Source organism: Polypterus senegalus, chromosome 3, assembly GCF_016835505.1.
Source record: "Polypterus senegalus isolate Bchr_013 chromosome 3, ASM1683550v1, whole genome shotgun sequence".
NCBI classification, from domain to species: Eukaryota; Metazoa; Chordata; class Cladistia; order Polypteriformes; family Polypteridae; genus Polypterus; species Polypterus senegalus.
The window spans coordinates 278206180-278278268 of NC_053156.1; the positions used below are offsets into that span (position 1 = coordinate 278206180).

At 38.7% G+C, this 72089-nt stretch overlaps 2 protein-coding genes across 2 annotated transcripts; both read left to right on the forward strand.

Moving 5' to 3' along the window:
- The first annotated feature begins 21650 nt into the window (after positions 1-21650).
- Positions 21651-35160, forward strand: LOC120526214 (serine/arginine-rich splicing factor 3-like). The gene is made up of 6 exons (XM_039749257.1): positions 21651-21765; positions 24117-24330; positions 27493-27627; positions 27832-27870; positions 33863-33949; positions 34813-35160. The coding sequence occupies exons 2-6, from the start codon at positions 24125-24127 to the stop codon at positions 34838-34840; spliced, it is 495 nt and encodes a 164-aa protein (XP_039605191.1). The 5' UTR covers positions 21651-21765; positions 24117-24124; the 3' UTR covers positions 34841-35160.
- Positions 35161-39171: 4011 nt separating this feature from the next.
- On the forward strand, positions 39172-49211 carry LOC120526215 (serine/arginine-rich splicing factor 3). The gene is made up of 6 exons (XM_039749258.1): positions 39172-39286; positions 40927-41140; positions 41406-41540; positions 44054-44092; positions 45433-45519; positions 48169-49211. Exons 2-6 carry the CDS (start codon positions 40935-40937, stop codon positions 48194-48196), a joined length of 495 nt encoding a protein of 164 aa, XP_039605192.1. The 5' UTR covers positions 39172-39286; positions 40927-40934; the 3' UTR covers positions 48197-49211.
- Positions 49212-72089: the final 22878 nt, after the last annotated feature.

The following is a 72089-nucleotide window of genomic DNA, read 5'->3' on the forward strand; positions in this document are numbered from 1 at the left end:
ACTTTTGTTCCGCGATTTATGTTCTATTCTGAATAAAATATTAGAAGTTGGCAGCTCCACATCATTGCATTCAGTTTTTATTCACGATTTGTATAGTGTCCCAACTTTTTTGGAATCCGGTTTGTAATAATAACTGGACACCCCAAACTGACCAGGCGTAAGTATAGGTGTGTGGCTAAGTGAGCTCTGCGATGGACTAACGCAAATACCCCTAATTCAAACTCCTTCCTCCTTTTCCCTTTCCTGCCTACCTAGTAGTTACAGACTGTATTTAGAAAGTTTGTGGATGAATGGACGGTTATAATTATGAGTGTTAAACTCCTTATTATACACTTAACTTATCTTTCATCTTCTTATTGTTAGTTGCAAAGAAATTAAGTAGACATTAGTAAGGTTCAGTATAATATCACTTTTTGTAATCTTGATTTTAAATAACATTAAAACATAATTTTACATACCATAAAATATTCTGGTTCAAAATTTCACCCTGATTTGCAGAAAATAGACATGTTTTCAACAAGGATGCATGTGCCTTTTGTCCCAACTGATAATGCATCCAAATATACTTTTATATTTTGGTAAAAACTGGAAAAAGTATATTTACACATTCATACCTTTTAATATATAGAGAAGATAAAAAAAATATTCAGACACTTTCATTTTTTTCAGATTTTCCATTGTTGTAGCCTTTCACTAAAACAATTTAATTTTCCACCCACATTTAGCATCACATAAAGCAACAGGATTTTAGAATTTTTTGAAAATTTATTAAAAATAAAAAAACTGAAATATCGCATTGACACAAGTATTCAGACTCTTTACTCTGTGAAGCTCCTTTGGCAGCCTGACGGGTCTTCTTGGAATTGATGCAACAAGCTTCACCCACCAGGATTTGGGGATTTTTTTTCACTGCAGATCCTCTCAAACTCTGTCAGGTTGGATGGAGACCTTCAGAGGACAGCTATTTTCAGGTCTCTCCAGCAATATACAGTTGGGTATAAGACCAGGCTCTGGATGGGCCACTCAAGGACATTCCCAGAGTTGTCTCAATGCCACTGTGTTCTCTTTCCTTTGTGCTTATGGTTGTTTTCCTGTGGAAAGGTTAACCTCTGGCCCAGTCTGAGGTCAAGAGTGCTCAGGAGAAGGTTTTCATTATGCATATCACTTTACTTTGGTCTATTCAGCCTTCTTTTAGCCCTGACTAATCTCCTTGTCCCTGCTGTTGAACAACCCCACAGCATGGTGCTACCACCACCATGCTTCACTGTTAGAATGGAATTGCACAAGTAATAAGTGGTGCCTGGTTTTCTCCAAACATGACTCTAATCTTGGTTTCATCAGACATTGAAAATCTTGCTTCTAACAGTATGACAGTCTTTTAAGTGCCGTGTTTGCAAACTCTTCGTTCTGACCACTTTGTCACAAAGCCCAGATTGGCGGAGTGTTGTAGTTATGGGGGTCCTTCAGGGATATCTCCAAACTACCGTCTACTCTGGAGCTCAACCAGAGTGACCAACAAGGTCCATCTGTTGGCCAGGTGGTCAGCTCTAGGAAGAGCTGTGGTTGTTCAAAATGTCTTCCCCTTAAATATTTTGAAAGTAACAGGGCTCTTGGGAACTTTCAATGCTTCAGGATTTTTTGTAGCCTTCCCCAGATAATTCCTTTGATCTCATGGTTTGGTTTTTCTCTGGATCCACAATGTCAATAATGGCACTTTACTGACCTTTGTGGTTTCTCATAGAACCATTGTTTCAAAAAGAAGCATTTAATTCTGGGAAAGGTTCTTTGTATATAAAATTAGCTCTTTGGGCTTTGAAAAAGGTCCATAAAGTAGAAATCTTTCATTTGTAGCTGGCTACTAAGAAGAATATTACAGTTCAAGAGAACTTGAATTTAGTCTGTGCTACTTTATACAACAAGAGTTCTTTTAAAACGATGAACCCTTTGATATATTTCACAAATCTGTCACTATCTATTCATAGGTATTTATAAAGGCCTTTATGAATCTAAATAAATAAAGGATCTTTATAGAACCTTCATGGGGATGGTTCTTAAGTAAACAAAAAATGGTCCCATTAGGACATTGCTCTATAGAACAACTTTGGTACCCTTATTTTCAAAAGTGTGGTCCCTTCTATAGACAGATGTGTGCCTTTACTAAATATACCCAATAAATTACAATTTATTATTTATTTTTAATAAGTTTGCAAAAAAGTCTTGAATCCTGTTTTCGCTTTGTCATTCTGGACTATTGAGTGCTGTTTTATGTGGAAAACCAAAATCTTTTAAATAATTTTAGTACATAAAATGTGTAAAAGTTCAATGGTTTAACTACTTTCTGAATTCACTTTAAGTCTAACACTAATCATTTAAGAAAGTAACTTGATATGTTCTTCAAAGTTTTCAAAGAAATAGCAGAAATACACTTTTCTGGAGTGTTTCAGTACAAAACACAGAAAATAGCATTTAAAACCCTATATTCTGTCCTTTTTTAAAAAATGAGTTAAACTAAATAATGAAGCATTCCATTTGTGAAGTGATCAGAGGTAACTGTTTGCATTCCCATAGGAATGAAAAATCAAAAAGAAGATTTCCTTAATATAATAATGAGATCAGAAACAAATAAAATATAAAGATGCTGTTCTGTCTAGTGCTTTTCTGATTTTTCTCCTGAAATTTAATATGCCAGTATTCTCACAAGTGTCTTCTCTTGAGTTTCAGTAGAGATCTCAACAAGTGCCACAATGAGCTTAAATTTTCCAAATATCTCTTAACAAATTGAAATTATTTGGTTTGTGTACATAGTAATATATGATGAATATTGCTTGTGGTAATCAAACACTTTACTATGATTATGAAATTGTAATTCTTCCTTATGAATAGAAGCATTACTTACTCTAAGTTATATTGCTGTCAGGGCCAGATTAAGACCCTTAGAGGCCAATGTTACCCCCGTATATATGAGCTACATTCACTATCAGTGGATGACTTGAAAGGGACAGCAGACATGACCAAGACAAGAAGGATCACATGAGCCTCGGTGGGTTGCATGGTAGTTACCAGATTGTAATTTTGTTGTATTCCCAAGATTAATGTATATAATTAGCCTATATTATTGATATTTATTTTGGGCGGCACAGTAGCGCAGTGGGTAGTGCTGCTGCTTCGCAGCAAGGAGGCCTGGGTTTGCTTTCCGGGTCCTCCCTGCATGAAGTTTGCATATTCTCCCCGTGTCTGCGTGGGTTTCCTCCTGGTGCTCCGGTTTTCTTCCACAATCCAAAGACATGCAGGTTAGATGCATTAGTGATTCTAAATTGACCCTAGTGTGTGCTTGGTGTGTGTGTGTGTGTGCATGCCCTTTGTTGGCTGGGATTGGCTCCAGCAGACCCCCGTGCCCCTGTAGTTAGGATATAGCGGGTTGGATAATGGATGGATGAATTACCATTTATTTATGTATTTATTATTGTGCATATATATACTGCTCAAAAGAATTAAAGGAACACTTTTTAATCAGAGTATAGCATAAAGTCAATGAAACTTATGGGATATTGATTTGGTCAGTTAAGTAGCACAGGAGGTTGTTAATCAGTTTCAGCTGCTGTGATGTTAATGAAATTAACAACAGATGTACTAGAGGGGAAACAATGAGATGACCCCCAAAACAGGAATGGTTTAACAGGTGGAGGCCACTGACATTTTTCCCTCCTCATCTTTTCTGACTGTTTCTTCACTAGTTTTGCATTTGGCTACAGTCAGTGTCACTACTGGTAGCATGAGGCGATACCTGGACCCTACAGAGGTTGCACAGGTAGTCCAACTTCTCCAGGATGGCACATCAATACGTGTCATTGCCAGAAGGTTTGCTGTGTCTCCCTGCACTGTCTCAAGGGCATGGAGGAGATTCTAGAAGACAAGCAGTTACTCTAGGAGAGCTGGAGAGGGCCATAGAAGGTCCATAACCCATCAGCTGGACCAGTATCTGCTCCTTTGGGCAAGGAGGAACAGGATGAGCACTGCCAGAGCCCTACAAAATGACCTCCAGCAGGCCACTGGTGTGAATGTCTCTGACCAAACAACCAGAAAGACTTCATGAGGGTGACCCAAGGGCCCCATGTCCTCTAATGGGCCCTGAGCTCACTGCCCAGCAGCATGCAGCTCGATTGGCATTCGCCATAGAATACAAGAATTGGCAGATGCACCACTGGTGCCCTGTGCTTTTTACAGATGAGAGCAGGTTCACCCTGAGCACGTGACAGAAGTGAAAGGGTCTGGAGAAGCCATGGAGAACATTATGCTGCCTGTAACATCATTCAGCATGAGCAGTTTGGTGGTGGGTTAATGATTGTCTGGGGAGGCATATCCATAGAGGGTCACACAGACCGCTACAGGCTTGACAAAGGCACCTTGGCTGCCATTAGATATCAGGATGAAATCCTTGGACCCATTGTCAGACCCTATGCTGGTACAGTGGCTCCTGGTGCACGACAATTCCTGGCCTCATGTGGTGAGAGTATGCAGGCAGATCCTGGAGGATGAAGGAATTGATACCATTGACTGGCCACCACACTTTCCTGACCTAAATCCAATAGAACACCTCTGGGACATTATGTTTTGGTCCATCCAATGCCACCAGGTTGCACCTCAGACTGTCCAGGAGCTCAGTGATGCCCTGGTCCAGATCTGGGAGGAGATCCCCCACAACACCATCTGTCATCTCATTAGAAGCATGCACCGATGTTGTCAGGCATTTATACAAGAACACAGGGGCCATACAAAGTGCTACGTACAATTTTGAGTTGCTGCAATTAAATTTTGGCAAAATGGACTAGCCTGACACATAATTTTTTCACGCTGATTTTGGGGCGCCTTTGAATTCAGGGCTCTGTAGGTTGATCATTTTCATTTCCATCAAACGATGTGGCATCCTTTCGTTTCTAACACATTACCCAGTCTATATCAGTATAGATATCCAGGAGGATTTCTTTAACCCATTGAGATCTGATGTGTTTTCAAAGTGTTCCTTTAATTTTTTTGAGCAGTTTATATATATATATATATATATATATATATATATATATATTATGACAGATTAGGGCTTCTCTCGCACCCTTGTACCCTCAGACCACACATCAGACACCAAATAAAAGTCCAAATAATTGATTTATTATTATAAATAAGTGCACAAAGCACACACCTCTCCACAATACTCAATAAACAATAACCAATCCTCCAAACTCCCAGACGCTTAGCCACCCTGCCTCCCAACTCAGTTCGTCCGTCAGGGATTTCCCACAGTCCTTTATAGTCCTTGACCTGGAAGTGTTTGTCCCTCAGTCCGTGTGACTTTCTATCATTTCTGGGTCAGGTAAAAACTTTTTCTTCGGGCTATAAGGAAAGTATAAGTCCCTGGGCCTCCCTGCAGCGTCCTCTGGTGGCCCCCATGGTATCCAGCAAGGCTGTGGTGAAAAACTCCAAGTTCCATGATGCCCTGCTGGAATTCGGGGCCCTTCCATGTTGCAGGGATGGATCCATCTGGCGGTTTGGGGTTGTTGGCCAGGATACACGGCCGGCAATCCCTCACAATATATATATATATATACATACATATATATATATATATATATATATATATATATATATATATATATATATATATATATATATATATATGTGTGTGTGTGTGTGTGTGATTTTTTTTCATTTAATGTGGGAGCCCCTATTTGTGGAGCCTAGTTCAGCTGCACCCTTTTCAGTTTTGGACCATATGGTCCATGGTAAATCCGGCAATGGAACATTTCTATAGTAGCCCCCTTGATGCCCTAAGCATGTGCCTATTTTGCTTAATGGTTAATCCAGCCATGATTGCTGTCCTCCAGGTAGATCATACTTATTTTAGAAGAAATGACAGTCAGTGTAGAATACTGGTTAAGACTTTGGCTGCCAAACCCTGGGGGGGTTTGTGGTTCAAATACCACTACAGACACTAAAGCAAGTCATTACATCTGCCTGTGCTCCAATTGCAAGAATAAAAGAAATGTGTGACAAAGTTGATTCTTAAATGAAACATAAACGAGAATCTCATTAACCATCAAAGATTAGCCTTTGAGCAGTATTTGTATTGGTTCTTCTCCCTCTCTCATTTGTGTCCCATTGTGGCCAATCAGCTTTCTGATTGTGTGTGTGCATGCATAGGTCTGTCCAGTCTGTCAATGGCTCCTAAATTGGTGTTGAAGTAACTTCATTATATAGTGTTTTCATGAGCAAATAAACACTACCTAGATAATTAGCTTTAAAAATAACTTTCTAGTGTGATCTAAAACATTTGGAAACTTCCATATGAATCACTAGTAAATAAACTAATATAAACAGTTCATGCATCCAGGTGTAACAATATTGATAGTTTAACAATTGTTGGCATAAACCGAGGTTGGCATTCTGCCCGGCGGTCCTTTGCGCACCACGCTGCAAACTGGTAATAAAGTCTCTTAAATCCTTGCAAATGTTCTTCAGCCAACAACAGTCCTGATTAACTTTGTGTTGTTAACAGAGACACATCAAACTTCAGCACAGTAATGTATATCTTGGTGTGGGGTTCCATCTACTGGTAGAACATGAAATATACAAAAATGTGATGAAATTTGTATTTCGATAAAGAACATCTGTATCGTTCATTTATTTAAAATTGGGAAAACTATACTATTAAAGAGATTTTTTTTTTCATTTTGTAATTATCTTTAAATATGTTGGTCAATAAACAAGTCTTATAATTTATGTAGTAACTAATTTACAATTGTTTGTTTCTGTGATATGCTCCAGAAAGACAAACAATGAAGGGGCACCAGCAGGTTTCCAGCAAACGACTTTATTTTCCAAAAATGCAACTTAACTCACCAAAACAAAACCCCAGTCAACCCAGAAGTACCTCAACACACCCAAACAGTTAAACTAACAACCCCCCACCCCAAATAATAAAGAGCAAATAGAGATAATGATGTGTTATTGATTGCCCCCTAGTGACAACCCTTTATGGTCCTCCTTAATAATACTACAATTTTGTAAGAATTGACAAAGATTATATAATATTAACCTCATATCCCATATATTAATTCCATAGTGTTGACCTCTATCTGAGGGATGGCAGGCATGACTCTTCAAGATTTGCTGTTCTGAGCTATGGCCCCATGATTTGGCTGCAATTCCTTATTTGTGACCATGATTTCTTTCACCCAGGTTCTTCTTGGTCTTCCAGTACTTCCATCCATTCTTCCCTCTAGAATCAACATCAAAAGATTTTCTCCTGACTCATTAATTTCCTGCATACTTCATCTTGCTATTTCTATGTCCTTCAGGAGATTCCCATATTCACTGTATATGTTTATTTAATGATAAGGCATACTGAGTTCAAGTGAATGATTGCTTACCTGAATTTTTTACACAAGATTATTTAATATTTTCTTCTATACATTATGAACAAACGTCATTAGAAATAAAATGATAGGTGCAATTTCAGCTTTTCAAAGCACTCTGTGATTTGGAGCATGCGTAAATAGAACTAATAATGTCGTGCTGCAGTGCTTGCAGATTTGATTTGGATAAATCATATCAAGTAATTTCTGTAACTTAACGTTCCAAATGCAAAAGGTAGGATTATTGATTTTGGAAGAAATGCTATAAACGCTGTCATGTATGTGTGAATAAGAGATGTCCACAGGGCTCTCAATTGATAAGTGATACCACCACTGGATGAAGAGGTGCTGCTTTTGTTGACTGCACATTTTTCGACAGTTCAGAGGGACATCAGCCAGAGAATGAATGACCTCACTTCTGGTTGCCAGTCATCAAGCCCTGACCTGAACTGGAACCAGCACTTTAAAACCACCTGGAAGAAAGCAGTCAGTCTTGGACTCATCAGCTACTGAGTCAGATTACTAAGGAGTTCGGCACTCTGTTGTATTTAAAGTGCCTGTGGGTGCAATTTATTTTCATTCTTTTTGTCGTTTACCAGCTGCTGGCATTAACCAGAGGCTGCATGTTTCCTAACACTTTGTTTAAGCCCTTTATCATTATTTGCAACACGTAAATCATATTTAACAAAGACCAAAGGTTGCTCAATATTTTCAATACTTAGGGACTTCATAGATGAAAAGACCTTCAATCAGAACATAGAAGCAATTTGTAAGAAGGAAGAAAAAAATCAGATAATAGACATTTTCATTAAACCTTTAACAAATTGTAATTTTAACAACAGAATCAAAGTATTATCCATATTGTGGAATTGAATAATGAAGTTATAAAGTCCTGCGGTGGGCTGGCGCCCTACCCAGGGTTTGTTTCCCGCCTTGCGCCCTGTGCTGGCTGGAATTGGCTCCAGCAGACCCCCGTAACCCTGTAGTTAGGATATAGCAGGTTGGATAATAGAGCAACCTGTTATAAAGTACCAACAGGCAAATCCATGTGTTGTTTAAACAGGAATTATTTTAGAAAAAACACCATAAATACATCCATAATGTCTGGTTATGCCATCAGTTCATACATTAAGGATTACGTCTATACATTTTTTATTCACTTTGGAGTTTTAGGACAGTCATACTAAACACTGCATCACCATGCTATCTCAGGATTTAAAGTAAATGTTCTTTTATTCCAATAACTATTAAAATCATTAAAGGAATACTCCACCCAAAACTTATATTTTTTTATATGTTACTTACCCCTTGTACTTTGTAGTGATGGCTGAGAAAATTTTTAAATCTTCTTTAACGAAATTTAAAGATAATAGCACACAGGTTTTTTTTAATTGGGCAGTGAGTAAAACATACAATGAAAGACACGGCAGCAATTTCAAGAGAAACAACAGTAACTTGTATTACACAAGACAATATAAAATGCACCAAGATAAAAGTAGATAAGAATCTAAATGATATCAAGAGTGAAACCTTTTAAAAGGAGGTCACACGGTCCACACTGTAAAAGTCAGTTAAAAAATAACAATGGAGGATACAACTTTTGGTGGTGTCAAGTACAAGTTGGGCACTGTGTTACCAGAACAATTAATCATCAAACTGTCCCAATGAAACATTCTATTCACCAAATGCTTGTTTTTCAACAGAAGTCTTGCTTCTTGTCTGCCATTTACAGACAGACTTTTGAGTCTCTCACTGGAACTGGTGCCTCTCTAGTGAAACTGTTTCTTTCTCCCAGGTTGGAGGTGTCACCGTCCATGCACTTTTTGTTCTTATCAGCCACGTAACTTTGTCTGCCTGCGAGTTCCTGCACTTAGTGCGAGAGACAGCATTCTCAGTGGACCATCTCACCCTACACCACCCACTGCCCAGAAGTACCGTATATACTCGGCTTGAAACCCAAAAAATCGGTAATAAAATCAGTCCCCGACTTATACGCCTGTTCAAAAATACGACACTTAATTTTTTATTTTTTTTTTTACATCTTCTTCCTTCTTCCAATCTCACACCAGTTTCTTAGACACATTGAATTTTGTTGCAGCAGCGCAGTTACTAATTTCTTTCACCAATTCAATGACTTTTAATTTAAAACCAGCTTCATATTTTCTTCTGATCGACTGTTCCATCATAGAAAAGGGATGCTCTTATGATAAAGGTGTATGAGGGTATGAGATACAAAAAACAAAACAGTGCAAACATTGCTTCGAAATAGTTCAGGTATTACCCTGTGGTCACGTACACATGATAAATAGAAAAGAAAAGGCAGTGTGTGCCATGGTTACTCTCTCAGGTGGGTGTTAGCATATCGTGATCTCTTGGACCAATACCATGAGTTTTCCTCATTCGACTTATACAACCGACATTATAAAATGCCAGAAATTATAGCATAAAATGAAGCCCCGAGAACTTAAATACAAGTATATACGGCATATAACTCCTTCAGTCTCTGCCTGGATTAACATGATGATTGATTTAACAATGGTACATATGAATTTCCTTATGTTATCAATAGTGTACACACATTTTCATTGGTTAAAAGAAAAGGGAATTGTTCTCAACTATTAGGAAGTACATATACCTCTGTATGGTGATAAGAAGCCAATGTCCCTAGAACACGTTAATTATGAAAGGGAGCAGGCAGTCCTGTATCACAATTTGGTATCTTGATGAGATACCAATCAAAACAGTCTGACCTTCAAAGCAGGTGACTTTTTTGTAAGACGGTAAATATCTACGTCCTGTAGACAGACATAAACAATAACCTGTAACAGCATTATACAGGAAATTTGCATTTTTATTTATCACCCTGTTCCCATCAAAGGGTGCCTATTGCCCCTTTATCTAGTGTTTTTTGTTTTACATTTATTTACCTGTTTTTTGCCTAAGAGAAAAAGTAAACCACCCATTGTACAAAAAATGTTATCCCTCTGACATGAATACTTCATGAATCCACTGTACATGTAAAAACAATAATTGCTCATAAACCTGAAGAAATCAAGTCACTCAAAAAAAGTCAGCACTCACATTATAAAAGAGGCAGCAATGCATTTGAGTTGGGTTTGCATATAATAAAAGGTAACATAAAAATGCAATAACATCTCATAAAAGTCATTCAAAGCTTTTTAACTTTATTCCATTCATGAAAAACGCATCAACAAAAATGTACGGTATAGTGAATTCTTATCCAAAATAATCCAACTGAATGTGACTGGCCAAAAAAGGGAAGGAGAGAATATTAAGAAAAAGTATGCAATACCCAACACTGAATAAAATAATAAGGATGTTAATAATGCAAAAATCTTACATTAAATGAGCTAATGCACAAAAACCCATTGGTGGTAGTAGCAGGTTTAAAAAGGTACCACAATTAATCTGAAAATCAACAAAAAGCAACACGTTTCTAAAACTCAGAAAGGTGAAGCCTGCACAATAATGTCAGAGATGCCCAAAGATTAGTCTTTCACCTAATAAATCTCCAAAATACATTTGTTTGTCATGGGATGGGTGATCTAATTTCAGACTTTTTACTACATATACCTTAACAGAATGCCCTTGTATGTTTATTCTTATCAGCCTGGTCAATGTCAGGATTGACTGCTATTGTAATTCAATATTTCCCCTTTTCTTTTACATTTATGACCCCTGGGAATTAGACAGAGTACCAGCACAGACAGGAGAGTACATTTCATTTTGTATTCATATATTAGCGCAAGATTTCCAGTCATGCCCGAAATATAAGCAGTGTAAAATGACTGTGACAATAATAACAATGCAACGTGGATAATAATCTTGCTTGTTTAGGTTACCAAGAGGCTCTTTGTCTTAGCATGTTCATTGGTCTGCAGTCTGATGTGGCCTGTTGTGGCCCTTGGTGAAATGGCACAGACACAACATTGCCCCTTTATGGATGTGATAGAATAGACAACAGCATGGTCACCTTGATCAATAGAGCAGCAGAGGCATTGAACCTCTAAGTCTACATTTATGCTAGTCTACCTTTCCTGATGTAGTCCCCAGGCAAAAGTGTAGTTCAGCCTCAGGAATGACTCAGCCACCATTCTATCCCTGGTCAGATTGCCCTTTCATCTTGGCCACCTATATTCCATCAAACCTTCATGTTACCTCCAACAAAACTCGATCCTACCTGCCACCTCCAACAAAACATCATCAACCATCCAACAAAACTCCATCTTCCCTCCTACATCCAACCTCTGCCAAAATCTCTAACCCCACTTCTACCTCGAACACAAAACATGAAAAACAGAAGATGAAATCAATAGAAAGGAGCAGAGCAGTCAGTAGTTTATATGATGAAAGCAGTTAACTCACCCACATTTTTCCTACCAGCCAAATACTAGGGTGAAGATAAACACCTGGGGCCTCATGTATAAACGATGCATATGCACAAAAATTTTGCAAACGCCTGTTTCCACAGTCACATCTCGATGTATGAAAACTAAACTTGCCGTAAAGCCATGAACACTTTCATGCCAGCTCAATCCCTGGCATACGCAAGTTTTCCACTCGGTTTTACAAACTGGTAGCACCCAGTGTTAAAGCAGTGCTGTTGTTCCATTGTGATTTCCCTTTCTTTTTTAGATCCACATCCCTGACGTGGCTTTATCAAATACACTGAAATTAACCGCATATCGTTTATTAGTTTAAGGCATTTGGTTGTAATTAACCTGTAACAATATAATGGTCCATGGAATGGCCAAACTATTCCAAATACCATAGCTGCTTTAGCGTTGTTACTCTCTCTGCACCACTCGGAGTATTTATCCCACTGTAACTGAGTGTGGAATCACAGCTCTACAGCAGCTGATCATAAAGAGAATTATCGGTATACAGTTTAAAGCACATGCTGCCTCAGCCATGTGCACAGTCTATTTGAACTGTTCCCATACAGCAAATGCTTCAAAGCCTTTCCTGTAGATACCTCGTGGTTCATCCCAAGAACTATAAACGCACTCAATCAGTCTATCAAGTACACCTGCTAGAACTTCTGTACTTATAAGTACAATTACTTCACTCTAAAATGGCGATACAGTTATAATATTGCACCTGAGCCATTTTATAAAGTGCGTATTTACATATGATGATGACTGGCTTCTAAGTTGATTACATTTCCAAGCGCTATCTTCTTGGAGCTCTTGATATCATTTTTAAGATGAAATGCAGCAAAGTATGTTTATTACATTATACAGATAAAATTTTAACATAATTTAAATAATCTATATTGTTAATAATTAAACATGTCAGGACACGGTGCCGCAGTGCTTACGAGGAGTTGTCGCTCCGTTCACGGATTGTTCCTGTCTCACGCTGTATGCTTGCTAGGGCTGGCGTGAACCTGGATGGATAGATGGATAGAGTAATTAAACATGTACTATGAAGATATTTCAATGTTCCTTAAAGGTTTTGAAGAATCGGTGTTCTCAGCTTACAGATGGCTTTACATCTATTACAGAGCTGATTGTGTGGCGAATAGTTACTTGGAGAAAGAAAAGTAAGGACAGGAGTCGGGGGTTAGTACATTTGAAAGAGACAGTACTGCTGCAATAAATTATTTAATCGAAGGTTGCACACGGCACAGCAAGCATCTCACGGGAGGGCTGGAACCATCTCTGGATGGAGCGCCAGTTTGTCACTATTACTGCGCCACCATGTTCCCATGTTCAATACATGCTTTAATTCCTATCATCATGAAAATATCAAGTGTACATCTTAGTATTTAAATTGTTCAGCGAGCTGTGATATCATGAATGTAATGTATTCTGTGTCCTGTTGGAGGAAGAGAAAGCCTGTTAAAGAAGCACATAGTGATTCACATATATAGAGCACATACTGTAGAAGAACACAAAGCATTAAACGTGCCACTTTGTTTACGATGGGATTTGAGAAAGTAGTAACTTAAACGATTTTAAGATGAAGTTTATGATGTTCTACTTTAATGACAAAGTAAGCTATGTGATTAAAGTGAAATTTTCGAGATTAAAGTTGACAATTCGTACATTTTTTTCCACTGTTTCCCTATTTTTTTTCTTTACTTTGTACCCTAATAAGCTTCCATATGACACTCAGACAGTGGGCCATGACTCGTCTTTTCAAATCTATTTTGCGACTTTGCTATCTGAAAACTTTTTATATTTCAGGCATTGTGCGACTTTGTGAACTTGAGCTTTCGAGTTTCTCTGACACTCTATATCACTCGATCAACTTCCTTTTGTTGTTTATACCACTGTTTAAATCAACAAATAGTATGTTTTACCTTGCCTCCACTTGTTTTTTGGTGAAATTCTTCTATTTGCCCCCAGGCTTTTGCCATTGTTTTTTCACAGAATGCAGAACTTAAGGGCTATTTATATTGATTTGCATATTCAAAGATGTGTAATTCTGGGACGAGACCGGTGGGATGGCAGACATGTGCACGTGCGTTACTTTTCACGCTGACCGGGATTTATAGAGCGGAAGAATGTGGAAGTTGGCATATGCACAGATTTATGCATCTGGATTTTTTTGTGCATACACACATTTCCACTTTTGTCCGTACACCATGTTTTAGTGTGAATTCTACCCACGGAGTTATGAATGATGCCACTGTTGAATTTAATCTGTTTGTGTAGATATATACAGTAATACATTTTCAACAGCTACTTACCTTCATCCCCTTTTTGAAAAGGACCTCCCTATAGGAAACACTATGATTTAGGACTTTGCTTAAATAGCTGTTATTGATAACTAGCAAAATACCCGCACTTCGCAGCGGCGAAGTACTGCTTTAAAATTTTTATTAAGAAGAAAATTAAACCTTTTTAAACTGAGGGAAAATATACCAATAATTATTTGTTTGTATACCACATTGTCAGTTCGGCACGCCGGTTGTAATATGACCAAGCTGTGCACTGAGCTTACTCTTGAGCATGCAACGTACAGTTGGCCATGTGAACAGTAATCTTGTTTCAAATCTCACAGCTTGGATTGCTGCTGTCATAATCGGTTTAAGTTTCATGGTTTGTTTCAATTACGACAGTATTTGCAGGGCTTGTGTTGAAGTGACATTCGGCATCTGTCAAGCATTGTAAGTATAAAACCAGTTTCATCGATAACTTCATATCCAGCTTTTGAGAGTTTAAACATTCATAAACATCAAAGTGAATGAATCTAAGATGTTTAAGAGGCATTGGTGGTTGTCGAAAGGTGTAAAATATTTGGCCATTTCGGTACACTTGAAAGCGACAACCGAACAATTCAGCGGCGGCCATCAACTGACATGCAGATCCATAGGTGAAGAGCTTAAGTATTTCACTCTTATAGTGCTCCTGTGTAGTATAATTATCTCCTGTACCATCATCAGTCCACACCTTGAATCTGTCCCAGTCATTCAATACATAAGACACAATGTTCCTCCGGATATCAAGAGTGAGCCTGATATGGCCGTGCAATATGTAACACAGAGAATGGAAAAGGTAGGTGCCATCTCCGGGCATGGAAACCACTCAGTAAGTGACAGTTCTTCTATCGATGGTGATCACCTCGATAGACATGTTAATAGGGGTACGGTTGGAATGATAAAGGAAATGGGTACCTGAACAATGTAAACTAAGTCTAAAATACCTACACAATAACTATAATCGTAATAAATGAACAATAAAACAGCGGAGAAGCCGTGGATTAAATAAAAAGAGAAGCCACCTATAAAATTTCATGAAGATGGGGCCATAAATAAGTTCAACATGGCGGACGTTGTTGACCGTTATGACCGTTACGCATAGAATTTCGAAATGAAACCTGTTTAACTTTTGTAAATAACCTGTAAGGAATGAGCCTGCCAAATTTCAGCCTTCTACATACACGGGAAGTTGGAGAATTAGTGACGTTGGAAAGTTAAATATGGCGGCTGACAGTGGAGTCATACCACCGAAATAAGTACATACATTGGTTTTGGTAGTGCAGGGAAGCCACCTACCAAATTTCATGAAGATGGGGTCAGCCTTCTACCTACACGGGATGTTGGAGAATTAGTGACGTTGGAAAGTTCAAAATGGCGGCCTACAGTGGAGTCATATCATCGAAATAAGTATGTACATCGGTTTCGGTTAGCGCAGGGAAGCCGCCTACCAAATTTCGTGAAGATGGGGCCATAAATAAGAAAGTTCAACATGGCGGATGTTGTCGACCGTTATCGACCGTTATGACCGTTACGTGTAGAATTTCGAAATGAAACCTGCTTAACTTTTGTCAGTAAGCTGTAAGGAATAAGCCTGCCAAATTTCAGCCTTCTACCTACACAGGAAGCTTTAGAATTAGTGATGAGTGAGTCAGTCAGTCAGTGAGTGAGTGAGTGAGTGAGTGAGTGAGTGAGTGAGTCAGTGAGGGCTTTGCCTTTTATTAGTATAGATCCATGTTTCAATAATCTGTTTTTAATCAATTGAAAATTCTGTTATGTGCCAGATGATAAAATTTACTTCCCAGGTGTTTAAAGTATGGTTCTGTTTTTGTAGGGTTTTGTTTCTATTATTTAAAGTTGGTGGGCTCTTTAAGTAGTGTACTGTGCATTTTATGGCAATGATGTATTTTTCTAACAATTTCAATCATTTACAAAAACTGCAATCATATTTCAGAAAATTTTTCCCTGTCCACAGACACTGATATAATGATGATCTGTTGCTTATCAACAGGTATCTCTGCCCATACTTTTAATGCATGATGCAGTTCTGAACAAAGCATGCCAAGTGTTAGCATAGGTGTCAGTGTATGAAGTACACAGCCAGCATCACTTTTATGCAGGGAAAGAAGAACATGCGAGATGGCACATTCTGGACAGAGCAATCCACAAGAGAGTGTAGCTCACTTACCTTGTGCTCACAGATGTGTCAGGGTACACAAATGTAAGAATAAACAATCAGTGCCATCAGATTGTTTATGTGATTCAATACATGAAATTGTGTGTGTATGTAATTCAATACTTATGCCAGCATTTTTAGGTAACAGTGCCTCATTTACAGTCATGTACACAGTTGCATTGTTCTTTCTATTTTTTCATAAAAAGACCACCATTTATTTATGTATTTATATTCATTATTGAGGCTGCCATGCCAAAAACCTTAAGACACCATCCACTGCTCTTCTCTTTAGTAAAGACTCGATCACTCAGTCCAGTACTGTATGTACCACTTCTTAACGTCAGAGTTATTCTGGCTGTGTACTTCATATTCCACAATGTGGGATAAAAGTGCAATACTTTTGAAAGTGAGTTTATGAAATAAGTGGAGTGGCAACAGTTTTCAGATGTTTTTTCTTCAGCACAATTGGTAAAGCACTGTGAGTGAATGTTGTAGGATAGGACTTATTGGTTGTTTTTTCTGTTTTTTTAAAAATAAATTTTATTTTGTCATTACCACGCATTGGTATAGAGTATATTTATATAAGGTAATACAGTATATTTATATAAGGTAATACAGCTAATTAATGTTGCTTTGATTGCATCAAACCTTACTTTTATACTGAGGCTCATGTTTTTAAAGAGCAGAGTGGTGGTGCTGAGGCAAGGGATCTGCACTGGCAATTGAAAGGTTGCCGGTTCGAATTCTGTAAACGCCAGAAGTGACTCTATTCCACTGGTCCCTTAAGCAAGGCCCTTAATCTGCAATTGCTTTATTATGGGTGTGATGTTAATCTGTATCCAGCCCAGACAGCAGGTCCTCCAATTTAGAGGGAAAACTTAGGAGTCGGTGGCAGGATTGGCACTCCAGCCACCGTCAAAAACCTCACACTGTTCCAGTGTGGTTCTCAGATGTCACCCACTGCACTCAGGTCCCAGTTCAGGTGGATCATTGTGTGGTGGGTGCAGCATCATTGCATGCTCCCAACCTCATGTTTGAAATAAACATAGTCGTCAATTGGATTTATCTATGGACTTTCGTGTTTATTTCTGTTCTGAATGTAGCCCTGTTTTGAGTTACCTCAAACACAGAAAATGTAAGTGTGACATTTAATACTGAAATGTTCTGCTTGTCTGCTGAAGATAGACAGCAATTCAAATCTGGGAAACAATGCTCAGTAATGTCAGTAACTGTAGCAGGAAATAATTTGTGGAGGTAAAAAGAACTTGCCAAAACAGTCAAGTACAAGCCAGAGGAAAGAGAGACAGTGTTCACACATGAGTATCAACATTCAGTGACGTTGTTTTTGATAGTACTAGGAAGTCTTTGAAGCAAGAAGATCTATATATATATATATATATATACAGTATATATATCTAAATATATCAAAGCTGCAACAACATGGGCATTTGAAGTGAAGCAATTTAGGAAAAGTCAAGGAAGGACAGGAGCATGACATGCTCAGTGATGAAATGATTAAAGAGTGAAAAACACAACACCAATAGGCGTTGGCTGTGACACTTCTACTGTTAAATTATTTTATCTCCCTACTTGTCACTTTGCCCCTGTAGATGAGCTGCCCCCTTGCAGAGGACTGGGCTGCATGAAGCTAGCATCTTAGATGGATTAAGACAATTGCATCAGACAATCAGTCACATATAAAGAAATGTATTTCTGTGAGAGATGTGTGTGAACACAGTTCATCCAGCATTTCTGTGACTTCTATCTGTGTAAAAGTGTGTTTTCCTGTTTTTAACTGAGCCATCTCCAGAAAGCAACAATGCAACCCAATAAATGACATTATTTATTTATAATTACAGCTCAGGTCACATTTCTGGCAACAATAATCAGTCCAGTATAGCTTGCAGATGCTTTCCTAACCCACAGGGACAGTTAAGACCATTGTACCATTATAGCTGACTCAAAACTAATGCAATCTCTCCTTCCTCATTAACTTGAATGCTTTACAGAAAGCTTGCTAAATTTCCTGAACATTTCCATATTTTCATCAAAGTCAGGGTAAAGCAAATTCTGCAGGGATCGCTGATCACTAATCAACACTGTAATAGAGATCATTGGTCCCTTGGCTAGGAGAAGATTGTTAATAAGATTACTCAATAAAGGCTGATAGGGATTGCTCAGAATAACAGAGGGACAGCTTTTAATCAACTAGAAGAGCACATAAGAATGAACAGCTGACTATACCTTGTCACAGGTGGGTTATAGCAGCCAACGATAATGTAGGCTAATGAATTTTTCACAATTAAAGCTAAAAAAAAAGTTAACTGCTTTATTCCTGCTGATGGGACAACCATGGTATGCCACTAAAGCCTTCAATAAGTCATAAGAGAATAGCAGTTACTTCTTAATGAAATGTGGAAACAATACATATTAGTTCAAGGCAACTTTTGAAGGATCAGAAGGAAAACATTGTTTGAGAGGTCAATCCACAATTTGTCTCAATGACATCAAAAAGGTCTTAGAGCAAATACGGGACCTACTCACAATTAGAAAAGCATAAATTATCTTTTATGTCTAAATATATTCCTGAAGTATGTGAGGGTGGCGTGGTGGCACTGCTGCCTCACTGCTCCACAATCCTGGGTTTAAAATTTGTGCCCTTCATTGATATGTGAGGAATTTGCACCTACTCTCCATATTTGCATGGGACTTTTTCCAGATACAATGGATTTCCTGTTAAACAATTAGACTTGTAAATGTGTGCATGTGTGGGCATGACAATGGACTGATGTCTTTTTCAGGGCTAGTTCCTGATTTGCTCCAAAGACACAAAAATTGCCTTTTTATTAATCAACTGGCTACAGTCGAAATCTGCAGCCAATGTGGCCTTTAATGACTAAGTTGAGAATGAGATGTATACAAAGTGTTAACATTTTTTAAACCATAAAACATTACATTGTGATTTTTCATCAATTTCTGAAGCTCAAAATTGGCCTCATGTGAGTGTAAGTATAAGTGCAGATGAACAGTATACAATAGCAACCCACCTAAGAAGGACACGCTTCCCAAGTGTCCACAGACCTGGAGAAGGCAGTTATAAAAATCAGTTCTGTGAGCAGAAAGCAAGGAAAGACGGACACAGATACAGCACTTAGAGGTCACTTCGATCATGCCACCTAGTTGCTAAAGCCCATTGGTCATAATGTGTGGCTGTCGGCACACCTTTTATATGGACACTGGCATTGGGTCGGCTCACTGAATGCAGCATACTGTGATACATAGGTTGTCCTTGGACCCTCTGTGAGCAGAGTGAGAAGGAATTGGGCAGAATGTTTGAGAGGACAAAGGGAAAAAGCAGCTGGGTACGCAATTTGATGTTGAACACCAGGTCAGGGCAGCATGGTGGAATTGCACAGAAGAAACCAAAGGTCCTTTTTAGGGCCATTCTCCAGCAATCAGTGTAAAGATGCTGATTCCATTCCTCCATCTCCATCTATCTCGTTACACTGGTCTAGACCCTGGAGATACTACAATATGCTACTCTAAATGACTCATGTGTTGAACTAGACCTGGAAGGTTTGAAAACATAAGGCTATGCTACCTATATTGTACATAATTTGACTATATGCTTTATTTTATTATGTTGATATAATTGATAATGTGGCATTGAGGGTTAGTGGCAAGGCTTTGGATTTCAGCATGTAAAGTTGTCAGTTTACTTGGTGCCACATGCCCATGTCACCCATAGTAAGATGCTTCCAGTACTGCAGTTGTAGAATTGAGCAATATCTCTGGTCCTAACAAAGTACTTTGAAACGTTGTTCTCTACACAAATAGCCTTTTGCAAAATAAGGTTTGTATTGCATATCCTCTTTATATATTTTTTGTCTTTAGCCTTTCTTATAGTCAAGGTTATTACAATAGGAAAATGTAAGATTTCATTTGGAAAAAAAGCCTCGTTATTTGAACAAAAATATCCTTTGTGATTCATATAGTCAATGTGGACTGAAAATGATTGATTCTAAAACTTCCAGTACCATTTTTAAGATTAAGTGGATTCAAAACTACATTAAATCAAAAGACAAATTATGGTACATCACTACGTTGTTTTTCAAAAAGTTGGTGGTACTGGATTCCTATTCATTTGCAATTTTGATGTTAATAAACTGTCCTTTAAGTAATCTGACTTTAATAAGCAATCCTCAATTTCTCAATTCATTACATACAAACACAATTCCTCCCCTCATATATATGTTACATGAAATATAATACTTTTCTTCAGCAGCTGGTTTAAAAATGCTATGTTAACAAATTTTTCCTAATAATAGCCATTTACTCCTTATTGAGAATTCTTATTGAAATCTGGACTCCCAATATCAATTAAAGAATGTGTAACTGGATTCGACACCATAATGTCCGGGCTTACATTCTTATAAAAGTAATCATTGTGGATTGAAAGATACATGTTGAGTTATACCTAATGTTGGAAGGTATGATTCGTTATTCAAGTCTGTGTTGTGCGGATGGTAATACGACTTGTTAATGTGAAAGATTGACAGGTCTTATACTAAATATGTAAAATCAAGAGAAACTGGCCTTTTATAAGCTACCTCAGTCACTAATTCAGAAAAGGGTTAGAATGAAAAACTGCAACCACAGTAGCGCTACAGGACGGGAGTTGGGTTTTACCAGTGGCCTAAGTGAATGTAAACCTTTGGGCCCAACTGCAGCTCCAGAGAGTCCCTCTCTTGTTTAGATCTAACAGCCTCGGGCACATTGAACAAGTGCTACCGGCAATTATGCCTTTAGAAAACGGGCATCGCGTATATAAATCGAGGATAACAGTTCTGAAGCATTTGCGTATAGCATCAGTAATAAAAAGCCCGAAAACGACACCTTTTATAGTTTGTCATTTGGCGTACGCGACTGAAACAGCAATGCATACCTAACGCAGTTTTCAAAAACTACAAGAGGGGCAGTAACAAAAGTCGCGCCCCTCGCGTCCATCACACGCGCGTTTCAATTTGTTCGCATTGACGTCATTTTTCTGGCTTATCCATTCGTGCTGATGGAGACAGGAGGAGCGTACCTGTACATCAGGCGCAAGTCGGCTTAGCGAACAGTTTCATTCATTAATTCTCCTCTGATGTTTAAAAAAAAATCTTAAAGTAGTGTGCACCTCTGAAACTTTGCCATAGCCACCGTGATTGAAAATTTTCCCGAGTTTCATATGCTTAAAGCATAAAGCTCTCAATAAGATCGCGACCGTCAGTCAGTCATTCGCCTTTTCTAGACTCCCCACTAGAGGCGCTATCCTCGGCTCGCGGCCCCGCTTTTTTTTTTTGTTGGAGATTCCGCCAACTGCGTGGTTGGAGAGAGACTTCCGGTCGGCAGCCATTAACAGTTTGTGGAGGCGAGAAGCTACTGGAAGTACTGGGAACAGAGGACTAGGGCAGGTAGTGATCCGTTGTGGGTTGTATGCTTATTTGGAAACGTTTCCTCTTCTAAAATACGAAATTCTGTTGTGTAATATCGCGGTAGAATACAGGCGGGAGAAACTGGGTATTCTGGGGTTGTTACGGCCTGCTAAGCTAACGAGAATGGCACCTTGCAGCGTCGGCCGCAGAAATATTTAAATAATTTAGTCGACGGTAATAGGGAATTTGTGTACACCTTTAGATGTTTAGTATACTCGGATAATTTTACTTCGTCCGCGCAAAGCTTATGATATAGCGACTTCTATTTTATTTTGCCCCATTGTTGAGCTCTTCATTCAGTCGGCCTGTATTGCATTGTCTTGGTTACACCCCGGTCATAATTTTTTTTCGAGTATCGTATGGCAAGTTTTTTCCAGGTAATCATGTTGAGGTTCTCGTGTGCCGTATTATTGTTGGAAATGCTGCATTGCGGTATTTCCGATCTTTCTTGTTTTGTGTCTTCTTAGTCCACCAGTTCGGGAATTGCATTGTAAAGCACGAGGCTGGCGGTTCGCCTCACGCAATCTGCGTCGCTCTTAATTCATCAGTAGTCGGTGCGCACATTGTAAAAGAGGATAGAATCTGCTGCAATGTAATGTACGAATCATTTTTGATGGTTTAAACTAAATAAATGTACATATTACAGGGCCAAAATATTAACTTCTCATAGTTTTGACAATTTATTCCTTATAGAGAGCAGCTTTGTATCTCAATTTTGAGATAAACGTAACTATTACAGGTTTGAAAGTTAAAACTTCTCAAATAGACCAATGTCTCTTTTTTTCAGTCTCTTAATCCCAGTTTATTCCTGAAAGAGAACTATTTTTTAAAATTTTAATTGGCATGTTTTCGAGGAAGAAGGGGATCTGTTTAGTGTAATTTTCATTCAAGAGAAACGTGTGCTATTGGAGACAAGACACCATATTATAATTAAGGATCTCAGTCTTAAATAACAATTAAAACTGGAAAAAAATTAGCGGCAAAAATCGGTCACTAATTAAGAAAATGGTTAAAATGAAAATATGCAGCCACAGTGGCCCTCCAGATTTAGGGTTTGACTCCTCAAATTTTTATATATTTATAAATAAAATAATCTGATGCCTTTGCTCCATTCTGCTGGTGTTATTCGTGAGTATATATGCATGGAGTTTGTGTGGCGTGGTGGTTAATAGTTTGGACTTCAAACCCTGAGATTATGGGTTCAAATCCTATTCCTGACACAGTGTAACCATGAAGTAACACTTCACCTGCCTGTACTCCAGTTTGAAAAACACATGTAACCCATTTTATTTAAAATGTTGTAAGTTATATTGGATAAAGGCATCAGGCAAATAAGTAAATGTAAGTGATTTTTTTTGGCTAGTTAGGAATGTGGTGTCAGGGAGTACAGGTGGTGTTACATTTAGGAAGGGATCTTTACTCATGGTCCTGAAAGACTGCATGTTTTTATTTTGTCTAAATTCTTAATAAGACTGTCCTTGCTGATAGTGAAATTTGGTATTTAACTATATTGCTTTTTAGTGCTTTTATTCATACAAGACCAATTTTAATTACATTGTAGAAATCGATGAAAGAGAAAAGGGGAGCTTATGAGATGAAAATCTACTCTGGTCTACAGAACATTTGGAAATTTTAATTACACTGTACAGTTTCAATTTGACTTTGGTGGATGAAAGCACTAACAAGTAATGTAATTAAATACTGCAAGTGTTTTCTGAATATGAAACTGGTTGGAACAAGATCCTTTAGGCAAATACACATCTGAAAATTAATGTTAATGTATGTATTTGTAACAGGGTTATGCAGAAAGACTAATTACAATTATTGCAGTGCTTTAAATATACAGATAGGTTCCGAACGATTATATAGAAATTGTGTCAAGCAGTAGTTCTAGATACCCACAAAACACTTTTTCATGCACAGTCTGATGTAACATGAAATAATTAACTCTGATCTCAAGAGGAGCATATTGTCTATCTCTTTTGTAAGTTGGTGCTGTGGGTCCACTACTGGCTAATGTATTACACAGGTAATGTAAAATGTTACAGGTTAATTCACCCGCCTGAGTCGTCACGTGGACACCCATCCCCACAATCACTTAACTAACCAGATTCCATTAACAGGAAATCTGTAGTGCTTTGCAGATTTGTGATTAATTTTAACTCTTCCCAATAATTGACTACTTGAGAAATTTAATTTGTAGTGCATTATCCTGCACATCCTTATCCGAGATGGACAGCCCATGGTAGAGAAGAATTTCCTTGTCTTTGTTCTGGGTATATTTTAAGGTAAGCTATACTCTATTTATTGTTGTGTTTTTTCTGTTACAGACTTAGCCATGCATAGAGACTCCTGTCCACTCGACTGCAAAGTCTATGTTGGCAACCTGGGGAATAATGGGAACAAAACTGAACTAGAGCGTTCCTTTGGCTACTATGGACCCCTGCGCAGTGTTTGGATCGCAAGGAATCCAGCTGGCTTTGCCTTTGTGGAGTTTGAAGATCCTCGAGATGCAGCCGATGCAGTCAGGGAACTTGATGGGAGGTGGGTGCCCATGCAGTTAGCCGTTTGTACGTTGTATGGTAGCACAGCACACAAAATATCTTTAGGAATCACATTTCCTAGAACTCCTTTATCTTCAGAATAAAATGTTCCTTTTGGAGTGGTATATATTTGTATTGTTAAAGTCATCACTTATTAAGTAAACAAAACAGTGATAAAAAAAAGGCGAAACAGTAAAACTCTTGAGTGTCAAAATATAAATTTACAATGCATTTTAAAAATAAGCTTAAATTATTTAACTACACACTCAAAGCTGTTGTGGTTTTCTTTTAAATTTTAAAGCATTCATTATGTCTCCACTAGAGATTCCTCTCATCATGATATTACTGATAGCCTACATGATTTCAGGACCTCCCAAGTAAAAATCTCTACTGTGATACTAAAATGAAATGGGAAGGTATTTGTACATGGTGCAAAATAGACCTTTTGGAGTATTTACTGCTGCGTTTGCACACGGTTCTTCTCAAAATTTGTCATTTCTGCTTATATAATATCTTAATATTTGCATATTTTTTCTTAATAGCTGGCACATGTTTTTCATTGGTAAGTCTGTTGAACTAGGCACCCAACCCTTTATAATTAGTGTCAGGGTGGAGACACCAGGTTTACAAGTTCTGGTTCCGATTCTGCCTTCTCTTTCTAACAGCAAATCAGTAACAAGGGATGTCAAGTTTAGCCCTTAAAGATGTCTGTGTTGTAAATAACATTGTGGCCTCATTAATTTTTAAATTAAAATGTGCACAAATCAATATGTGAAAGCATAATTTGCAGTTCTTTGGTTGGAATGGGAAAAACTATATTAGGTTTCAAACATAATTCCACCCTTGCAAAAAGTTTTGACAAGAATGATGAGAGAGATTAGTATGCATAGTGTAGTTTGAATGAACAATTTTTATAAACAAATAAATGTTGACTGAAATTATTTAATACCTACATTATTCAATCATGTGGTGGTATTTGATACAGCGCTCATAAATCTAGGAAACTGTCAGATTAAGTTTTAATGTCTCTTCAATGTATTGGCATATAGCACTGAATGGAACCAATAGTCTATAATTGCAACTAGACCTTTTGAATTGCAGTTATAAAAGTATATATTTTTAATCTAACAGCAATATGAAGACTGCTTTTATTCTGATAATGTTTTGCAATTTTAAAAAAAGGTCTGCAATTTCTATATGGGTAATTTTACAAAGACAAACTTTTTATCAAGGAGATTGTGATTGGTGGAAAAAAGTTTAAATGAGTTTCTATGTTTTGCCTTACTAGTCTGGCCAACATTGTTTATTACTTTAAATTTAATCAAACACTATTTTCACCTTAGTGTGTCAAAGGAAGGAAGGATGAGATAGTTCAGGATTGTTTTTCTTTTCTGATATCTTTAGTTTCATAGTCGGATTTAAATGTATTTGTCAGTCAGAACTATTCCTAACTTTGACACAATACATTTAATCAGATAGTGCTGCTGGCACTTTTAGTCTGGGCATAGCAGTACAAACTTCTATAAAGTAGTTCTTTTTTAACTTGGTATCGTAAAGTTTGGCCTGTAAACTAACTGATAATCTGTGGAATAATCTAACCCCTCCCCACGTCCATATAAACCAGTTTACTATTACTTTAATCTTTTGTTATAGTCTCTCTCACACAAGCTTTCTCAAGCAATGTGATGTGTGTGTATTTTGCTGGCGAACAGGAAAATAATCTTGTAATGAGCTGGACTAGTTAAAAATGAAAGCACACAGATTTCTTGCAATATAACTGCATTGGATTATTGTAGTGAGCCTAGAAAATTTGAAAATATCAGATTCCTTGTAGGAGTTATTTGCTTATGGATGTATATCGTTACATATAGCTATGAAGGTGAATAGAGAAGGGAGGTGTACACATCTCAATATATTTAGCTTTTTTGGTAACCTCTTATTATCCCTTTTAATATTACTTAGTTCTTTCATGTCATGTTGCTCTCTTTCACCCTGTTTCTCACTAGATAAACAAATATTTATTGTACATAAATTAGATGGCATTGTTTTGTATTCACTAACTCAAGTTCCTACAAGCTTAAAAGACCCCCATCCTAATAGATAAAAAATAAAACACTGACCAGTTACGTAGTTATAGCTAAATAATACACTGACCAGGTATGTAGTTACAGATGCAAGTCATGTGTGTGAATCTTGATAGAGTAAACATTCCCAAAACTTTCCATAAAGCATCAGATGACTTTGGATGCTGTTCCTTTCCTTATGGTGCAAACAGTGTGAAGTGATCCCCTGCCTAGTTATTAGAATGGGCTGATATTATTCAGCAGACATCTTTCTCAAAGGGAAAGTGATAAGCAGTGCAGACAATTTATATTTGTCAAATCTTTTTTCTCCTCAGTGTAGATTTGCCAATTATTATTGTTAAATCGCCTTGCTGCCTCATCCCGTCGCTTCTTCTGAAGTGCCTTCCTGGACTTCACCACCAGTCAGCTGATCACTCTTTACCAGGAAGACGGGGCTCCTCGAGGCCTAAAATTGCTTCCCATCCAGCAGGGGGTCTCCCAAGCATGACGCAGTGGGGGTCTGGGTCTATTTTGTTTCCTTTACTCCACTCCTCATCTCTGGGACAACTAGTGCCAACCAGCAGAATGCTCACTCTATGAGCTCAGAGCTAAGGTCAGCAGGCCTTCTGCAGCCCGGATTCACACCTGCAGGCTCCAGATATCTCATCCTGTGCTTGCTACAGTCGTGACTTCATTAGGTGAGCCATGACCAGTCACTAAAGGTAAACACTCGCCATGGGTAGTCTTGGGGGCACGGTCAAGCTGCTGACAGCCTGTCAAGGGAACCATCTGAGAATATCTTCTAGTCTTTACATTCTGCTTGCGCTGCTGGTTTCATTTTTGGCACCTGCTGAAGGCTATCTTGCTAGACTGAAAGATGCCGAAATGTGAAAGTCTGACTTAACCAGATTGCTCTACATCCCCAGACTGGAGAGGATTGTGGGTATAAATGGGATTTCTTGAAATAAAGTGCACATTTCTTACAGGTGAAGTTGCCTGCCATCCGGTCCTGTGCCAGTACGTTTGCACGTTCCAAGAGTGCTCTGCATGGAATAGGATGCTTCATTATGATTGTTGATTTAATCTTTGTTGTTATACAGGACACTTTGTGGATGCCGAGTCAGAGTAGAACTGTCCAATGGAGAAAAGCGTTCACGTAACCGGGGCCCACCACCTCCTTGGAGCCGACGTCCCAGGGATGACTATCGTCGCAGGAGTCCTCCACCTCGGCGAAGGTAAGCAACAAATATCTGAATTACAGTAGCAATACACGTAGTCTACCTAAATATAGCTCAGACATTGTGGCTGGGCAGTCTATGCAGTTTCTGATTTTTCTCTCTCTCTGTAAATGCAAATTGCTAGAGATGTTTCATACTCCAGGTAATGATTGTATTAACAGAACTCCATTATGACACTAGCTGTGTATTCTTGTCTTTCAGATCCCCACGTCGACGGAGCTTCAGCCGTAGTCGCAGCAGGTAATGTTGCATTCAGTAGCTTCTGTTGACCGTTGAATTGAAATTGGACTTTCAGCCTTGAGCTACAGTGTAAATCTACTTTGTTCACCATGAGTTTTTAACCTTGTCTGAAATTGGAGGTTTTCTGTTCTGTCGTGCACTACCCAATATGTACTAAAATGTTCGTTTAAGGCGACCATATGAAGAAGCAGTCACTGGGCTACATGAAATTGCAAACTACATTTGAGCAGACATTCAAAAAAAAATTACTTATTGCAAGTTGAATCCTCATTAAAATCTTTTCATTTTATGCCATCAATATGTTTTTTTTTTTTTTTTTTTTTTTCCCCCTTAGTCTGCATTTAAGTCAGTGTAATGATAGCAGTCAGTTTGTAATGCAGTAGTACAAAGTACAACCAACGATCTTGCACAGCTGCTTGGTCTGAAGCCGCAGCTTCTCCTACTCTGAACTAATGCAGAGTGTAGTATTGAGTTCTTATTTATTTATTTATTTATTTACTTGTTCTGAGAAAGTGTGACTTTTAGTTTATTTTTTTACCAATAAAGAAGACATTTTGCTATTGGTAATCATTTGTGACAGCATTCAATATGACACTGAATTAGAAATCCGTAAATTAAAGACTTTATAGATACTGTCTGTTAGTACTGACAACAAAGCCATGTTTAATTAATAAAATGCAGAGGATGAGATGAAAATCAAGCCAGCGGCAAATGGTTTCTGTAACTAAGAAAGTTGCAGTGCATTTCACTGACATGAAAGATTTATGCCAATTATATAAGGACTAAAAACAGTTATGCCCGTTATATAAGCCCTTGTGGAGCAGTAACAAATTGTGTTTCATTTAGTTTTACTCCTGAAATGTTAATGTTTACAAAATGGTCACACTACTGAAGGAAAGTTTATAATTTAAACAGCTAAATATTACAAATTACAGACATTAATCAGCTTTGATCAGTGGCAGTTTATTCTGCAAAAGCACTCTTTTATTTAAAGTGGTTGTACAAGCAGTTTTGTTTGCCATGTTAATCATGATTTTGGTCACGATTGTGGGGTTTTATTTATTGCAATGCCGGTAACTTCTTTGCAAAAACACTGCAAAGTTGTTTTTTTTTTCTTGTTTTAAATTGGTGTTTTCACATGCTCTGTAAAGTACCTAATGATGGTGTGCTTTGTGAAGTATAATGTATGGTAGTGCTTTCACTAGAAGCCATTACTGACTTTCTCATGAAGTTTTCATATTGGATAGATATAGATAGATACTTTATTAATCCCAAGGGGAAATTTACATACTCCAGCAGCAGTATACTGATAAACAATATTAAAGAGTGATAAAAATGCAGGTATAACTGACGACAACTTTGTATAATGTTAACATTAACAAACCCCGGGTCAAATTGAAGAGTCACATAGTGTGGGGGAAGAATGATCTCCTCAGTCTGTCAATGGAGCAGGACCGTGACACAAGTCTGTTGCTGAAGCTGATCTTCCGTCTGGAGATGATCCTGTTCAGTGGATTCTCCATGATTGACAGGAGCCTGCTCAGCGCCCGTTGCTCTGCCACGGATGTCAAACTGTCCAGCTCCATGCTTACAATAGAGCCTGCCTTCCTCACCAGTTTGTCCAGGCCTGAGGCGTCCTTCCTCTTTATGCTGCCTCCCCAGCACACCACCGCGTAGAAGAAGGCGCTCGCCACAACCGTCTGATAGAACATCTGCAGCATCTTATTGCAGATGTTGAAGGACGCCAGTCTTCTAAGGAAATATAGTCGGCTCTGTCCTTTCTTGCACAGAGCCTGAGTATTGGCAGTCCAGTCCAATTTATCATCCAGCTGCACTCCCAGGTATTTATAGGTCTGTACCCTCTGCACACAGTCGCCTCTGGTAATCACAGGGTCCAGGAATGGCCTGGGTCTCCTAAAATTCCCCACCAGCTCCTTGGTTTTGCTGGTGTTCAGGTGTAAGTGGTTTGAGTCGCACCATTTAACAAAGTCCTTGATTAGGTTGGTATATTCCTCCTCCTCCTCCTCCCCACTCCTGATGCAGCTAACAATATCAGTGTCGTCAGCGAGCTCTTGCACGACGCAGGACTCGGTTGTATTGGAAGTCTGATGTATATAGGCTGAACAGGACCAGAGAAAGTATTAAAGTATACATTTCTTTTCCCTAAATACATGTGGCTGTGGCTACTTATTTGTTACTTTCTCAAGTAAACATGGCTTTCAGGGAGACTTGTTAATGTGCTGTTTTCAGTTTATGAAATTTTGCTTAATGTTTCTCTCTGAAGTATATGCAACAGTTACTCAATTTATTCCCCGTACCTGTAACAGTTCGTTGGTAAGTAACTTTTGGGATAGAAATTTATTTTTGTTTTGTTGTAGCATGTGAAGTAGTGAATACTGCAATATTCAGGTGAATGTAGTAGACCAAGCACCGGCACATAAGAGGTCTGAATCATAATTCACTTAACATGCTGACAACACCCAAAAAAGAAGCAATAAAGATTGACCAGTCAAGTAATTTCAGTTTTTTCTGCATATAAATGTTTCACCCTATTGCATACAACAGGAAGGAGAAAGTGAAGTGCAAGCTTCTCCAATTTCTTTTTGATAAAGTCAAAACTGTTCAAAGTATGAATCATCTTTGAAGTACCTACCATCATGTACTCTGGAGTTTTCAGGTTATACTGTTGCATACTAGATGACTTTTCTGGTTAAAAAAGAGTTGACTTAAACTTTAATAGACTCTGCAAAACAACTTTCAAGGAAAGGGCTGTTTTTTTCTCACCGAACAAATGGCTATTCCTTTTATTGATGACAAAAGTATAGATGTCAAACCAAAAGCATAAGTAGGCTGATACTGGAAGTGTTATGCAAATGTGAGATAACTATCAGAAAAATCCAGTAATGTCACCAAGTGACATAGAGTTGCAATACTTGGCACTGATTGAAGACATTTGCAGTTTCAAGGTCAGTTTAGGAAATAGAAATTGTGATAGATGGTTGTGTTAATCAGACATTTGTATATTAATGTGCCAGTTCCTACTATACAGTTTTAAAGTTTACTCTGTTTTAGAGAATAGTAAGATTTAACAGACCCGCATGTTGATTTTCTGCACTTACATTTTCACAAACCAAAAAAAACCTGAACCAATTTGAATGAGTGCAGTTGTGTGTACAACTATATCTGAATAGGCACAGCTTTTTATCCAGGGCGGGTTCCTCATTTTCAACTGATCCTTCTAAACTGTGTGATTGAAAAAGTAAACGAAATCACTAATGACTTGCAAAATATTCCGAAATTGAAAACCCCTAAGAGTACAGGGTCTTTTTTTTTTTTGCGATGGTTGTTGCGACTCATTGAAATCCTGTGAATTTATTATTTATAATGTGATCTAATGCAATGGTCGTTGCCCTTTCAACAGGAGTTTAATTCAGATCAAGCTACAAGTTGCTCCCTGCAGTTTTTAAACATGTATAATAATTCAATTAAGTATGAGAAGTTTGTGAGGCTTTTCTTGCCTGCAGTATCCATTTATTTGGCTTTAATTGCTAATAGGTGAGCAGGCTTAAATGCTATTGAGTTATGCGTGTATTGTTGGTGTTATGGTTCATTTAAATCAGGAAAGATTTAGTTGGAAGTATTGGGAAACATTTAACATAGTGTTGGGCGATGTGAAAGATTTCTGGTCATTTGGTTATCCCCTTAAATATCACTGGTTTTGTTTTCGCTGAGGTGTGGAAATTTAGAAAAGGGGAAACCACCACTCCTCCAGAATGCCCATTTATACAGAAAATTAATGGTCAGCTAAAGGCTGGAGTTAAATTATTGGGACCTGTTTTGTTTTTAAGAACCCATGTGAAATTCTTTTTGGAATAGTGAAGGGGATATGTGAACCACTGATTGCACTGCTGCACAAAGTCACATCTCTTAGGGAAGCCGCATGTATGTCTCCTGCACAGCTGATCTTATTTCCAAACACACTGGCTCACGGATGGTTTATTCCAAAAAGATTAGATTAGTTGTTTTAGCAGGTACCAAAGGCAATATAAAATGCTGGCTGCAACACAATTTTTGACAAGTCTGTGTTTTCAAAATCTCATATCTTCTTGCAGCTTTGGCTTGAGCTGTCACAATTATCTCTGTCTCTTGCATTTTTTTATTTTTTTTTTTTTAACAATACGCTTCCAAAGGCTTCTTCCATGGTCATTCATTATCATCAAAAATATAAACTGTACAAAACAGCATGTCTATCATTATAAGACTTGCAACAGAAGAGATTGTCAGATTACTAATTTGCATTTTGAGAGGAAAAATGTATCAGATTTGTACTTTTCTGCCAAAATAATACAGTGCAATTACAGCTTATCCATATTTAATCAGGATCCAAGTGCTTATTGTTAATGGGGTATTAATCATTTGGTTTAAATCTTAAGAAGATAAACATTCGTCAGCGATGTAAGTAATCGATCGATTGCCATTGATATCGCCTATCGGTGCAAGTCTCCTAGAAAATTGAGAATAATTAGTCTGTGGCATTCCCACAGTAAAACTGGGACCATTGATAGTCATTTCTGCTGTCCTTCATTCTCCTACTTTTTTAATCCATTTCAGTATTGCCTTGAGCTGAATACTACCCTAGCGGCATTGGGCACATAGCTGCAATCAACCGTGGACAGGATGCCAAACCATTACAAAGGGCATACATTAAAGACACACATTCAGTTGACAGTCTGTACAGATATATAAATGCATACTGAAATAGCCGTATTCAAATTTAGTAGATAAGTACCAGGCATCTGTCCAAGTATATTCACTCACCCATGACCAGTTTTAAGTTTCAGTTAAATCTAATGTCTGTGTTTGTGATAAAAGGTAGCAGTCTTCTTTGTAACTACTCCTTTTGAATTAGTGTTTTATGTTTCTAGTGCTCCAGATAACAAAACTGATGTGTAAATTGATTTGGATAAAAGTGGTTAATCGTGAATCCTTAAATGAAGTGTAGGTGCCTTATTCTGCTAAGAGTTTTTAGTCAGACGTGTTTGCTGTCGAACATGTAATGCTGAATGGGGAAAAAGTAATCTATATCAGTGAAGTGTTTTTGGATGCTGCCATCGTAATGTTCTGTGTATTAATTCAGTTGAAGCTTTAAGGTTTTAAATACAACTATAAAAACTGGGTTCCAAGTATTCTTGTATTTACTGATTTAATTTTTAGATTGCAGGGTTATTTTTCAGTTTTTAAAATCAGTGGCCGAAAGGCCTAGCCAAAACCTGTAAAACAGCCCCAAACCATCCAGATTTGTCCATCAGTCTACCAGATAGTGAAGTGTGATTCATCACTCCAGAGGAGTCCAATGGCACTGGACATTACAGCTCTCCAGCCACCTCTTTTCATAACATGTTGCAATTCTAGGTTGTGTTCAGCTGCCCAGCTGTGGAACCCATTTCTTAAGCTTCTATGCACAATGCTAGGGCTGCTGTTGCTTCTAGAGGCAGTTTAAAACCCTTGTCTACCATTGATGATGATGATGCTCTTGGACACTTCCACTTAAAAATAATGTTTACAGTTGACCTAAACAGATCTAGCAGAGCAGATATTTTATGTACTGACTTGTGGCAAATGTGGCATCCTGTATGACTCATTCTACTGCTAATGTCTGTCAATGGTGGTTGCCTGGCTGTGTGCTCGATTTTATGCACCTGTTAACAATTATACACCTGAACTCTGATTGTTTCGAGTTAAGGATTTGGCCATGTAGTGTGTGTTTTTGATAAATATTTTTACAAACCTATTCCTAATTATTATAGTTTGCAGCAGATGATAATTTTAATTGATATATTCGTACTTGCCAGCTTTTCCTGTGTCGGTGTTTGTAAATTTTAGCTTTTGTATAGCCTCACTCAAAAATATGCATATGATTTTTTAAAGATTTGTGCATTTATTGTATATGTATTTCTATTAATGGATTTCATTTGTACATTTTTTTAATCAGATCTTTGTCAAGAGATAGGAGGAAGGAACGTTCTTTATCTAGGGAGAGAGACCATAAACCTTCTCGTTCAGCATCTCGTTCTCGTAGGTAAGTAGATAAGCAAATAAGTGTATAGGCTAGCAGAAACAAAGAACATGCCAGTAACTATAATTTACATTAACAGTAACATAATATAGCAGGTCATTTGTGGCCTTTTCTTTGCCTTATTCCCTTTACCTCTCTACCTAGCCATCCCTTTCCCTGCAGCCCACATGCCCAAACCATTTTAGTCTGTTTCTCCCCAGAACACCTATCACCTCCACACCAAGGCTTTTCCTTAACTCTGTATTCATTTTCTTCTCACCATGTGATACTCCACTTATTCATCAGTCTGATCATTCTCGCCTCTGTTCTGTCCAGCATTCCTTTTTGTTCTGCTTTCATTTGTCATGTCCCACATGAATAGAGCATTCTACCGCTCACAAACATTTCTCAAACTCTATCCTTCATTGTTAAAAATGGTTCTTTAGAAGTAAGAATTGGGGACTGCTCCTGGAATATTATCAAAGCACTTTTCCACAGTCATTATTTCTGATATGCTTCTACCTACATCTGTGCTAGAGTCAAACATCCCCTCTTGCATGTTATAAGTATGTAAAGAGGATTAGACTGAAGGGCATATTGCCTGAAAAATCTCTTCTAGGAAACCCACTTAATAATGAAATTATTTAATGCTCACAAAGTGAAAATAGTTTTCCAGAATTTGGTGAACATAATATTTTATTCTAAAACCTGTTCTGTAAAGCAGTTATGTCCTTATTTACCATTTTGTTTTACAACCCAATTTCAACCTCTTTTTGCTTTTAATATGGGGAAAAATGATGCTGTACCTTTTAACACTTTAAAAGATTTCTTTGTATTTGTTAATTCAAATTAATGTAAAGTTCACTATTTTCTTTTTTCTCATGCAGTCATTCCCGGTCACGTGAAAGAAAATGAAGGCTGATGTTGGAGACGTTCATCAACGTTCCACTTTAAGCACTAAATGTGCTATCCTTTTATCCTTTACCCTTCAACCCCAGTTTTATTTTTATTATTATTTTTTTTTTATACCTGCTTTGTTCTCAGTGTTGATTGAGGCAGTTAGAGCGTCACATGTTCTCTCATGCAAGAAAATACGATGAAGAAAATGCATATTTTCCTGCTGAGGTTTTATAGAGATCTTTATAGAGATCTGAAAGTAGAATTTTTGTTTCACAGTCTCTTTTATAAAAAGTATTCGCCGCCTCATAAGGTTATACTTGTTATTCATGGGCTGTTGTGGTTTTTTTTTTTTTTCTTTTTAATTAGTATAAATAAAGGTGTCTGAAACCATCAGAATGTATATTTGTGTGATTTCTTTACTGATATCTTTATATTCAGCAAGATAAACTTCATTCTCAAAAATGGATCACTAAATGAGACCCACAGCAGCACTCTACAGCTTGTCATAGAAGTCAAATTTTATGCAGATTACTGAAAACTGCAATATTTAGCAAAAAAGTTTTATGGCCTCCGGTGACAATTGACCATTGCATTGTCCGACAATGTGGCCATTCAAGGTTTGCAGAGTTCTGGAGCTAATCTGCTACATGCATAGAAACAAGTTGCATTAACTATGCCTTGACTGTACGGTATACCTGCAATTCCACAAATATTTCGATCTACACAGTATTAATTTTTAAGTAAAAAAATCCCTATGTATGGTACTTAAACACTTTTATTACAGATGAAGCCATTTGTGCCAGATAAAAGTTCATGTCTTCCTGGCATAGCAGTGTGTCATTCAAGCAGCCTTTATTTAGTGCCTCTCTCTAACATTGATGTATACATAAACAACAGGTTTACAGAGCCAAAGATGGCAGTTTACAAATATTTATCTTCCAGTCTAATTGGGCTAGAGAGGATCAACTGCCCAAATTCAGGAGTGCAAAACTTGTGGAGAATTATCCAAGAAGACTCAAAACAGCTTCTGCAAAGTACTGAATACTTAACAAAAAATTTCAGTTTTTGATTTTTAATAAATTTTCAGAATTTCCCAAAAACATTCTCTCACTTTATCATTATGGGTTATTAAGTGTAGACCAATGGCAAATTTATCCATTTAAAATCACACCGACTTACTGACCTTTATGCAAAATGCATGTTTAATCATTCAGTCACTTTCATCAGTTTGGTCATTCAGATAGAATACTATGTTGCTGTTCTGCTCTTTTTATTTCTTTAAGATTTCCCAGCCCAAAAAAATAAAAGATGCACCCATAAATTGATTTAAATAAGATCTTTTTTTGCATCTCTTTATGTAGACTTGGTGGCCATTTTTCTATTAATCATTAACCACCTTTGTATATAGTGCCTTCAGAAAGTATTCAGATCCCTTCAATTTTTACACATTTTATGTTGATACCTTCTCTTAAAATCGAGCAACACTCAATACTCCAGAATGACAAAGTGCAAACAATATTTTAAACATTTTTTGGAAATGTATTAATAACTGAAATCTCACACTGATAGCAGTATTCAGACACTTTAACTCAGTTCTTCATTGAAGCATCTTTGGGAGTGATTACAGCCTAGGCTCTTCTTGGGTTTGACATATGCTTCATTCACCTGCATTTGGGAATTTTCTGCCCAAGAGAAGATCTTCTCTGCAGATCCTCTCAAGCTTTGTCATAGTGGAAGGAAACTTCGTAGACAACTATTTTCAGATTGACGCTTGATTAGGTTCAAGTCGGCTCTGGCTGAGCCACTCAAGAACATTCCTAAAGTTGTCCCTAGTCCAATCCAGTGTTATATTTGCTTTATGCTTAGGGTCATTGTCTTGTTTGAGGGTTAACCTTCTCCCCAATCTCATGTCCATAGCAATCTGGAGCAGGGTTTCATTAAGGATATCTCTGTACTTTGCTTGGTTCAGCTTTCCTACAACCATGACTAGTTTCCAAGTCCCCGTCACTAAAGAAACAACCCCACAAGAAGATGCTGCCCACCACCATTGTGTTGAGCAGTGCTTAGTTTCCTCCAGACAAGGTGCTTGCAATTGAGACTAAAATATCCAATCTTGATTTCATTTGACCAGAGAATCTTGTTTGCTGTAGTTAGAAAGCCCTATAGGTGCATCTCTGCAAACTGCAAGCAAGCTTTCATGAGAAGTTTCTCTGGAGATCAACCAAAGTGACAATTATGTTCTTTTCCACCTATCTGACCAAGGCCGTTCACCAATTGTTCAATTTGGCTGGGCAACCAGTTCTAGGATGGGTCATGGTTGTGTCAAACTTATTCCATTGAAGAATTATGGAAGCCACTATGCTCTTGGGAACCATCAAAGCTGCAGGAATAATTTTTTGTAGCCTTCTGCACATCTGTACTTTGGTACAATCCTGTGTCTAAACTCTGTAGGCAATTCCTTTGACCTCGTGGCTTGGTTTGTGGACCTTCTATAGACCATGTGTGTGACTTTCCTAATCACGTCCAGTCAAGTGAATTGACCAGAGGTGGACTCCAAACAATGGTGATCAATACAATGGGATGCACTTGAGCCAAATTTTAAGTGTCATAATAAAGAATCTGAATACTTCAATGTCAATGTGATACTTTAGATTTTTCATTTTTTAGCATAATTTTATGTTATTTTCAAAAGCCAGAACATTATAATGACAGTCTATTCAATCAAATAATTACAGATTCAACCATTTATTTTGAAATGAAAAACAAAAAAAGCAGAACAAAAGTCATCCCCCACCAAATTTGTTTTATTTTTAATAGGTTTGCAACAACTTCAGTAAATATTGAGAGCTGTTTGAGGAGGAAAAAATTTAATTGAAATGATTTTAGCATATCCCGTAGGACATTTGTACTACTCAAAGGTTGATCTTTGATGCCTCATGAAACTTAAAAGAGATTCTTATTTATATATCAATTAAGAATCAACATTGTCACAGATGGTTCTCCTAACATTCTTTAGGAGAAGTAGCTTTCGACAGAAAGGCGGAGGCATGAGATACAATGGATGTAAAAAGGAGTCAAAACTGAGAATCTGGTTTTAAAAGTGCGTCTGATTTTGCTAGAACTCTTTCTAGTTTTGTTTTAATCTCTTACAAGACTTCATATTGTTAATTTTACTTTATTCAAGGTGGCTTACAACATCTGAAATATGATTGGTTAGATTTCTTTTGTTTTGTCAATTGGGGCAGAGGCAGATTAAATGACTTGCTAAAGTCACAGGTGTTAGGAGTGGGATTTGAACCCACAATGCCACACTACCTGTCTTTTCTTCCAGAATGAGTTTGATCAAATTGGAGCACCAAAATACAAATTAGAGCAACTAATAGCCTTGTTCTACAATTTTGTAATTATGGTGTTTTATTACCACAAACACCTGCCCATAAATCTCAGTATATATTATGAGTGCACAATGCAAATACTTTCAAATTGCAAAAAAAAAAAAAAAAACTCAAGACACTACTTGGAAGATCTAAGCTCACTGTGCGACTCTGCTAAAACTCATGAGGAGACATATGTGAGACTCCCCTGGCATTTTGTCTCAGGAGAAAACTGACAAGCAGGAGACAAAAAACAATGTTTCCATTTTACTTCTTTCTGATCTCATTGTTGCCTAGGAGAAACCAAAAAGATATTACCCCTTTCTAAGGGTAAAGCTGCAACATAAAATTTGAAGAGGTCTGAATACTTTCTGAAAGCACTGTAAACGAATTGCTAGATGTTTAAAATAATCTTAGCTGTTATTTTCAGTAAACTATATTTGTCCTTGTACCGTTAATGAACAACAGCCGTGGGACTGTTGAGTAGCTCTCCATAATTTAAAATCATTTAAATTGGTTTAAACCTGCATTGACGTTTTTAATGGATTATTTCTTCAATTGGACACCATATTTATTATAGGCATGTACGCGAGTATGTCTAGTGATGGATTGTCACTCTTTTCAGACTGCTCCCTGACGACTCGTTATTAAGATGAAAGAAAATAATTGGCTAAATGAAAGAAATTGCTCCGATTCAATGGCTATGTTGAAAAGATTCTCATTGTTACACAGGATTTATATATATTCCTTATTTTGTTTGTATCTCTTATGAGCTCAAATAAACACGTTAAACTGATACAAAACATCACCAGAATGTAAGGATGAATATTTCATTGACATTGGTACCCAAAACAGGGCAATCCGGCAAGCGCATGCGCATGAAGAAACCTTTCCGTCTTGAAGCGAGTTCAATTGGGCGGGGTGGGCCAAGTGGCGTCATGAACCGCTCGTTATAAAAGACTCGCGCGAGCTGGCGGCCATTTTATGTTCGTAGGTTTTGGTTAAGGCGAGTGAGGTGAGTGAAACACTGAGGACGGCGTACGCGGTCTACTGATAAAGACGCAAAGACTGCATTGAAAGATAACCGGTGAGTGTGAATATTCTTTGCAGCGGTAACGTGCACACTTAAACAAGTGAAAAATAATAGGTTTATTTTGTTTAGTCAAGGGTAGATATGTTCTGGTATCTTTGTTTGCGCTGAGGTACGGCAGCCATTTTTCCTTTTTTGAAAAGGCGGCGGAGGCTCCTTCTGAGAAGCATTTTTGGTGATATAGTGGCCTACATGCGACTTTGTAAAATGCGCGTGTTTATCATTTACTCCAATTTTGAGCCTCGAATTTCGTGTATATGATATGAGAACGATTATATATATATCGGAGGTCCGGAGCCGCCATTTTCAGTGAACAAAGGGGGCGTGATAAATGTAAGGTAATGCTTTGTAATATCAGGTTTACTCGTTTGAGGTTAGGCTTATTGATATAAAACGTAAACGGGTTGCTGCTAAACGAATGGTTTATTAATGTAGATATTTAATGGAACTAACGACGTGTTTGTTACCTTAAATCTCTGCTCTTCTGTTTCATTACATGCATGATCTGAAAGGAAAGCACATTGTATCAGTTTTCATACATCTTTTACAGGGATAAGACACCGTTTTGTTATCAGGGTCTCTCGAACGTTTATTTGGTTTTGTCAGAGTCTAGAATACTACACCTAGATTTACTTAAGCGTTATATGGAAACTGTAAGCTTTTACCAAAGGCAGGATGTAGGCCGCTTGCCTTGTTACAGCTTCGGTGAACGATCGTTTAAACCGTCCGTGTTGGAGCCTGATGCAGTGTTGCATGGCTGGTTCGATTTAGATATTCATGTGCAACTGTAAAGGTTTATAAACATTCCTGCGTTTAGTAAGGGGGTTCGCTGTTATAAAGTAATTGTGAACTAAGTTTCGGTCCTTAACTAAATCTACCTTAAAGGTACTTTCTTCCTAGAGGCCATGTGGTATGGCGCATTTCCTTATAATCTGAACATTGGAGGGTCCCCTAGCGACATGAAAGTGTTATATCGAGACAGTTTGTTTATACAGTAAACATTCCACGTGATTCTTCGGCTTTCTCTTTAATTAATCGTATTCGATAGCGCGATTTGTGGAGTAGTGGAATTTAACTGAAGGATTTGTTTTGGTTTACCAGATTCATTCATCTGTGTCCTAATTATGCCCGTATTGCATGTTTGAGCAGTTGACGGTTGTACTGTTGACTGACTTTGTCCGGGTTAAAGACACGGAACTATAGTAGGTCTATTTCTATGTATGTACCCTGTTTGATCTTTGGTATCTTATATCACACCGTTTTATTCTAGGTACATATTTGTTACAGCGTTGAGCATATTTTTCTGGTCTTAGTAACTGCTTTGGTGGGTGAAGTTCTGGGTTTTTCTGTCGAGTTGATCACTGCTGTTGGTTGATTTAAAAAATCATATGGAATTCGTTTTTTGGAAATTACAATAATTTGCCTTTAGTACTTGTACCTTTGTATTGAATTGTAGTCATTTAAGGTCTGTTAAGTGAAACAATTTGATAGGTTAATTTAACTGACATGGTTCAACTGTATCATGTGGCATTGAAATGCAGTAACAAATGTATGGATTGTTCTGATTGTTTTAATAAAGATTTTAATCTTCCTTTTATTACCACTTCAATGTTTTTGACTATTTACTTTTGTTTCAGATTCAGCCATGCATAGAGACTCCTGTCCATTGGATTGTAAAGTTTATGTTGGCAATCTTGGTAACAATGGTAACAAAACAGAGTTGGAGCATTCTTTTGGTTACTATGGACCTCTGAGGAGTGTGTGGGTAGCCAGAAACCCACCAGGCTTTGCATTTGTGGAGTTTGAGGACCCAAGGGATGCAGCAGATGCTGTCAGAGAACTAGATGGAAGGTATCTCTTGCATCAACCCAGATTCTGAAATCTAGTTTTAATCTTTTTTTTTTCCATGCCACTCTTCCACCTTCTGATAGCAGGTCCTCAGCTAACATGTAAAAGGGTAAAAAAAAAAAAAAGCTGAGCACATTAAATTTGTTTCATGTAGTAATGATTGGCAAATGTAGAAGATCAACAAATGCATTATTTGGGTTGATGGTTATAGTGTTTATATATCCCCAGTCTGCATACAGTTTAAATGTTTGAATGTTTGCTTGTACAGGACCCTTTGTGGTTGCCGGGTAAGGGTTGAGCTTTCCAATGGTGCAAAGCGTACTCTCAATAGGGGGCCACCCCCTTCTTGGAGCAGGCGTCCCCGTGATGATTATAGGCGCAGAAGCCCACCTCATCGGCACAGGTATTTATATTTGTGGTTTTTGTTCTGTGGATAGATATTAAGGTATTCTGTCTCTTTAATGGTCAAGGTTACATTGATCTGGTAAGAGCCTGTCTCACAGGGTATTAAGTAAGATCATTTGGGTTAGCTGAAGCCCATGATCTAAATTCTAATTACAGAATCAAAACTCATCTGTTTCCACTAATTGATACATGATGATCCTTTTTACATGTATTAAATGTAAGGAAGGGTGGGATAAATGTCATAATGGGGAGATTTTGACCAGTTTTTACTGCATTTCCTGTTAATAGGGATGGGCATTTTGTCTAGGAACTGCATTTGTATAAGCAGCTCTTAACTGCTTGAACATTTAAATTTATTGGTTACCGTCACAGTATCTTTAATAGTGCTCTGAAGGTGAATTTTTAGCGTAAAGCTTGAGTTTGAGCTCAGCCGACATGTGATTTAGAAGTCCTTTATCATTTTCTGAAAGGCTCTTGTATAGAGGCTTATAGTAAAATTGAGCTACTGGTCAAGGTAAACTATTTACAAATGTATTGTGTCATTTTAAACAATAAGTAAATATTTGTCTTCCTCGTTAGTTTTGTAACTTTAATTCTACTGTGTGCTTTCAGTTAACATTAATGCTGTATTAATGTGCACAATTTGTACGGTACTGTTAGAGAACATTGAATTCAGGTGTTATGCATAAAATGCCTTAAAGTGATAGTGTTGGCACTTTAGCAGATATGTCAAGTCACCTTAAGTGCATTAAGATGGTTATAGATACTGTGCTGGTTAACTGCATGCAGTTTTTATAAATAGTGTCTAGTGAGTTTAAATTAATAGTGCTTAATTGACAAGATTTGGATTGGATATACTACTAGACATGTTTTTAAAATGCCCAGCCCTGTCTTGTTCATTTGCAGCAGAGATAAATGCTAGTCTGGTTGTAATAAGTTTTTGTGTTTTCATTTTAAAGGTTGCTTTATTATTTTTATTTGTTCCATTTATATTAATAAAAATGAACCCCCGTTGCAGAGTCACCATCATGCCTCTTCTCACCACCCTCTGAGTCTGCATTAGCCAGTCAACTAGCCCACTTTCAGCGTCATGTGACCACTGACCAGCGTGCCCCAGTCAGCTTGGTTGGTGTCTTATCACATGACCCCAGGCATGGCCAGTCGTCAGGTTGCACCGCCCTTTGGTTCCTGAGCATGCTGTTTTCTGTCAGCCTTCTCGCCAACCTTAACCCAGTCGGCAGCAGCCGCCGCTTCGACCGCCCACTACACATCCCTGACCAATCTGCTGTTTACTATGCCAAATGTCTACACAGCAACCTACAGCAGCAGCCTTCGGCTAACCAATAAAAGCAGGAAAAATCCACAACCAACCCCCTCTGCCTATCAACTAAACACAGCGCAACATCTGGCAAAACCTTTTCATCAAATTCTACCTGGCCGCCAGTCTGGCAACTTCATTTCTAGCTTGTTGAAAACCAAACGACTAGTAAGTTTTTCCTGCTTATACAGTTTACTGCTGGTTACTGTTAAAGGAGTAAGCTGCTTCATAAGGAAATTACAACTTATTCAATCAGTAGCTGGCTGTTTATATAAGCCTGTTTTTTTAAAGGTGAAAAATCTGAATATTGTCAACTCGCAACACTGGATTTTTTTTTTTGAGCCATGTGATTGAGTCTAGAATGTACTTTGGAATTCTCACCTTTAAAAATACAAATCTAGACAGTCAGTTGGTGCATAGAACATAGATTTTTGTTTATTATCCAGACATTAAGGTGATGTCTAAGCATTTGGCTTCAGTTTTGTTATCAGCTCTGATACTAATTTTCAGTTTTCAAGTATCTTCCTTTATTATGAGACACGTGCTATTGTGCTTAATTTAGTTTTTTGGACAGTTCCCATTTGCATTTATTATGTAAAGTGCTCATTGTGGTTTGCAGGCATACATAGGGAAAAGCACAGTCTTGAATCTGGATCTAGCAAGACCTGCTGTTTGCAGCATGTCATCTGTTGTCTGCTTTCATCCATTTTGCTTGTCTGGTTTTATATCTTAAAGGTAGCAGCTGGCTTTACATAAGTGAATAAAGAGATTAGGGAGCTAGTAATTACTGGCTGGTGGGGATGCTTATTGGCATATGTAGCATTGAGCTTTAGTTAGTTTTGTATCATTAACCATTAGGCACACTGAATGAGTAAGATCTGAAGAGAACTTAATGGGGTGAAAAGTACAGTTTTGAACATGAGGTTTAATGGGGTGGAGAAGGGTTGGTCTTTGGGGTGCATTATCTTCATGAAGTTTGAACTTGTTTTCCCCTCCCCTTTGTAGGGTTTTTGAAGTGTTAGCATTGTTTTTGGATGTGCTGAAGTTTAACTATTATAGTTGATAGGATAGTTCTAAACTATGCATCGTGCTGTATATCGCATGTCGTGAGGCTTTTATCCCGGTGCCCTTGTGTTGCGTTGGATGCAGCTGTTTAAACGTCTGTTATAATAAACTGTTGTTCTGCATTCTAGATCACCACGCAGGAGAAGCTTCAGTCGAAGCCGTAGCAGGTAAACTATTTTCCTAATACTTCTAGTTTTTGTGTGCTTTTGTGGTCTCTGCTTCACTTGTACATCGGCTCCCTGATTGTAATAAGTTGTAACTTCTACTTTGTGCCAAGTTTAACTCATTGACCATGCATAAATTGTCGTTTTCATCTATTTGCATACACTGTGAACAAATGTTTAATACTTGATCCATTTGTTGCTAGTGTAGTCCAGCCTGATGTGTTGATACTCTGAATATGTGACTTATCCTGCATTTGTTCAAATTGAACAAAGTTCCACCCTCTGTGGCACATTATTTTAAAGCTTTATTTAGTCATTTTTCTTAATCCGTACCAATTCTTTCAGTATTGTCTGATATACACATGCACTCTTCATGTCACATTATTCAAATACTTTATACTACATTATCCCATTAAAAGTTTACCTTTATCAACTTAAACTTGTGGTTGAAGATGACAGCATCCTCAGTAATTGTATGGTTACTTTAGAAGTAATGTGGCCAGTTTAAATGAAACTGGCTTTTAGAACTATACTAGCTGAAAAATAAGTCCATATTTTTGAAAGAACCAAACTTGAGCCATGTGTATCATCCACAGAAGGAAGATGGGGGAGCTGATCAAATGTTAGTAAAATGGGAGTTTAACTTTGCAGTGCCCACTGGCTTGTTTTATGTTGCATGACATCCTGTGCTAATTGAAATATCAAGAGAATGTTCTTGTGCTAAAGCATAAACTTTCGGCTTGTATTAAGTTAAACATCTTAGAAACGCTGTAGGTTGTGATGCCCGTGCATATGGGAAACCTTTTCATATGTATTAGTTGTTCAATGCACCAATCTGTCCTCAACCATGGGCCAAGACAGTTCCCAGTAGAATAGATACCATATTAACAGTGTAAATATTAGCAAATTGACTTTGTACTAATGCTGCTGAATATTGTGTAAAACAAAATGCCAGAAGAGCACAGTATAGTTTTTGCAGTAAGTGAATTGTAAAAGTGCTGTTCAAGAACCAGCTTCTGTAAAAATGTTTGTCTACTAGGTTTAAAGTACCTGTTAAGACCAAGGTGCATTTTGTTTTTGTGACTCAACTAGGTCATTACTCTTGGTGTTTTAGTAGGGCACTTAAGTTTTGGGGCAGAAAAAGGTAGCCAAACTTTTTGAAACTGTATAATGCAAAAATGTATTTACATTATAGGTAGTGGATTTATACTTAACATTTGCAACAAGCAATCTGAAATACTTAAATACATTACAATTTTGGAATTGTACATTGTCCTGTTTATGTAACAGCCTATTTAAAATATCTTTTCGGACTGTTTGATTTTTTTTTTTCTCCCCACTAGGTCTCTCTCTAGAGATAGGAGGAGGGAGAGATCATTGTCAAGAGAACGAAATCATAAGCCTTCACGTTCTTTCTCTCGATCTCGCAGGTGAGGCATTATGCTGCATTGAACATTTATTCAGGTTTTTAGTTGTGTGAATTAGTCCTTCAGACGTGTTGCCTAAATTAGTGACTATGGCTGCACTGCATCTTCACAGAACATTTTTAGACCAGTTTTGAATATGGTGCTAACTTTTGTACAGGTATGACTTGAATATGACCTGATAATGTTGAAGAATTAATTTTCTAGATATTACACTTCTCTGGATGTGGCTTCTTGGGGGATGGATTAAAGTAACAGTGCTCTGTGCCAGTAGAAGGGAAAGCAAAGTGGCAAACTTAAGAAATCGAGTCACCAGAAAGTAATGCTAAATTACAATGTTTTCTGATGAAAGCTATCAATTGCCAAAGTCTTTCAAGAGTCATTCTAAAACTGGTAAACTGCTGTTTTCATTCACATCTTGCTTAAACCTGTCAATGTTCATGACTTGGGTTATCAATGTATAAATATCAGCCAATCTTGGTTTTGATTTCTTTTCCTTACCATGAGTGAATTCATAAATAATACAGTGACGGGATGCTCTTGTCTTCTGTCTTGTGCATGTTTGACAAGTACTACAGTATTTTTATAGCCTCATTGGATTTGGATTGCTTAGAAAATTACATAGATTCCAGTTTTGTGCACACTTTGCACTGTTCTGTAATTTTAAACTCCAGTGTTACTCTAGCTGTGAAAACTGCTAAAAGCGTTAGTCCAAAATGTCACTAGAGCAACGGTACAGATGCATCTTGTGTAAGCGTTAGAAAAGAAAAAAGATCCAAGAAGACAGTGGGAAAAGGATCTCTATCTCAGAAAAGGAGTTGAAGGAAGCAATGCAGAGAATTCCCTCAAGCTTCATACGTGCAAATCATACAATTAACTCGATTTATATCAAGCACATCTGTCTCGTTTAAAATTGTTCAAAATGTTTTCAGGGCCAGGTCCATCTTGCGAACACTGCAATCAAGTTCCAGCCTCAATGGGCCACATGCTTTGGGCCTGTGCCAAATGAACATCATTCTAGACCAAAATCTTTAAATACCTTTCAGACAGCTGTTTGGTGTACTTCCAGATGGGCTTAAAGTGGAGAAGGACAAACTGTAATTGCCTTTACTACACTATTCGCACATAGACTTGCTCAGCTGGATGAATCCTAACTCTCCTCTTAAGTCAGTGGATAACTGATGTTTATACTATTTGAAACTGGAAAAAAAATCAAATTCTCACTTGGAAGATCTGTGCTGAACGTTTTCAAAACCTGGCAGGATCTAATCAATGTTTTGGGTTAACCTGTTAAAACACTGAGGAAGCAGATTCTCTCCCCGTTTTTTTTTTTTTTTCTTTTATCTTTATCCACTTATAAAATAAAATTTTATAAAAGGAAAGAGAATCACTCTGGCTTTAAATGTGCTGCAGTTCTTTGGAGAAATTACATACGAGTATAGGGTTTCATTAATTATGAAATATCTACACTATCAACAGTGAAGACTTTTAAGAGTACCCATCCATACAGCACCCAAAATGAAGAAAAATTGGGAGATATCAGGTGATTGTAAAATTCCAGAGCATTTACATTGCGAATCACAATGTCAACATTGAGTCTCATGGCTTTTAAGGGCAGACTGATGAATTCAGTACATTGTGTCAAAGAGCAAGAGCTACATCCGTGCCGACTTCGGTAGATGCTGTGCTGGATCAAGGTTACTGTGTAACCATGGTCATTTTTTATATTTAGCTGAAGATATTTGACATCTTGCTGTAAAGAGACTGATGCATGTGGAACAGTGCATTCTAACCATTGTGGCATACCTGAAGACTTTGGCAAAGCTAAATTACAGTGAGGTATGCTAGTAGCTTGGCAAAAGGGTAAAGTGCTTGTGCTGAAATGGAAGAACAAATGTTTGTTGTGTTAGCACTGTACATCTATCCTAGTCAGACAAAAATACTACAGAAAGATTTAGTCATCTGGTGGATTTGAAATGCATTTGTTATACAAACAAGGCTGGCAAAACTCGTGTAAACTTCACATGCCAGCTTCTAGCACAAATCATTGCCACACATCCACTGTCCACTACCGCTAAATAGACATGATCGACCCAGCACATCTTTGATCAATCCAGAGCATCTTATTGGCTGACATTTTGGTGTATTTTGGTTATTCCTCCTACAGAGACTCAAATTTGTACCTGTGTAGTGTGCAGTTCAAAAACCGATAAATCTGGAAAGAGAATAAAAAAGAAAATGCTATTTTCCCCGACTGTAACATTGGAAATGTCTTTCACCTTGCTTTTAAGGTTTACCACACAAGCCTCATTTTGAGATTGTATACTGTTTTGGCATTAGTCGTAGTAGCATTACTGTTTCATATTTTTATTCACAGTTGTATTCATCTTGTCAGTTTTATTCATGTTTAGTACTTTTGAGGTTTAATACATTTTCATGCAAAATGCAATGCTTTTACATGGTTTTTAATGTTGAGCATGGGTTTAATTTTGCTTTTAATTACATAAGCTCTAAGCAATGAATTAGCTTACTGAAATTTGCATATTGACCATATGGGCATATTTGAGGAACCTCATATTTTTGTTAGTGGCATTTGCTTTAGCGCATTACTAAGTTTTACCCTTTACACTAATTTAATTTTTTTTTCCCTTTCAGTCGTTCCAGGTCTAATGAGAGGAAGTAGATTTATGGAGTCACTGTACAAATCAACACTGTGGATTGTTCCCATTTAAGACTTTATTGTAGCTTTGCCCTTTTTTGTTTTTATTCCTGTTTTATCTGTTCATCTTTGTATCAAAGCACAAGCAGTAATTTGGAGCTCTTGATTGTGTTCAGTCCAGTTTGGAGGGAAGTATTGAGGGGTTTTTCAGGTTTTTTCCCCCCCAGATTGTTTTTTTTTTGTAAGTAATTAAATCTACCATTTAAACATTTCTGGTGGCACCATGTTTACTGAGAACTGTTATATGGGTGTTCACTGGGTTGGGGTTCTGTTAGTGAATTTCTGCATTGGTGCCTGTCTTGTAAATAGTTGGGTCATGTGCTTTGTGGAGCTGTTACTGTTTGTATGGGCAGACTTTATTGATTTTGCATACCTTGTACCATCTTTCAAAAGACAGTGGTTTAACACTCCTTAAGTGGTTAATGCTTTTGATTTTTTTGCTGTTTCATTTGTAATGTTGGATTAAATTTGATACCTGGAGATGGTGGTCTAGGTTTTTTTTTTTTCTTACAGGCTTCTTGATTTGAAGGAAAAAATCCTATTGCAACTGATTGTATTATACCAATTGCCTCAGTTATGTGTTAAATTGATTTAAAATCTTCAGTGTAAATCAAACGTATAAATTTTCAGAATTCTGAACTCAAATTATACAAGCTCAATTTGAGGCTTTAATTTTCAGTGTTTTTGCATATGCCTAGCACTAGCTGGGCACTGCCTAGTATGAACATTTTATATACCTCATGGCATAAACTGGGTTGGGGCTATTTACAGTGTATAGCAGTGTTTAATTTACACCCATGTGCACTCTTCTTGCTGTATTCTCAACTGATTTGTAAGAGCTACAGATACAGAATCCTTTGGCTATTCCTAGTTGACATTTCAAGTAAAAAATGCAGTAAGTACAATGCACATTGATTTGAGATGGTGGCCTTTGTGAAATGTTCATGGATTAAATGTATAATAAATGACATTTGCAAAAGTTTGGTCACTTTTCTTAGTTGCCTGGTCCAGGAACTTGCTAGGCTATTTGTTTACTTTGCTTATTAGTAGTTAGGCTGGTCCAGAATCGTTGGTCAAGAGTTCCAGTGTTTTAAATTCTTGGACTCTTCATACTCCAACCATGGGCTTGAAGCCAGTAGGTGGATGTCTAAAATGAAACTAATTCGTGTCTACAAAGTAGAGCGGCTACTGTATAAAGATATTAAAGTACTTTGAGCCTGCAATTTTCTGTCTGAAATGCACTTAAGGGGAGTCATGGAGATGAAGACCAGATCTGGAACACCAAGAAAATGGACAACTCTATCTATACTGGACAGAGGGTAAAGCATAACTCTGATTTCAGACGAACTGTAGGCAGATCTGTGAGATGCGTCTAGTTACAGGCATTCTTTGCTGGGAAGGATAATTTCATTGTTGTACTGTTAGCAGAAATCTGGCTGTAAAACTAACTGGGGACTCCATTGTGGGATGGTAAAGATTTATAAAAAGCATTCAGTCCTTTCTCATTCGTTGGCAGTATGGCTGAAATGAACAAATTCTTTTGTTGGACTTCCTGTAACCAATTTTGAATAAACATCGGGCGTGCTTTGTTAATTTCATTAATGAAAATCGAGATTAAATAGCCTCATTTGTACTTTTTTTAAAAAATGGGTGTAAATTCCATAAATGAAGCATTACACATTTTAATTTTACATTTAAAATTGAAACTTCATTAGATAAAAGTTAATGCCTTTAAGCACTTAACAAAATGGGAGCTGTCACATTAGCAGTGAAACACACAGCAAGCAAGTGTTGACACTGACAGTTGTCCTGCATTAACTCCCTCCTTCAGATGAATGAACAGCGTTCCTTTGTCAAGCAGGTTCATTCTGGAGGAGAGTCTATAGAAAGTGAGCACACGGCCAGTTCAGTGGCCAGTTTTAGATGTTCCCTGCATCAACCATCAGGTGACACTACATTTTAGCCTGCAATCTTGCAGTTGACTTGGCGGTGGACAACCAATTCCTGTCAATAGTTTCAGTTCACAGTGCCTGTTTTGGGGTGCCAAGTCTCACAACCTACCTAATGGTTTTATAACTTTTTTTTTTTTCCTTCCGCCTGATGATGCCAGCTCCTCCCATGTTCTCTTAACCCTCATCCCTTTTCCTTGCCTCCTTTCACCTCCACCTTAATTCTGCTTACCCAAACCACCTTTATGTCCTTTAGCACCATCTCAACACCAAGTAGTTCTCTTAATCTGGCTTTTGTCTTTCCTGCACTTTCTGACTTTTTCACAACTTTGCTTCATGTGAAATTCTTCCACAATGTTCCCCTACCAAACAGCATACTATACTTGTACATCTTTTATAACTTTACCCTTCAATGCCAAGGAGACAGATTTGTTTAGAACTCAGAATGAAGAAAGACGGCTGTACAACTCCATATGTATTTGGCATATGACCTAAAGCTGATGTCCCATTAAGTTACTTTTTAGCGTGGTGTATGTCAGATTTGTTGATTGCAGTCGCTGATCTTGTTGCTCCATGTAAAATTACACAACTGAAAAATCACCGTATGTGGCATTTACCAACAGTACTGTTCTGTGAAATATGAGACATCAGACAGATGAGCTTCTATTCTGTTTGTGAGGTTCGCATCCCACACCCTACCTAATACACCCCACCTAGGGCACTATGTGAAGGGTTAATAGTTGTGTGTTCAATCACGATCTGGCCTTTTTTCCTTTATTCATTTCTGTATTGATAAGTAAAACACGTCACATGATGCAGACACCAACAGAGTGTAATTGCAGATCTCAGTATCCATGAAGTCAGTCACGTAACGGCCAACTATCATGAAACCGCCTCAGTATCAGTCATGAAACAGCTGTCGTATTACACTATGGTTAAGATTAGCATTGTGGGAGGGTTATCTGAATCAAGGGGCGTTTCGTCACTGACGTGGACATTACCTGACCTACGTCACAGGTCACAAGCTGCAGTTGGACCCGTCTCGACAGACCAGCATCTCTTCGATTTGTAACATTCAAAACGTGTCTTCCTTGTTCCTCGTCGCTACATTTTATGCATTGTACTACTGGCTGAATACTCATTGGTGAGCCCACTGCTCTGACCAATCCAGCAGTGGCCTAGTTTGAGTTTTTGTCGCCTGGGGTGGTCTTTCAGTTTTCCCCTTTACAAAATAAAACCTAATGCATACCATACAAAAAAATCAAAACAACAAAAAATTTTAGATACAGTTTTAATTAATAATTACAATTGAGGTATTTCATAGATATCTATGCAAAAGGACAAAGGTACAAGTCTTTAGAGTCCTGGTGCTTCCTGTCTTGTTACCAGATATGGACACTATCCAGTGACCTGAGACAAAAACTGGACTCCTTCAGTACTGTGTCTCTGCAAAGAATCCTTGGATGCCACTGGTTTGACTTTGTGTCGAGTGAGAGGTTGCTTATGGAGTCCTGACTGAAGCACATAACCTGCATTGTGAGGGGGAGTCAGTTACGGCACTACAGCCAAGTGGAGCGATTACCCGAGGGTTATCTTATTAGTTGGAGTGGTGGCTCTGAGGCTAGGAATCTGCACTGGCAATTGGAAGGTTGCCAGTTCAAATCCCGTAAATGCCAAAAGGGACTCTGCTCTGTTGGGCTCTTGAGCAAGGCCTTTAACCTGCAATTGCTGAGCAATTTGAGTAGTGAGCTATATAAATGCAAAGAATTATTATTATCTGGCTCACATGATCATCATTGTTGAGGGCCCGTGGCTGGACCAGGTAAATGGGACGCCTGCGTAACACCTGGCTGCGGCAGATTTAGGGTCATTTACAGAGGGTGGGACTGGGCCACGTGTCTGCCTGAGGGGCTGCCAACCAGGATCCCAAGCTGTTTCATGATGTGGTGGGTGCGGCAACATGCTGTACCAGTGCATGCTCCCCAAACTGACTTGTATGCCTCTTACATTTCAGATCATCTCTGTTGTTCGGAAGAGGAGCCAATGGTTATTCAGTGTCACCAAAAGGGATGATGAGTCAGAGTTTATGTAAATCTGGAACTGGAATACAATTATTAGCTGACAATCCCTGATGGTAGCCCTTTTAGGTATTTTACAAGTCCTAACAATCCAATTCAGACCTCACAAGCTGATGAGATTCTGAGAAGGGTAGAAGTGGAAGGGTGCCCTGCTCTGCACAAGCCTTTTAAGCCGCACACGGTAATGGGAGTATTCCAGGTAGCTTGTTAGGGAGGTCTGGAATCTCTCCCAGATGTGGCTGAAGCCCAAAGTAGGGCTCTACAGCTCCCCCTCGCAGCTCCCACAGAACCCAAAAGGGCTGTGGCAAACCGCAGCTCCCATGGAGCCCTGTAGGAATCTGAGGTGCCGTACCAAACCCAGGGGGGCTGCCATCTAGCACTCTGGGGGAGGCAGTTTCCTGTGCACATCTTCTCCCCGGGTCTTTCCAATTAATCAGCCTCCCGGCCAGTCAAGGGCCCCAACCGTCTGTCACAATATACTGTATATACCGATCAGCTACAACATTAAACCACTGATAGGTGAAATGAAGAAAACTGACTATCTTGTTACAATGGCACCTGTCAAAGGGTGGGATATATTAAGCAGCAAGTGAACAGTCAGTTCTTCAAGGTGATTTGTTGGAAACAGGAAAAATGGGTGAGCGTAAGAATCTGAGCAGCTTCGATGAGGATTTGTGATTGTGATGGGTAGCTGACTGGATCAGAGCATCTCCACAGTGGCAGGACGTGTTCCCAGTATGCAGTGGTTAGTACCCACCAAATGTGCTCCAAGGAAGAACAACCAGTGAACTGGTGACAGGGTCATGGATGCCCAAGGCTCACTGATACACATGGGAAGTGAAGGCTAGCCTGTCTGGTCTGACTCAGAGAAGAGTTACGGTAACACCAATTGCTGAAAAACTGGACATGAGAGAAAAAGGTGTCAGAACACCCAATGAACTGCATAAAGACTGTTCAGACCATGTACACCCCTTCATGGCAACGGTGTCCCCGTCACACTGCAAAGGTTGTTCAGGAATGGTTTAAGGAACATGACAAAGAGATCAAGGTATTGACTTGGCCTCCAAATTCAGCAGATCTCACTTCGACTGAGCATCTGTGGAGTGTGCTGGAAAAGCAAGTCCGATTCATGGAAGCCCCATCTTGCGAACTTATGGGAGGGACTGCTGCTAATGTCTTAGTGTCAAATACCACAGGACATCTTCAGAGGGTCTTGTGAAGTTCATGCCTCGGCAGATCAGAGCTGCTTTGGTGTAATATGTAATGATGGGCAGGTGATTTAAATATTGTGTCTGAATTATTGTATATATACAGTATACAGTAATATGAAAAAGTTTGGGAACCCCTTTTAGCCTGCATAATAATTCACTTTCCTTTCAACAAAAAAGATAACAGTAATATGTCTTTCATTTCCTAGGAACATCTGAGTACTGGGGTGTTTTTCCGAACAAAGACTTTTAGTGAAGCAGAATTTAGTTGTATGAAATTAAATCAAATGTGAAAAACTGGCTGTGCAAAAAATTTGGATCCCTCTTGTAATTTTGCTGAATTGAATGTGTGTCACTGCTCAGTGCTGATTACTTGCAACACCGAATTGGTTGGATTAGCTCGTGAAGCCTTGAATTTCATAGACGGGTGTGTCCAATCAGGAGAAAAGGTATTTAAGGTGGTCAATTGCAAGTTGTGCTTCCCTTTGACTCTCCTCTGGGCTCCCAGCGTCACATAAAATTATTGCACAAAATTGTTGCACTTTTATCCTTAGGATTTGATAGATAGATAGATAGATAATTTAAAATTAGCATATTATTTGCTAATTCTGTGCATAATAATCTATCACACGGGTGTCAAACTGTAGTCCTGGAGGGCTGCAGGTTTTTATTCTAACCATCTTCTTCGTAAGTGACCAGTTTTTGCTGCTAATTCACTTCTTTTGCCTTAGTTTTAATTAACACAACTCAGACAACCTTAGTTGTTTATTCCTTAATTAGCAGCCAAACAATAATGAGACACAAAACGAGTCGCCACATGACCAGCTCCCCTGTGCCCATCACACACTATCTGAAAATAAAGAAAGTTGATGGCCTCAGTAAGGCTGATCTGCTCAGGTCTCCAAAACATCTTGACGGCGTTCTCAGAAAAAAACAAAACAAAAAAATCAACAGTTTTGGAAATGTCCGCTATGGCAGAATGAGAGCGGCAACAAGCCATGGAATTAAATCGCGGGTTTAATTAACAGCAAGAATTGGCTTCTCATTAAGAGATTGGTTGGAGTTTGAAATCCCAGTTTTAGCTGTTCATCTGTTGGCTCGTTTCACATTTCATTTCTGTTTGGCTGTCATTTAATGAAGAAAAGAATCAATTCAGAGGACTGAATCCTAAAAAACAGGGCTATTAAAATGAAGGGAAAAGGAGTTAATTAGCAGTGAAATCAGATCACTGATTAGGAAAAGGATTAGAATGAAAACCTGCAGCCACTGCAGCCCTCCAGGCTTGGAGTTCGACACACCTGATCTATGACCATCATCAAACTAAATTAATTGTGTAATCAGAATTTCAAAATAATCGTTTATGTTTGCTAAATATAATAGCAGGATTCAAACAATTTCAAATGTATATTGCAAGCCTGTGTTAATTTTAGACAGGCATTGTGACTTGTGGCGAGGGCCTACAAGTTTAAGCATGAAGGGTATTGGCTTAGCTCCCCTTCACCGTATGACCCCAGAGAGCATTTCCAAAGACTTGCCATATTAGAGAGTATGGTGGCATTTTGCAAAGTAAAGCAGACATACCCACAGGCGTCTGGAGGGGGTGATTTCAGGAGATTAATGGCTCTTGGGTCCAAAGGCCCCTGCCTCCATCTGTTCTTCCTGTTAACATCCACTTAAGACTCATGTGCATCTTCAAAGGAGTCCACCCTGTCCTGCTATTCAGTCCGAACAACACCAAAGGAGAAACCGCTCTGCGATTTCTAATAATATTTTCATTAACTGCCTGGCTTGGGCGCGACCTTTGCCTAAACTAGAGCCGGCCTTGATTGTAGTATCACCGGATTTACTTCACTTTTTTCTCAAACCCGCTCAGTTTAATTCTAAGTCAGAAGAGGACGGAGCCTATCCCAGTAGCACTGGCTGGAAACGACCCTTGAGTACAAGTTCACACACACACCGGGACCAGTTTGGAGTGTAAAATAACTCAACCTGCTCATCATTGGGACACTAAAAGTAAAATTGCGTCAGTCTCCGCCAAGCCGTGCAAATCTCCACCCGGACAACGTTTGACCGCGAGATTTAGACCCAGTACGTTCGAAGTTTACATCCGCGCTACGGTCGATTCACCAATCAAAAATCAGTACTCGTTGGAGTCCGCCCTTTTACCGATGACGGGGGAGATGACCATTTTAATTTAATGTTGCATCTGCTGTCACTGAAATAAAAAAAATGAAGAAATAAACATGCAATAAAAATGTGTAGTTAAACGTTTGCATCCGCAAATTCGCTGTACTTCTTTTTTCAGTTTTGCTGCATACACGTAGCCTCCTGGTCTCTGCTCTACCTTGTGAATTTCAGCAACTACTGTACATTATTTCAAAATGAATTTGCATACTCGGAACAAACTAACAGTTGCAAACTTTGCATGATTTACGCAAGCATTACTTGCAGGGACAGATTAACAAGGTAGGCTTTTGGGGCAACCACATAAGAATATGAGCCTGAATTTGCAATATAACATCACAAGAGGGCGCTGCAGTATTGCTTACAGACATCTCACAATGGCAGTTTAGTTCTGTTCTCCAAAGCAATTCGCTGCTGCTCTTCACAGGCTCGAGATTGTTACTAAAATCGTGAAATTATAGTGCTGAGACTATTTGATTCTGGTAAGCTCAAATCCTTTAATTTTCATTTCCTTTTTCCTCTTTCTGCCTCCACTCCATCTCTGGCAAGCTTCATCCTCTTCCTCCCGACTCTTACTCCCACAATGAAGGCAGGCAGTTCCTTTTAAGCTGCACCTTAGTGCTCCGGGTGACTCGTTCCCAGGTGTGGTGAGAGCCCAAAGTAAGGCTCTGCAGCTCGTCCTAGTGGCCGTCATGGAACCCAACAGGGCTGCACCAGACTCCAACGTCCATGGAGCCCTGTGAGGATCTAAGGTGCCTGCAACCCAGGGGTCCTGCCTCTAGTGCTGAGGCTGTGCCCTCTGTATATCTGCTCCCCTGGTCCTTAAACTACAATGGCCTCTTGGCTTGGGAAGGGGCCCAGCCTTTTGTCACACATACCAAAGAGTTATGGTTTTAAAAGGACTCCAGCTGCATACACTAACACAGGTTTAAGTTCAGGTTTTCTTAATCTGCTAGTGTCCTGATAGGTAGCCCACCATTAAAGATTTCAGTTTTTTTTCTACATATTACATAAGTTTTTCAAAGCACAAAGAACTAACTTCATATGCAACGAACCCATCCCAAAATAAAATGGCAATTGATCAAGTATTAGTTTTACGAGGAAGCACACAACACTATTTCAAATCATAAAATTCCATTAAAGAACCAGGATTTTTAAGAATGTGGGGTGATTTATTGTGCTTGCTTCATTTGGACCATGGAAACCAGGGGGACCACCCAAGCTAAGATCCGTTCTGCTTTTTGTATGTTATTAGTGATGAGTCAGTGGTTTGAGTAAAAATGAATTCCTTTTGCTAAGCAAAAAGAATCGCGGAATGGTACCATTTAGGAACAGCGGTGCTTAGTATATTTAAAAACACCCAAATCTGTCATCTCCTGCCTCTCGTCCCAGTATTTTCATCTCATCTGCACCTTGTAACAGTGCCGACTAGGGAATCCATTCCCGGGAATTTGGGAATCCCACATGTCATTCCCAGGAATCCTGGGCTCCCGTGAATGACACAGTGCACGGGCATCTCACATGTGAATGATTTTAGAATGACTGACACTTATTTTTATAAAACTACTGCAATATATTGACACCAATAAAAGACTAACCTTATCTACAAGCAGTTCATGCTGTCATATAAGTACATGAATCTAGTTAGTTGCGTAATAAGAGCGTAGAAAGCACAACGTGCCGAGTGTGCGGTTATCCAGGCGAGAGCGCACCTTCGTGCAGAGTACACCAGCCGTTGAGAAAGCACGCTCTGCCTCCACTGAAGTAGGCGGCACAGTCATCAGATACTGATATACTTGTTCAAAACAACGCCCGCGCTTGCCATTGCTCTGAAACACCGCCATTTCAGCTTTTACTGATTCATCCCGGGAATGCGGGAATGAAAAACGTCCAGGAATTGGATTCCCTAGTGCCGACCTCTGGACTAAAACCCATCAGAGTAGAAGACCTGCACTGTGGCTGATAGGAGGATGCCATGCCCACCGCACTGCACAAAGTTTAAATAGAAAGACCACGGCTCTAATGGTTTCTTCTAAACTAATCTGGATAACAATTTCATGGCCTCTACAGCAATTCCACACTACTATGTTTTTACTTAAAATGCTGTTTTCAAATGAAAACATCTTTGTCCACACAAGCATTTTCACATTATTTATGAAAGTATCTGTGCCCACACTAAAACGATTGGGCATGTGAGCGTCAGCGGAAACAGAAAGAGGACGTGTCCTCCACCCTAGACATTCATCTGCAGTTTGTGTTCATTGTGCACCGAATACAAAAGCAAAGAAAACTTACTTTGTTTGGATTGACAATGAGCTGGAATTGTTATTGAGTGTAATGCATGAGTATATGGTGAGTAAAATGACCAAGAAAGTGTAATGAGCAGTAGCCAATCAGGGAAGGGCAGTGGCGTAGCTTGGGGACGACAAGGGGGGACATCTGTCCCTGGGCGCAGCATCCAAATTGATGTTACGGAATTTTAGAATGAAATTTTTTTCCATTCTTAAATGCACTAAAAAGTAAATAAAAAGCATTCGCATACTCAGTCCATCACTCCATCAGTATGAGGATATCTTTTTCCTGTTTTTCGTCTCTTTCTGATTTCGAAGGACGTATTAGTTCTATATACCCAACAGACAATAATTTATCCCCTCCACTACTCTAACATGCTTGACTCCCACCCAGAAACATTTTTGACGTTATTAAACAGGTCGTGCGACTGACATGAGGCATTAGTGTATCATTGTCTAAGTTCTGCGTGCCAAGTGATTTGTGTTTATGTGTTTGATAGAAATTGATTGGGCTGTGGTGAAGTATTCTAGTAGATGGCTGCAAAAGTCTAGACGTATCCTCATCATATTTTCTTACGAATAAATTGTAAGTAATGCAGTTTTTATAAATATAGAATTATTTTGCTTTATAATTTGCTATATACTTTCTTTAAAATCATTTTTAAATGCGGAAAATGAATTTTTTCCTACAAAAACTAATGACAGATTTAGATTTTAAAGAACACGAGGCAACGTTATCATTTTCGGAGACTTGTATGAAATTTTTTTCTTAAAACACTATTATTTTCAATACATTTTTTAACATTTTCTTTCCCTTCCCCATTGCATTTTGGCAAACAGGAGGGGGCGTGAAATCTTCAGTTGTCCCCGGGCGCTGAAAACCTTAGCTACGCCTCTGGTAATGAGCACTGACCAATCAGAATGGGATCAGAGTCTGCATTTTCAAAACTCTCCACCTTCACCCTTCCACACTGCAATGCTGAGCTGTTATTTTCAGAAATATACGATTTTGCAGAACATTTTCAAAAGTCTCAGTTAAAAATGGTGGGGTAGTTTTTGGAGGAAAAGTGAAAATAGAAGACTGATATCTGCATTTTTAAACTTAAACATAGCAATGTGGATGTAGTATAAGGGTATGCCTTTTTGTCTCATCGTGGGTTTTGTTTTGCTGTGTTGCGTTGCGTTTTCAAGGCAAATTTTTTTGTACATTGTCATCTAGAACTTTTTCTGAGACATTCATGGGTTCAAAAGGGATGTACAGTATGGTGTTGCGAAACTATTAGGCATTAATGTTCCTTTTTTTGCAGCCCCCCAAAACTTCAAGAAGCATCTTTTTAGTGAGTTTCTCAATTGCAAAACTGCAAGTGAAACAATTTCTTTTGTCAACTTCAGTAAATTGTACTCGTCACTGCCCATTCTTTATTGTCAAGTTATATTTTATATAACCTCATAGCTTCATTTTAGTTTAATCCTGATATTCTGTATATGCGTTTAATTATCATTATCATTCATGGTGGCTCCAAAATCTGTACTAACCCCTACTTTCTCTGCTGTTCTTTTTCTGGTTTTCTGTGGTGCCGATCTGCGCCACCACCACCCGCTCAAAGCACCGTGATGTCCCTACAACGATGGATTAAAGGCCAGAAGTCCTTCCATGTGAAGCCTGAAAACCATGAGGACTGATTGAGGTCATTTATGTTAGGTAGAATGCCTAGAGGGGGCTGGGTGGTCCCGTGGCCTCGGACCCCCTGCAGATTTTGTTTTGTTTTTTTTTTTCTCCAGCCAATTGGATATATATATATATTTTTTTTTTTTTGCTTTTTCTTTCCTCCCAGGCCATCAGACCATACTTTTAATTCTATGTTAATTAGTATTGCCGAATTTTATTTTTTAGATTTTTTTTTCTCTTTCTTTATCCTGTAAAGCACTTTGAGCTACATAGTTTCTATGAAAATGTGCTATAGAAATACATATTGTTGTTGTTGTTGTTGTAACCTACAGCATGAGATTCAGGCTGCCAAACTGCAATGGTGCAATGCTTGTTGGTCAACTTTATCATATTGTTTACACATAAAATGAACTGATAACATTAATTATTTTTATAAAACCAAAGCCTATTTTTGAAAAAGTCAACATCATTAATTAATTAATAAATTACTTTTATATAGTGCTTTACGACAGAGGGGAACAACTTCAACCACCACCAATGTGTAGCACCCACCTGGATGGTGCAATGGCAGCCATTATTGTGCCAGTACACTTACCACACATTAGCTGTTAGGTGGCGAAGTGGTGAGCGATATAGCTAATTAGTGAGAGGGAATGATTAGGGGGCCAGAAGTACTAGGCTGTGGAGGGCAGTTTAGCCGGGACATTGGGATAAACACTAAATTCTTTTAAAAGGATGCCCAGGAACCTTTAATGACCACAGAGAGTCAGGACTTTGGCTTTACATCTCATCTGAAGGACAGCACCAAATTCATAGCACAGTGTCCTTATCACTGCACTGGGGCATTGGGATATACACAGATGAAAGGGTAAGCACCCCCTGCTGTCATCATCAACACCTCTTCTAGAAACATCCCAAGCTTTAGATGGTCTCCCTTCCAATTCCATTTGAACATTTTAATACTCAGTGGTTGATCTTTAATGGCTCATTGAGGTTTCATTTGTCTTGGGTGTTTCTCCTAAAATTCCTTAGAGGAAATAAATAGCCTTAGAAAAAAAGGAGTCATGATTTATAAATGAGGTAAAAGGAGTCAATATTGAGAATTAAGTTTAAAAAGCGTGTAATATTTTGAGAGATCTCTTTCTAGTCTTGTTTTAATTTCTTTCAATTCTAGGGGGCTTTGCTCGCCCACCCCACGGCCTGCGCTACGTGCCAGCCACTTTGCATCTCTGCCGCTCCCGGATTACACTTTCACCAAACAAGAAATCTTTTAATTCTCACAGACAGGCCTCTTCATTGGAAAGAAAGACTACTTTTCCCTGATGGCAACGTGAATTAGATGATTTAAGTCTCCGACTTAAAGTTTAAAGCCAAACAAAATCTACATACTTCTGTCATATCACCTCTGTCCATATATTCAATCTCTTTTCGCTGTTTCATTATTTCACCGAGTAATAGTTTCCCTTTGTTAGTGCCAATGCGATCTTTACTATCAGTTTTTGGAGACTTTGTAATTTTAGTACTTTCATAATTTCTAATCTGCTCTACATGTGTATCGCACCAACGTTTTTGAACCTCTTTACGACGTCATACTTTGTCTTCTACTCTTTGTCTTTTATTTCCGACCCTGCTTGGAGCTGAGAGCGCTGGAACTGTGTCTGACAATAGCATTCATACGAATGAGAAGTGATTGGGCTGTGGGCATGGTTGTAAATGTTTAAGAGGAGGACAGGACTTGTCAAAATCTCTTGGCAAAAAGTCTCCTCTCGCGGGACCTGAAATTATGTCAGAGAAAGTGTCGCCCCAGGATTTTCTTTTATAATAGAGAGACTTCATTATTATTGGGTTGATGTCTTTATCTGAGATGACTTACAACATTTGAGAGCAATTGGCTACATTTGTTTTGTTTTTCTAATTGGGGCACACACAGATTGAGTGACTTTCTTGTTGTCACACAGGTGTCAGTAGTGGAGCTCAGGGTTTGATGTCAAAAGTCTTAACCGCTTTGCCACATTGCCTTCCCTTTATTCCAGAATGAGTCTGATCTAATCAGAGCACAGAAATATAAATAAGAGCAACAAATAGTATTATTCAGAAGAAAAGAGTCTTAAAATTATAGTAAAGTGTGTTACTACCACAAACAACTGTCCATGCATTTTGACATATTTAATTTGAGCACACCTTGATATTACTTATAAATTGCAAAAAAAGATACTATTTAGAAAATCTGAGCCCATTGTGTGACTTCTCCGAGATCTCTGTTGAAACTCAAGAGGAGACTACTGAAGTCGTTTTATTTTATCTTTTATTGAATTTATTAAAAGCATATAACATTCCATATAATTAAGTCAAAGTCAACAAACTAAATTAAAATCAAACCCCACCCATCCTGCTCCGTCGTCACTGGCTCCCTGTGTCTTACAGAATCGAATATAAAATCCTACTAATAACCTACAAACCCTTAAATAACCTCGCGCCAAACTACATCAGTGACCTTCCCCATCACTATGTGCCTGTCCGCCCACTAAGATCCTCTGATTCTGGCAATCTTGTTGTGCCCCACATTAATCTACACTCCATGGGTGACAGGGCCTTCAGCTGTTTAGCGCCCAGACTCTGGAATGACCTACCGAAATTAATCAGGTCAGCTGACTCCATGAATTCTTTTAAAAAACAACTCAAAACTCATCTGTTCAGGAAGGCTTTTAGCTCTACTTGACTTTACTGTCCTTCTCCCAGTTTACCTCTCTGTCAAGGTGCTCATGTAACCTGTATGTGTGTGTGATAGACCATCAATTGTGTTGTCTGTTAGACTTTTCTCTGAATTTACTGTCTTAATCTATATATATAATTCTGTAAGGCAAGACAACCATGGAAAGCACGCCGGAAGGGGCGTGGATTCACTGAGCCGCCGACAAGTAGGACACCTATGGCGCACGCAGGAAGGAGCCACGCCCACCAACTCCAAGACCATTGGATACGACGACAACTCGCAGAGCCACGCCCACCAACTTGGACGTGACGACACAGAAGAAACAGCGTCATTTATATTCGTCTGTCGTAGAGGCCACATGCAACTGCACGTTAACTGTTCATAGAGACATGTTTCTCGCGGAGGTAAATCGCCATATGCAGCGTGTAAAACGGTTTGTGAGGGGTATCCCATGGGATCTTTAAAACAATCCTTTACAACTGAGGTTAAAACACAATGAAGTAAGCAGTTTTTAAAAACGGAGTTTTCGGTTACAACGCACGACCGCGTGCACCATAGCAAACTGTTTTACACGCTACATACAGCAATTCGCATCCGCGACAAGCATGCGTCTTCTTAGATGCTCCTGCAGAAATACGGAAGACGTTTCCCTGTCCACCAACACTCCTTTTTCACCGGTCCGCGTCTACCCTCGCTCTCTCTAGGCATTCACACTGCCTGCCCATGTGCCCGGACGCAAAAACTCACCGACTACCCAGTTAGCCCCTTTCGTCTGTACTAGGAGTCCACATGTACGTCTAAGCCACGTTGACTTTTCATTATTCTTTTTGGTTTCGACACCCGACCGCGTCCACCATGAAAAACCATGCGAAAGGAACAACGAAGCCCCTCCCAGAAACTCTACCCCTCCTCCCACGTGCTCAGGAACGCACCTCAGACCACTGCCCGCCAACTCAAACAGCTCATCAAACACATACTCACTCCCTTTGGTCTGTGCTGCGGTCCAAACCCAGCTGTGAGCCACGTTGACTATTCTTTTGCCCTCCATGGCTACCGCTTCAAATGTATTTCATGGAAACAACACTTCTTTCAATGTTATAGAATTTCCTGCTTCAGGTAACTGTCTGTTTCTGTCAGTCGGGTTTTTTTGGAGAAATGTCATTGACGAAACTGTTGCTCTTAAACTTCGTAACATGGCTGTTAGCCTTGTTTGGAAACATTGGGATAACTTTGGTGATGTGGTGTCCGTTGTTCTTAGTCACAGAGGCATTGTTATACAGTCTGCTCAACAATACACTGATTACATGAAAACGTCCAGAGTCTATGGTGGTGAGGCAGAAATTGTGGCAATGTCCCAAATCCTTCCAGCTATTATCTGCATTTACTTCCAAGAATGTCCTCATGCCTCTCCTCGAGTTTACAATCCGGCCCAGCGTCTCTTCATATCCCTGCTCTTTAGCGTTCCTTTGGATCATGGGCATTACGAGATTGTCATGCCTCTCAAATACCCACGTGATAACCTTCTGGTGACATCTTTTGACTCTGTCGGTATGTGCACACAGGATGCACACCCACTTGTTCGCCACACTAATGTGACGTCACCTGCCCACTCTCCTCTTCCTGAAAAACATTTAAAGACACCCTCCCCAAAACACACGCATTCCACACAGGACTTTCAATGCACCTTTTGTTCCAAAAGCTTCAGAGTGCACAGATATCTGAACGCACATTTGAAAAAACACAACACTAACCGAATGATGCAATGTGAACATTGCCAACAATGCTTCGAGACAACTCGCGCTCTCAAAAAACACTTACAAACTCATTCCACTCTCACCTTCAATTGCACATTTTGTACAGAGGACTTCACGGGTGAGATGGATCTCCACAACCATATGCAGATCCATTCAACACAAAGATTTGTATGCAAAATTTGCGACAAACACTTTCACGCGCGCAGATACCTTACTAACCATCTCAAAACACATTCCCTGATGAATTCTTTTCAGTGTCAACACTGCTCCAAAACCTTCACACGCCAGAAATATCTCAAAGCACATTTACACACCCACTCCACTGAACAAACACATTCCAAAAAGATCTCTGAATGTACGATTTGTTCAAAAACGTTCCGAGTGCAGAGATTTCTCAACATGCATTTAAAAACACACTCCACTGAACGAATTATGCAATGTGAACATTGCCAGCAATGCTTCGACACAACTCATTCCAATTCCCTTCAGTGTCAACACAGCACTAAATCGTTCATGCACAAACATCACATTCACTTTTCTGCAGCTTTTCAAGAAGATACCATCATTCACGTCCAAGAACATAACATTGGCCTACCTACCTACCGCACTATGTGCTTCTTGCAATGCTCTTCATTGGCCAGCAGAGGTCAACAAATCTGGACATTACACTAAGTGTTGTCATGCTGGCAAGGTGTCTTTGCCACCGCTATCCAAACCGCCTCTTTTATTAGAAGACTTCTTAACTGGCAAGAACCCGCTGTCCCGAAATTACTGTGATCATATCAGGGAATACAACTCTGCTTTAGCTTTCGCGTCAATGGGCGCACACATCGCTCAACCATCTGGACAAGGACCGTATGCTTTCAGAATCCATGGTCAAATTTATCACCAGGTCTCTCCTTTATATAACAATCCTGACACGTCACCACAATACGGTCAGCTATATATCTTCAATTCTGCTGAGGCTACCAGTCACCGTTTGCAAAATCAATGTAATTGCGCTTGCAGTGATATTTTGTTGCTTCAACTAGACAACATGATACGACAGGTTAATCCCTTCGCAAAGTCTTACATGCAAATGCATGACATTATCACTCACGGTAACCCTGTTACTGCTGTACGAATGGTGTTCATGGAAAATCCAGGTCTGGATATGAGAAGATATAACGCCCCATCCTGTCAAACTGATGTTGCAGCTATCTTTGTAAGTGAAGACGGGGAACCTCCTGCACAACGAGACATTTGCATATATCCAAGGGGAGATGCTTGCAAGTGTATCTCTGTTTTCAATATGAACTGTGACCCCATATTTTATCCACTGCTATTCCCTTACAGAAATCCAGGCTGGCACATACAATTAACCCATGTTGAGGAAAAGCGAAGCGCGAAAAGAACGCGAGTCACACAGCTCCAATTTTATGCTTTCAGGCTTGCCATGAGATCCTCATTTAGTGTCTTGCATTCCAGTGGCAAACTCTTCCAGCAATACATCGTTGACGCATATGTCAGAACAGAATGAGCTTGTCTTCATTACCTTCGCTCACATCAATAAGATTTGCGTGTAGAGCAATACAGGGGACTTATGGATGCTGTCACTGCGAAAGCACATCACCATGACCTCCGCTCTGGACAAATGACCATTCTTCCGCCAGTTTTCAGTCACGGACGATTGTGTGTTGGTTCATTCTGTGCATTGTTACAATGTTGCTTTTCTTGCTGATTTATTACATTACCGATTTTTCAAATGTTAATTTTCTCCCAGTGCTCAAAAATTATTAAAAAACCGGCCTGATTATGCGGTGTATGGTACGCCGCGGGTTGGCTAGTCTTCTTTATTTATTTATTTATTTGGTTTGTACAATGCTATATACTGTATACACTGCCATTCTCTCTTAAACTCTGTGAAGTGCCTTGAGCATGGGAAAGGCGCTATATAAATAAAATTTATTATTATTATTCTTATTATTATTACCCATGAGAAAGAGAGGAAGACCAACAACCAGAGCAAAACCGTTGAGAGTAGTAAAGAAAGAAAGCAGTGTTTCCCCCAATATAAATGCTTATTCTAAAATGTTATTTATCAGATCCTGCCAGGTTTTGAAAACATTTTGCACAGATCCTCTAAGTGAGAATTTGATTTTTTCCAATTTCAAATAATATAAAACATCAGTTACCCACTGACTTAAAAGAGGATGGTTAGGATTCTTCCAGTTGAGCAAGATAAGTCTACATGCCAATAGTGAAGTAAAGGCAATCACAGTTTGTTTGTCCTTCTCCACTTTTAGCCCATCTGGAAGCACACCAGACACAGTTGTTAGTGGATTAGGAGGGATTGTGACACCAAGGCTGTCTGAAAGGCATTTAAAAATTTTCGTCCAGAATGATGTTAATTTTGTGCAGGCCCAAAACATGTGGCCCAGTGAGGATCGAGCTCGATTGCAACGTTGGCTCTTGCCCGGGAAACATTTTGAACAGTTTTAAACGAGAAAGAGGTGCTCAATAAAAGATTTTATTACCAGAGCATTTCATCTCAGAAGGAAAATCTTAGAGGAATAGGGGAAAATGACACGTCTCCATTTTATTTCTTTCTAATCTCATTGTCTAGGAGAACCCAAAAAGATATTAAGGACATGTCTTTTTTGATTTTTCATTCCTATGGGAGTACTGGTTAGGCCTGAACATGCTTACCTTCAGGTGGTTGATGTGTTCTGAAGCTCAGGTGCTATGTCCCCCTGCATATCATTATGAAGTCTGCAGTACCGATCAAAATTCCACGTTTCATGCTTTTCACAGAGATTTGTGTGCACAGGCAATAAAAAAACTCAAATTTTGTGATAGAGCTAAGACTAAGAGCTAAGACATGATGAAACAGAATGAAGTGTGTTTTTTAGTGCAGCATATGCTGAGTTGGTGTTGGTCAGAATATGACAGAGAATGACTATATATTTATATATCTATACTAATAAAAGGCAAAGCCCTCACTCACTCACTCACTCACTCACTCACTCACTCACTCACTCACTCACTCACTCATCACTAATTCTCCAACTTCCCGTGTGGGTGGAAGGCTGAAATTTGGCAGGTTCATTCCTTACAGCTTCCTTACAAAAGTTGGGCAGGTTTCATTTCGAAATTCTATGCGTAATGGTCATAACTGGAAGCTGTTTTTCTCCATTTACTGTAATGGAGATGAGCTTGAACGCCGTGGGGGCGGAGTTTCGTGTGACATCATCACGCCTCCCACGTAATCACGCAGTAGATAGAAAACCAGGAAGACCTCCAAAAAGCGCTGAAGAAAACATGCATTATATAATTGAGAAGGCAGCGAAACAATAAGAAGCGAGCGAGTGACATATAGAACCATATTCATGAGTTCTGCTACTTCGGAAAAAAGCACGATGTAAACCTACACTTTAAATTAAGTTCATAGACAGGCTGCCACTGGCATTTGTAATTTAGTGCCTGCCCATAAAAGGCCGTCCGTCAGCGGCAATCCAATAGCAAACTCCCACTAAATATTCACAGGTGAACGACTGTGCTTATGGAGAGGAAGATGAGATGGTCAGGGTGGTGTTTGACACAAACTCAGCGAAACTGCGAGAGAAAGTTTTAAGTGCCAGGACTAAGGTAACATTAAATACAGCCATGGGCATAGCACGAGATGGCACCAACACAGCTGGGAACCTTCGATGCATGTACACCGAGTGGCTCACGTGAACTGACGAGTGCACAGATAAAAGCAACAGTTCCAAAGAGCGCTGAACAAAAACCGAATTACACAATTGAAAAGGCAGCAAAAAATATGAAGCGTCTGATACAAGCATATTCATAAATCCAGCTACTGCGGAAACAAAGCACACGGTGGAAAAAGTCAATGTCCGCTAAAGGAAGACAGTGTAAAAAACCCGTGCATGCAGTGTGTCAGGTCTCAGATAAAGAAGAAGACGAGCTGTTTATTGATGCAGTAAGAAACAAATCGATGAATGAAACCTGTCATCTTTACAACGATTGACAAACACGGAATGTAACTTGAACACAACACATCCTACAAATACGAACCTGATTGAAAGAAATAATGATAATCAAATCCTTGATGACAGCAACACTCAGTAACACTCACAAAACAAATACTGTATATTGACAGTCATGTTACGTTATTTTTAAAATGTTCCCTTTTCTTTTCAGCTTTTTAACACACTACTTTTCCGCTGCGATACGCGGGTATATATATGTATATATATATATATATCCCGATCTACAATAGATACTTTATTCGCCATCAATGATTGTTTTGGTAAAGCCATACTCAGTGTATTCATTAGATGAGCGGTAAAAAGTAAGAGCGAGGGAGGATGACTTATTGAGGCATGCAGGCTGTAGTGCGTCAACTCTATCTGAATTGCGATCACATTTGAAAAAATATATCTTTTCAAGTTCTATTTAGTCCATATGTGTCAAACTCAAGGGCGAGATCATTTTATATACTGTATTATTGTTATTAATGGCCCGGGTATATGAAGCGCTGGTAACACAATAAACTACAGATCCCATAATGCAGCGCTTCAGCTGCCTTGGCCGAACACTTACCGCATTAATCAAGTGTAGCTTATGATGTTGCAAGTTATTGCGAAGCTAGCTCACACGATGCTGAAGAGAAAAGTTGATTCTGAAAATAGAGCCTTTAAAAACCGATGGGAGGCTGAGTATATGTTTACTGAACCCGTGTGTCTCATTTGTGGAGCTAATGTGGCTGTAATTACAGAATTTAATCTAAGACGGCACTACAAGACAAAACATCATGGTAACCTGAAAGACCTGAATGCAATGCAGAAGATACAGAAAGCAGCATAATTAAATAAGAATCTGACACTTCAGCGGACGTTTTTACCCGTGCACAATCACAAAGTGATTTCAATTGAGGCTGCTTTTATGGGAGACACAACCACTTGCCCCACTTTCCCTGTTGCCAAGTAATGTTAAACCAAGTCGTCACTACGGTGTTCCCAAATACGCACTTTGCTGATAAACTGAGCGCACTGCACGGCGCTTTGGTGACTTTGAAGAACAAAAAAAGTCCGTCTACATGCGGCTCGAACCTTGTGCATGTTTGGTAGCACATATCTGTGTGAGAAGCTCTTCTCAGTGATAAAGACTAACAAAACAGCACACAGGAGTCGCCTCACTGATGAGCACCTGCAATCCATCCTGAGAATCTCCACAACACAGAACCTCACACCAAACATAAACGAACCTGTGGCCAAAAAAAGATGCCAGGCGTCCAGCTCTAAAATGACATATGAGCAAAGACAACTGAATGATTTGATTTGTTATTGCTGAAAGGAACACATTTTATTTATATTTCCAGGTTTTGTTATGCAGCATGTTCATATTTGAATTTGTATAATTTTGACAGGATATATTTTTATGGAGAGCAAAATCTTTTGGGATATTTAAAATCTAAGTTTATTTTTTATATAAAATTACATAAGAGTAAAGAAATTCGAATGTTTGTTCTTTTAACGTTTACTTTATTTCTAACTTGTATAATTTAGACAGGATATATTTTTATGGAGAGCAAAATATTATAAGTTGTTTAAGGTTTGAGTTGATTTATTCACGAATAATATTCCTGTCTGTTTTACCATTCCTACCAAAGATATTTCTGTCGACTAAATAAAAATTCCTTCTATTTAAAATTTAAATAGAACTTGAACAAATACGATAGTTCATAATATCCACGCAGACTTGCACGTAAGAGTGGGAGTCATCCGTTTTAACAAGCAGCATATTGCACTGATACGAAATAGCTGTGTGTTTGTATATATGTAGATATGTATATGTATATATATGTTTATATATGTGTGTGTGTATGTATATATATATGTATTTGTGTGTATATATGTATTTGTGTGTATGTATATGTATGTGTATATATGTAGATATATATATATATATGTATGTATATATGTGTATATATATGTGTATATGTATAGATATGGTGTGTGTGTGTAAATATATATAAATTTATATATATATATATGACAACAACACTCATCTCTCACAACAGTGACAAAACAATTACATTGACAATCATGTTACGTTATTTTCAAAATGTTTCCTTTTCTTTTTATTGCTTCTTTAACACACTACTTCTCCGCTGCGAAGCGCGGGTATTTTGCTAGTATATATATATATATTTAATTACTATATATATTCACCTATAAGTTGTGTCTTGAAACCTGAAAAATCAATCATAAAATCATTCGACTTATACACCCATTCAAAAATGCGACACTTAACTTTTTTTTTTTTTACATCTTCTTGCCTCCTTCAATCTCGCATCAGTTTCTCAGACGCATCAGTGCAGTTACAAATTTCTTTCACTACTTCAACGACGTTTAATTTAAAACCATCTTCATATTTTCTTCTGATCGAACGCACCATCGTAGATAAGGGATACTCTTACAATAAAGGTGTATGAGGGCATGAGATACCAAAAACACAAATCAGTGCAAACGTTGTTTCAGAATAGTTCAGGTATTATGTGTGGTCATGTAGGCACAATACATAGAAATAAAAGACCATGCGCTCCGTGGTTACTCTCTCAGGTGGGCATTAGCATATCATATATTCTCTTGGACCAATTGCATGAGTTTTCTGCATTCAATTTATACGACTGACGTTCTAAAATACAGCAAATTATATGGTAAAATCAAGCCCCAACTTATCTGCGGGAGAACTTATCCGCGAGTATATACGGTACTAACTTGTACTAATCTGACTTGGCAGAAATTTATAAAAGTCCATTTCATACTGTGACCGTTCAATGCCAATGCAGAGTCATGATTTGTAGCAATTTTAAGTTAACATTGCCAGCTATGCTAGACTGATTATTGTGGCCAAAAATGTGACTTGAGCTGTTAGGCATCAGTGCTGACTGCTATGCCACTGTGTCTCCCTGAGATAAAATGATGTTGTGTATCGGACTGTGTAGCTGCTTTCTAGAGCTGGTTCAGTTACAGAGGAAACGCACTTTCATACAGACAAAAGTCAGAGAAATGCTGGATCCGAGCAAATCTTCTGTCAGGGTGTTCTGGGTATGTGCCAAGGGGCCCTTCAAGACAAGGGGCCTTTACATCTTGCCATCACGCAACCACGGCCCCTCTCCACCAACTCATTGAAACGATCGAGTGTCTGCACGTCTTAAATCACCGAGGGAGATCTCCCCCCGGCTAATGAAACTACTGAATGCCAAATTAACCCTCAGTGCCCCCCAAAACAGACCTCACTTGATGCTACCGGGTTTCTGTGCACTTAATTGAATTGTTAAAAGTAAGGAACTTACTGTTAAGGAATTTTATTCATTAAGTCTCCCAGGGGCCTGTGGGGGTCATAATCCGGTCTTGTGCTGGATCAGCTATGGTCACACACAAGTCTCATAGCTCATGATAATAAATACCGTTTATAAGTGACTGATTGTGTGATGCCTTTGGAATAACTCATCTTAGATGCTTACCTCATGGGTTGTGCAAACCCACCCCTCAGCAGGGAGGCAACTCACTGAATTCTTTCAATTTCAGGATTACACAAATGGGCTGGAGCTCCTTTAAAAATTAATCAAGTTTGGCTTTTATCACAAAAGACTCCAATTTTAAGAATAAGGAGTACTTTCTTTATGAACTGTATCAGTTTTACTTGTGCAACACTGGACTGTATATGCAATAATTAATAGTGTCATGCATGCACACCTGGGGACCACCTTCTTGGTCCAAGAAAGGTAAAGAATAACATCTTGGGATGAGAGGGGGTGCTAGCGCTAACCATTTCTTCTCTCTCCTCTGCAATTCTGAGGACGACGGCTATCCCTGTCCAAAATGCCCTTAGAAGGCTCCACCCTTTCCACCTAGGTTGCCATAAAAATGGGTGGTCCATGAAAGGCAGCTTTCATTTTGGACATGGACTTCAAAGGTTACAGAACTCCTGCTGAAGTACCATACCTTTTGCTGCTATA

What these genes read in the sequence shown, in the direction of transcription:
- LOC120526215 (XM_039749258.1), top strand. Translation starts at nt 40,935, where the DNA reads ATGCATAGAGACTCCTGTCCATTGGATTGTAAAGTTTATGTTGGCAAT. An exon ending in AGCCCACCTCATCGGCACAG is followed by an intron (nt 41,541 to 44,053) that starts GTATTTATATTT and finishes TCTGCATTCTAG; the next exon opens with ATCACCACGCAGGAGAAGCT. An exon ending in TTCAGTCGAAGCCGTAGCAG is followed by an intron (nt 44,093 to 45,432) that starts GTAAACTATTTT and finishes TCTCCCCACTAG; the next exon opens with GTCTCTCTCTAGAGATAGGA.
- LOC120526214 (XM_039749257.1), top strand. Translation starts at nt 24,125, where the DNA reads ATGCATAGAGACTCCTGTCCACTCGACTGCAAAGTCTATGTTGGCAAC. An exon ending in GTCAGGGAACTTGATGGGAG is followed by an intron (nt 24,331 to 27,492) that starts GTGGGTGCCCAT and finishes GTTGTTATACAG; the next exon opens with GACACTTTGTGGATGCCGAG. An exon ending in AGTCCTCCACCTCGGCGAAG is followed by an intron (nt 27,628 to 27,831) that starts GTAAGCAACAAA and finishes CTTGTCTTTCAG; the next exon opens with ATCCCCACGTCGACGGAGCT.